The sequence below is a fragment of the Rousettus aegyptiacus genome, unplaced genomic scaffold, assembly GCF_014176215.1.
Source record: "Rousettus aegyptiacus isolate mRouAeg1 unplaced genomic scaffold, mRouAeg1.p scaffold_m13_p_12, whole genome shotgun sequence".
Lineage (NCBI taxonomy): Eukaryota > Metazoa > Chordata > Mammalia > Chiroptera > Pteropodidae > Rousettus > Rousettus aegyptiacus.
In genome coordinates this window covers 63541761-63596737 of record NW_023416287.1, presented here as the reverse complement: position 1 = coordinate 63596737, position 54977 = coordinate 63541761, and the positions used below count along the sequence as shown (strand labels likewise).

The 54977-nt window shown below is 35.1% G+C and overlaps 1 protein-coding gene across 1 annotated transcript; it reads right to left on the bottom strand.

Annotated features, from left to right (window-relative positions):
- Nucleotides 1–21713: 21713 nt before the first annotated feature.
- Nucleotides 21714–52797, bottom strand: DSG4 (desmoglein 4). Its single transcript, XM_016131203.2, is given in 15 exon segments — nt 21714–22481; nt 23647–23855; nt 25085–25148; nt 25301–25443; nt 28133–28438; nt 30481–30708; nt 33039–33178; nt 34466–34737; nt 39473–39658; nt 40519–40653; nt 40790–40956; nt 43503–43647; nt 43972–44127; nt 45729–45860; nt 52735–52797. Coding segments are annotated over 15 exon segments (3114 nt in total).
- Between the last annotated feature and the right edge of the window lie 2180 nt (nt 52798–54977).

The following is a 54977-nucleotide window of genomic DNA, read 5'->3' as shown; positions in this document are numbered from 1 at the left end:
AGCACATATTTTTAGCCTGTGTATTTGTGGAAAGATCTAAAGTTAATGTAGATGTTAAGTAACAATATATTTTATTGAAAATAACTACAAATCTGAAGAAGAAAAATCACCACAACAAGCAACTATTAATGCAGATTTTGAATGAAAACAGTTAGAAGTAAAATTGGACTAAACACTTATATGGTGCCTTGGATATTTGAAATACATAAACAATGCATTCAAAATCAAATCACTGATAACCAGATGCCACCTTTCCCATTGTATTTCTACTCATTTATAAGTTTTTTGTTTGTTTGTTTGTTTGTTTTTTTAAAGGTGGTTTGCCTAATGAAGTGGGTTATCTTTGTGCACTTTTAATTATTCGAGATGTCTTCCCCGGGCAGTCAACACACTCATTGTTGTATACTTGTGCGCTTCTAAACATGTGGACTCCAATCCAGTTAGGTGATAGGGGGGAAAACTGTTAACACCATTTCTGTTTTTTCATAACACCAGAATTAAAAACACTTTCAAATGTTCTGTAATGTTTAAAGAAAGTTTTGGTAGAGGAGCAATTTTATCTTTGTAAGTATTTACACAGCAGGTTTTGGAAGATTTTAGTTTCAGGGAAACCTTTTAATCACAGAATATTTTAGACAGAAGTGATTTTGTAGTCCAGGAGTTGGGAAAGAATAGCACACAGGCAAAATCTTATGAGTTGTGTGTGTGTATGTGTGTGTGTGTGTTTCTGTTTTTAATTGTGATAAAATGCATACAACACAATTTACTATTTTAACTATTTTAAGTGTACAGCTGAGCAGCATTAAATACATTCACATTGATAGGTAACCATCACCACCACCCATCTCCAGAAAAAGCTTGTTTTTGTGATAAGGTTTTTATAAATAAAGTTTTATTGGAACACAGGCATGCCCATTGTATGTACTGTTTGTGAGTGGCTGCTTTTGTGGTATAAGGGAAAGTCGAACAAAGCTGAATAGGTGGACAGATATTGTATGGTCGCAAAGCCAAAAATATTTACTAACTGATAGAAAACACTTGCTCTATTTCTTTACTTTCGGAAAATATTTAATGACCCCTGGTTGACACCACATATCTTAAATAGTATCTGTGACAAATCTGATGGATGTTGACTCCAACAGAGAAATTAGTAAATCTTTTAAATCTGCTTTCATTTGGAAAGAAATTTTCTAAAGATCAAGTTTATTGTTCTTTTCGGAGTTCCCTCTAAATTGTATGATGCTTATTTTATGCACTTTTTGATTAGAATCAGAAAATGAACTACTACCGAAATTTTTCGACATGGAAAAACTGAAGCATGGGGCAGTCTTTTCTGAATTAGGAAGTGATTTCTCTGTGACTGGACTAGTTAACAAATACGAGGGGATAGAAACTGGAGAAGCATTACTAAATTTATTAGAGATTTGTATAATACAGAATACAGTGGTCAAAATGTTGGTTACTTTCTTAATTTAGTATTAAATTACTTTGATAGAAGTGAGATTTTTGAGTTTATATGGGTGCATATTGAGGCTTTATTTTTATAACATGAGGAAATATATATGCATAGGCAAAGTGTAGAGGGACCACCATAATATACTAGAACTTATTTTTTGAACAAGGTCAAAAAATCTTCATTATGCCTGTATATATTTTCTAATAGTTTTGATAATGAGAATATATTAGTGTTATAATTTTTTTAAAAAGTTATTTAAAACATAATGTAAGTACAGCAAACTTTTTTGAGTAATATTCTAAACTTTGGGTCAGGAAAGAAAAGAAAAATATAATGGACTTTCAATTCTTTCCTTTCTCATAAATTAATAACTTACAATTCTTCAAAGTATTATTGTGCTAAAGATAAGAGAGACTTAAAAAAATGATAGCAGTGAATTATGATATTCTTAGGCATACCCATAAGTTGCATTGTAGACTAAATTTTAGATATGGCTTACTTTGTTCTGATTTACCTTTCCTAAAACTCCAGTTCTTTGACAGTTTTAATTAATTAGGGCTTCAAAATGTTAATTATCATTCCACTCTTTCCTTAGCTGAATACAAGTTAAGAATTTAACTGGTATTTCACTTCTGTGTTTTGAAATACATCTAAGAATTCTTGGTTGGGTGTTATATAAAGTTGGGACACTCTTGTAGGAGAGTAATATACCATTCTTGGTCTGATGTAGCCTGGCTTCATTTACTTGTCCCAGTTAAGGAGGATTGTAGAAAGCAACGGCAAATCCCATCATGTACTCCACAGGCAGACAGGGCTCTGTATGCTTCTATGTTCTCTCAGTAGTGGTTTAAGCCAATACTTCTTTTCTTTGGAGGATTGGGGACCTTGGTAGGCTCATAAAGCACCCTGATATTGGGGCCACAGTGACATTACAGGAAGGTAATCTGGAGGTTACTCCTGCTGGGGAGTACTTCTGCACTAAGCAGTGTTTCACTTGCTATTTAGTTTATGTTTGTGAAAAGAAAAAAGAAGGGAGGATTTTCCCAGTGGTTTCTGTTAAGTGGTTATGTTATTACACTGTGGATAATGGCTTTGGATACCTAAGCCCAACTTGAAACTGACTCTTACTTAAAGGGCTGAAATAAAAATGAGGATCATAACAACAATAAACATAATGATCAAAAGAGACCTTCACTGTATGTATACATTGTACTTCAACTGATGCACTGTATTGAAAATATAACAGCTGGACAGTAGATACAACGCATCACACATTTAAAACTAAAGAAACCATGTGTCAATTTGCTGGAAACTAAAACATGGCATCCATATGAAGCAGTAAGAATGAATATTTATTTAAGTGTGCAGTGCCTTCAGAAGTTTCCATGATGTTTCTAATGCTCATTACCTAGAGCAATTCTGTTATTCATCAAGTAGAGAATTTTAATGAGACTTCACCTTCACTGGCAAGCCTTCACTGGTTTTCATTTGTTTTGACTGGAAACATATATTTAATATGTCTTATATGTCAGACATTACAACTTTTGATACTTAATTGTTTTTAGATGTTCACAAACTCATGAATTAAGATATTTGTTCCACAAATCATACACTAACAAAATTATACATAGACCCTGAAATAGCCTACAGAAGTCGTGATCCATTTTTTTGTCGTTGTTATTCAAAGTAGCGGAAATCATACACCTCCTCCATTAGGATCATCACCTGAAGGCATCCAAAAATGTCAGAATGTAATTACTGTACATCTGCAGAGAACAGTGTACCTTTAGTAATTAGTGAAAATAGAGCTGTTAATCCAATTTTCTATTAGATGGTATGTTCATCAGGCTCCTGTAATTCCTGGAATTATTTCTTTAAAAAGATTTGTATACTTTTCATCATATATTTGACCCAAGCTCAAACTTCAGAAGGGTAAATATGGGTGAATGCAGATTTTTAAAAAGTTTACTCGTGCCATAGACCAGGATCGTTTTGTTGTTGTCATTGTTGTTTGCTTTTACTTGGTTTGATTAGGCAATTGATTATTTGTGGGAACATTTTTGTAGGATAATAAAAAGCATGAAGGAAGAATTTTCCCAATGAACCTCATTCAGGAAAGTGTTTCTTTAGAAAAGCTTTTTTTTTATGGTTCTTGTGGTTTGTTGTAGATAAAACTGATAATGTGGGATCTACCGACAAAGCATACTTGGAATCCATCTAGTTTTCTCTTTTCTCGGGGCTTCCTCAAGTGCCAAATTCCTAGCATCTCTCATATAGCTCAGGCAGTAATAGGTCTAAGACTGAGCTCTTGTTTTTTTCTCCTTGTCACCCAATCCACCCCTCACTCAGCAAGCTGAGTGCTCTCTTTAAAAGGATGTGGCTTCCAATGCACTTGAAACAGAATCAAAACTGCCTGTCATGACTTACAGGGAACTAGCCTGATCCAGTCTGTTTTTCCCTCCCCAACCACAAGACACAATCCCTCCCTCTCACATGCACCTTCTTTTGTTCTCCCCAAACCCTAAGCTCTAAACTTCAAGTATTCACCTAGTTTTTCTCCTTTCTTCCTAAATGGCTCCTCATTCATCAAGTGGTAGCTTATACAACCTTCTCCCTACTCCCCACACTTGGGCATTCTCATCACCATTTTTTTAAATCAGTCATCTCAATTTGTTTTCTATAGGAGCTAAGTACCTCGTGTAAGTTGGATTGCTTATATTGCCTTTCTCCATCACTTGACTGTGAGCTCTGTCAGTGAGGAAACATGTCTGTTTTATTTAGTAGCACATTCCTATGATTTTGCACAGTGAATAAATAAATATATCTTGAAATTTTTTGTGTAAGTGATCTGCTAGATTAAGGGGCACATATAGTTTAAATTTTTAATTGATTGTCATCTAAAAGGTTATATCAATTCACATTCCCACTGATGGTAAAGAAAATGCCTGGTCTTCCTCCCTGTCAGGCATAAAGTTTGTTATAGGTAATTCTTTTTTGCTTTTTTAATGAGAAAATAACACTCTTATGAAAAAATACATTTTAGTGCTATTGAGAGGTTTAAATTTTTTCATTTGAAATCTAATAATTTATTATATTGTAATAAATTAAAATAAAATTCAGATGCTGAGTATAGCAATCTAAGAAACTGGACCCAGAACAAAGTAAGTTCCTGGATCTAACATCATTCTAGCCTTTTCACCATCTCAGTTGACATGATGATATGATGTGAAAAGGTATGACAACTGAATATGCAAAATCAAATATTAATTTCCTATGCTCTGTCGTTATTATGATCCCTTTATAAATTTTAAATCTTCCTTTTGATGATAAAGAACATATTTTACAGGAGTTCCTCAAGTATTTTTAAGTATCATGGGAGCCATTATGTTTTTCCAGTGCTCGAATTGTACCAGTGTCACTGTTGGTAATTCCTGAGGAAGGAATTGTTTTTTTTTTGTTTGTTTTGTCTTGTATTTTTTTGATAATTGTTTTAATCTAAATCTCAACCCACCACTCCGCCCATAGGAAGAAATATCATGTGGAATGTTTCACCAACTTCTCAAAGCACATGTCACAAGGCATAAAGATAGACTCTAAAACATCATTAAAAATGATCTCTAAGGATTTCATGAATGGCTATAGTTAAGAACTACTAACTCTAATGTGGTAAGGAAGGAGGATGCTTCTAAAAAATGATCAGCCTGTCATTCTTTATCTTTCAGGGTTAGTGCGTTTCTCTGCCAGATTCATGTGTTACTGGCTTTTTACCTAGCAAGGATTCATATGCTAATACTTTTGTTATTAGGAACTTTGAGGTAAGTTTGGCAAACCTGTAAAACTTGTACAACTTATTGTACTATGCTTTTTATTATTAATATCCTAAGAGCTATGAAACCTTCTGAAAAGATTAATTAGAGAGAACAGAAATTTCAAGTGTATTTTGTTACTGGCATTTTTCAGGGACAGAATAACTTTCACATCATGTGGATCTGTTTTATATTCACATAGTTACTTAGAAAAGCACTGAACTTTCAGTTGAAACATATTTTTTTTTTTCTATAGTTTGGACATGTCTAATTTGCCTTCTTTTGAATAAACACCATTATTCACTGGCATTAAGAAGAGGATCAGAATCCATTACCTACCTAAATTGGTAACAAATCCATGTTGTACAGCAAAATGTTATTTAGCCTATAGAATTTTTTTCAATGTTGTTCCACATTAACTTTTTTGGTCATCATTTCAATTTATTTATTTTTTTATTGAAATGTCTGGAGATTCCTGTGGGTGTATTTAACCTAAAATGTTTCTTAAAACACAACCTTTGCAGAATTAGTTTATATTCTTTGATACAATACTGGCTCAGCTGCAAGATATTTGATCTATATCTGGAAGGATACTCCTAAAGAGAGAGTAAAGAAGAGAAAATTCTGCCTCTATTCTTCCTTGTTAGCACAGCACGTTCATGAGTCAGTGCAGCCTTCATTTTTGATGCGTTAGACACAAAGCCAATTTTATGGATGTTTGTGCATGTTGATTAACTTGTGCAACATGGTAACTTAATTAATGTTAATCTTTAGTTCTCCATGTGAAGTCAGAATTGACAGATTCTCGGAACACCTTTTCATGCCTTTAGACTCCAAAGTGATGCAATTTATACTAATTTGGGTTGGTCAGCCTGCGTTTACGGGATTTGAGCTTATGAAATTTATCTCTAGTTACTCCAAGTTTCTCCACACTGAAGCACCTCAGTAATCAATTGGTTTGTAGAGGTTTTCAGTATGGAGGGGGGCTACATTTGATGATTTATATTTTGTGACGAAATTATTCATATCTTCCAATGTTTTCAAAATTTATCATCACATATTCATACATAACACTTTTTAAAGAAATTTTAAGGTAGATTCTTATAGAACAAATCAGTCACTTGTCTTTGCCCTAGTGATAAAAGTCTAGAAAATTAAAGAAAAAAAAAAGACTGTATTCATAGTCTCAGTTAAAAATTATAAAGTATTTGAAAGTAACTTTCTGAAGAATGCATAGAATAATATTAATGAAGGACATAAAACAAAATCTAAGAAAACAGAAAGATATCATTATGTTCCTGAATGAGAAGAATTTCTATTATAAAATGTCAATTCCTCAAAGAAAAAAATCTTAATGCAGTTCTCAGACTTGACCCATAGTCTATGTGAGGGATGGAAGTAGAAGAAGAAAAAAAAAATCTTGAAGTTTATATGGGAGAAAAAATGTTCCCAACAGCTAATAAAAGAATGATTAAGAAGAACTGAAGAGTCTTCCCTTACCACATAGCAAAATTCACTATAATACTGTTATTATTCAAGAGCAACTGTTAGATATAACTGTTGCTTCTGGACTAGTGTTTCTCTGTGAGAATTCAACTGCAGTATTTATTCTCCATCCTCCTTGTACTCCTGTTTGTGAATAGAGGACAGGTCATCGGATTGGAGAGCTTGGGGAAAAAAATTGTACACACTGGGTTTAGCCCATTGCCCTCTCCCAACTCTTGCCACTTCTCACCTGGTCCACAACTTGGCTCTCAATGGCTACTTGTTAAGTAAATAAGGGGATGGATGAATCATTACATGAGAGGGTAGGGGTGAAAGGAATTGAATTGTAATTCATAGCTGGGCCTTAGATTGAGCAGGAAGGTCAAATAAAAGCTAGGAGCTAAAGGTGAAGCAGAGGACCTTCTGGGAGAACATAGCGGGGGTCTCCTAAGGCAGCTAGAGCCTCAAGCTCATTGAACACCTAAACATACTATCATTTCAGGCAGGCAAGGGAGCTGATATTTATTGAGTACCCTCTATGTACTTAATTGTGGGGCTAAGCATTTTCTTTACATCATTTATTTATTCAATTTCCCCAAACAGTCTACAAGGAAAATGTTATTAATACCATTTTGCAGGTGAGACAACCAAGGCTCAGCAATTTCTTCAAGGTCACCATACTGGTTAAGTCGTGTAGCTGAGATTTGAACCAAATCTGTCTGCCTTCCAATTTATGCTCCTCCCGCAAACCCAATGGCTCTAAAAGAAAGGACATAACCACATGAGAAAATATGTCATAATTTGGCAGGGAATGGATTTCTAGTCTGCGAGGATGCTGATTTATAGATCGAAAGCAAAGTAGCCTTCTGTACCATTGCTTTGGTATTTAAAAATTGTCATTTTTTTTTTTGATTTTCAAATAGCTACAGATTTGTGTATCTATCAAAATGAGATGTGGGTTCACAAAAGTTGAAAAGTACTGTGTTTGCTTATTTTGCCTTCACTTTCTTCTTAGTTTTTTTTAAATAAAACTTTTTATTATTATATAAGCAGTAAACGTGCATTATTAAAAGTTAAGAGATATGAACAAGCAAAAACGAAAATAAAGTCACTGAACTCTGGCCATCCAGAGATTACTTCTGCCAACACCCTTAAAGGACATTTCTTGTCTGAAAAATGAGGCTAATTACATTTTCTTCGAAGGTGTTAGGGAGAATAAATGATTTAATAAGTAAAATGAATAAAATACTTAGCATAACATTTAAGTACATAGAAGATAAATATTTTTCCCCTTTCCTGCTTGAAATTCTTCCACTTACTTTCCTATTCACATATATGTGACTTTTTGTTTTAGCCCAAATGAGATTCTATTGTACTTGCTATTTTTTCACTTGTTTATTTTTATATGTGTGCTATCTTTTTGTGTCAATAAGCATTTATCTTCTCTAATACTTAGTCCATATTCAAATTTCCTCAAATAAGTTAAAAAAAAAAAAAAGACTTTTAAATCTAATCTGTCCAAATTAGGATCTAACTCAGGACCACAATTTCATCTTAAATTTATTTCACTCTAGCAGTGTTCTTTTAGTTTTATTTTTTAAATGACACCGACTTGTTGAAGAGACTGAGCCAGTTATTTCATAGCATGTTCCACTTTTGGACTGGTCTCGTAGTGTTTAATTTATCCCTCTATCTATTGCTAATCCCTTGTATTTTTCTTATTATTTCCAAAGGTTTTACAGATTCAAATCAAACATTTTTGTCTATGTATTTCATTTTGCATCTCATCAGAAAACAGAGTAATATCTGGTTGACCCTCGTCTCTTTTTTATTTAACGTTGCTCATTAATAGGCTATGCAGACTTCAGGGAAGATTCTAGTGATGTGAAGTAATGGTCTTTTTAGCCTATGAAACAGGTTCAGCTATTAATGCTTACTCTTACAAAAACACATATATTAAACTGGCTCATTGGTAATATCCCTTCAATGTCAAACGACAAAGTGGTTTGTGAAGCCACCACGAGTTGTGCCCAGTTGGTCACAGATTGCCACAGGAGGAGGGGGGCTGGGAGTCTAGAACTGAAAGCAAAGTCAACCTAGTTCCCTCCCTCCATCAAGTTTTACTCTTCACAAATCCAGCAGCACAGAGGCATTGGAAAAACCTCATGTGAAATGTAAATCTGAACATGTGTTTTCCTTAGTTAAACCTCTTCAGTGTCTCCAAACTTCCAGCTCTTTAATGTGGACACACGGTTTTCCATGATTTGGTCAGATGGACATCTAAGTCTCATGGCCTACAATTCCCCAACATGTACTTTATGCTTGTGTTGCATTGGACTGCAGACTGCTAGGGTTTCCCTCACCCCACTCTACCTTCCCTTCCCCACCTCTTTGCTAGCTGCTTTCTTAACACTAAGCTGAGGATTCATCTTCTCCAGGAACCATCTTCGATCTTCCAGACTAGCTTATGCTGTGCCATCACGTCCATACAGAGCACTTGGGTAGAGCTTTCTTAAAGATTATACTGAAATGTTTGCTTAAGTGTTAATCTTTTTTACAAGTCTATACCATTTCCAAGGGTATTTTGTTCCCCTTTGTGACACTAGTGCCTAGTGTGTTCATAGCAGATACTCAATAAATATTTGTTGAAATGAACTCAGTGGGTTGAAAGTCTGAGCAGAATATGGGCTAGGAGTCATGTCTCTGGAGTGTTATGGAAAGAACAGATCTGGGAGTCCTGGCAGAAAAATCTAAGGTCAGGATCAGAGATACCGAGTCAGACTTTAGGAGGTGGGCAAGTATCAGTGTCTGAAAAAGTTCTTGTTATGTTAGCAGTCAGAAATTCAAGTCAGATGTAAGGGAGAAGCAGTCCAAATAAAAGTCAAGAGTTTGTAGTTTAGGACGGCATGAGAAAAATGACAACAAAAATGGGAACGGAGTACAAACTATGAAATCCCTTAGGAATCAGAACAAGCAACTAGTCCGTTCACCGAGCTCCAAACCAGGAAATGACGGTGTATCCTAGAACAGGACTAGTTTGCTCTGTCTTATGTAGGTTTCCTGGTGACCTCAGAGAAGGCTGGGCGGGTGTGGCTGGTTCCTGACAGAGGCCAGTGAGCCCAGTGCTGACTCCTAACCACCCTCAGGCTAGGTCCCTCCTCCCCTCAGTCTCTGGATGCAGACTACTCTATCTATTCCTATTCCCTCTCCCCCCCTCTCATCTTTCTCCTTCCTACTGCTTCAGGTTCCATGTCCCCATACCATTCTATGTTTTTTTCATTCTATTATTATTATTTTTTTATTTTCCCCCCTCTTCCATAATACCTCTGAGTAAAATGTAGAACTGAAGTTTATATTCATCTCTTTATCAGAGGAAATTCTGTTTTGTATTTTCACTAGAAAACATAAATAGCACCCTCAAACTATTTCTACTCTTTAAAGATCTCAAATTGCTTGACATTCGTTTAGATTTAATTAAAAATCACTCTGTTAGAGCTTGAAGAAAAGCAAGCTACTGTGTGTATAGGGTGCGGGTAGGGGAATGGGTGCACTGAGAGCCTGATATCTCATCCCAGCCCCACCCGGCCCATCAAGAAGAGCAGCATAGAGAGGGTGGGTGGGGTAACACAAAATCTCAAGGAATTCTGGAAGACTTTTCAGAGCAGTTATCCCTCAGGGGACATTGTTCTCCAAAAGGCTACATTGTCAACTTTCTCAGTTGACCATAAGACATTTGGGGATTACATACCTGGAGTTTTACTCACAAACAGGATCCACCAAAACTGGTTTGTTTGTTTTTTCTTGAAAAAAAAAATGCCTGAAATGCCTCAGGTCACTCTCATTTTAAGAAATACTTAGTATCTAATAAGGATTATATTGTTAAGTAGGAAAAGGTGAGAGCTGGGCAATTCCATACCCAAAGAACATATGTTGTCCAAAAAACTCACATGAAGCCCAGATAGGTAAGGGACTCACCTATCACTACAGGCAAAAATCTATCCCCAGGGCCTAAGTCAGGGTGAAAAATTGCCACCGAATTGAGATCATGGGTACATGTCTCAACATCTACAACATGTAATCTATTTTATCGTCCAAAAGTTGAAGATAAAAACAAAGTGTCAAAAGTGAGGTTTGCTAGATTAAATTTAAGTAAATGAAGACATGGTGCACCTATAACCCACTGTCTTTTCTTCATGTAGATGAACTATCTTTCCTTAGAATAGACCTCTTGTAGATGAGGATCACTGAGTACTCATTTTTACAAATTCTTCTGTAGTACTCTGGGGATTTAATAATTTCATTATTTTCTTAGTGCTTTCCAGGAAGAGGTATTCTGTATAAAAGTTCTACTTCATGCTTATCTTCATGTGATGGGAATAATGTTAAGTGCACTGAAGTATCTCTCACCTGCACAGCTTTTACTCTGCTCCAAGAGGCACTGTTCCCTGTCTACTGCTTTAGCTTCCTCATTCCTAGCACTAAAACCTTTCCTGTTTCTCCTTCGAATTAATCATAAAATTCAAACATTTGAAATCCTGGAGAAGCATAAGATGATCTAGTCTACTTGTGTTCAAACTTTTAACCACGATAAAAATATATAGTTTATGTGGAAAACCAACATGCACACACACACAATGTGTGATGTACTCTGCTATTTCATTTTCTTTTCTATTCTATTTAAATCCATTAAAAATATTCATTTAGATAAGCATACTAAATTGACTTTATGACTCATTATTGACGGCATGGCCCACAATATGAAGAACATTGACTTAATGTAATTCTTTAATTTTACAAATAAGCAAAGTAAGGTGAACAGATTTAAGTAACTTACCAAGAATTGGACCCAAATATGAATAGAATTCTTAGTCTGTTTATGTGGAGCTGCAAACCTTGGTAGGTGGAAGTTGAAGCATCCTATCATTTTTGACTCCTGATAGATTATTATTATCTCTTTATGGTTTTTCTTTTAGAAAGATTCTCCCCTAATCTACAGATAGTAGAAGAGATAGTTTTGATAAGTGTTAAGAAATGATTGAAAAAGGATAATTCAGTCAATAGTTTTTTATTCCACAGGCATTTATTAAGTGTTTAATATGTTCCACACTTTGGGCCTAGGGATACAAAGATAAATGAGATAGTGGTGGAATCTTGGATCGGGGTGTGTCCATAAGCATGGAAAGAAAGGAACTAATCTAATTCATGCTCTGAAGGATTTTATATGACTAACTGGTCATGTGAAATTGACAAATGTTTAATGAATGCCTGCAATGATGACTATATTTTTCTAAAACTCAACTTGGTCTAATAAGAACGAATATGTAAGGGGCAACAGGTAGATGATTTTAAGACTGAAAAGGATGGTGATAATAATTAATCAATAGTTACGAATCTGTCCTGGAAATTCAAGAGACATGGTTACAATTAATTATGTACCCTAAGAATCACCCATTGTTCCAAAATGAGGAACTCATTATAAAGCATTTTTTATTGGGGCTAGATTTTCCAGTTGACAAAGTGATGAATGTATTCTAAATATTCACTGTTAATCAGACTATCATGGAGCTTAGTGGTTCCAACTTCGGCCTTTTTCCTGTTAAGCTACATGCTTTTCTGCCTTAGCTGAGGGCGCTTGACAAGTTCTTTGCCCAAACATGCAACGAACTGAACACACCCTATCTTTAGAGAATGAATACCCCTTTCGATTCCACAGAAACCATATTCCTAAACCAGTGGGATTTTCTGTGGTCTTTTCTACTTTCCCCTCCTCTCACTCCTTAGAGGAGAAAGCAGTGTAGAAGGAGGAATCCAGGAGGACTCTGCTGCCCTTTTGCCCTGCTGCATTTTCCTTTCTGAGGTGCCCATGGTGCAGGGCGGAGAGGAACTGCGGACTTGGAGACAGACTGGGAGAGGTTGGAGGTAACGGAGGGCAGGTGTCATGTTTCCTCCTGTTTTGAGAGCACTGCTCCCTCTTTCAGATCCTGCTTCCTCTCAGCAGGACAAGGTTTCCCTGAGCCTCCCATCAGAAAATGTGAAGATTGAGGGAGGCAGGGAGACACTAACTGCTTAACTTAGTTGATTACCAAAATATTATAAAAGAAGTTTTTCATTTCTTTAGATAATTATTTTTACCCATATGTTTTATGATTTGGAGTGGCGAAAAATTATTAAGGTTCCAGTTAATTCTTATAGCACTTGCTGTGTGATTTGGTCTCAAAGTACTACTGGATTTCAGTAATTAGTAGAAGCATCTTGACTGTTAGCATGCTGTGAAGCTTATGCTACTGTATGAATAGATAACACCCATCAGGAAGAATTAATGACTTATTAACTTATAATACTTGTTTGGGGGACTTTGCACCCCAGCTTGTAACTGTTATTAAAGTGATTACCATATAAGCCAAATGTTCCCTCGGGTGTCCATGTCTCCTATTTTCTCTGTTCAAGGGTTAAAACAAAACATCTTATCAGTCTTTTTTTTTTAACTTTATTTGTCATAGTAACTTCTTTCCTGCCAAAATCTCAGTGCAGGTGAAATGAGAAATGTAAATTCCCTAAGTTAAGGAAGGCAGGGTGAGGGTGGAAACATTGGTTTGAAGCTATGGATATGGAAAATAACAAGAAACAGACTTGAGGTCCACAAATTGTGAAAGATTAGTCTTAGTTTAATGTACTCTAGACAGTGTAAAAATCTCATCTTTTTTTTTTTTTTTTTAAATTAAGAACAGAGATAACTAAGTGCCATCTGAAAATAAAATCTGCTATCATCATGTCAGATCATGTCTTGGGAATATTTTTTTTCTCTCCCTCTAAAGCGCATATTGAAATCTAAGGATCTTTCTTGATGGATGGTTAACCTAGTTCTATCAACCAGCCTACAGGTGGTGCTTAGGAGATGCCAGTGTGGCACTGTAGTTTAGATTTTCTTTTTCCTTTTTTGGGGGAGTAATTTTGTTGGGGATTCAAATTGTTAGATAATAATTTGGTACTTTCTTAGAAAATTATAGCCCACAACTTTGGTTCTAGGATTATATTGTACCTAGATCAGGGCTGAACATATTACAGATAGCAGAGTCTATATAGCTTCAGTCAAAAAAATGAGTAAAATTAATGATCATCAAAATTAACATGGGGCAACTTAAGTCTTGACAGCCTGAGATATCTACCTAAATATTCCTCTAAAATAGTGGCATCCTTACAAAAGGATATAAGCTTCATAATGATATTTCACATCTGTTGGATTTACAGATTCAATCTTAGACTGGAAGGGAAACTGAAACTTCAGAAATTAGAAAATATATGTTATTGTAATGATTATTGCACTTTGGTGTGTAAATTGTTTTTACTAACATCCAGGATTATCTTGTTAATAATGTGTTATAATAGACAGATTCTTAAATAGAGGCATAGTCTTTGACCCAGAAATTTCAATTTCAATGGAATGTAAAGCACATGTCACTCTCCACATCTTTATTTACAACATAAAAGGAATGTCGTAAAAAGTTTCTTTTACAACATAAAAGAAACTTCAACGTCCATTCATAGGATGAAATATCCCTTAAAATACTTTTATAAAGAATTAAAATTGTAAAAAGTAGGCACAAACTTTTATATATAATAATCTCAACTTTAAAGTGATATTCAACAAATAAAGTGTAGAAAGAGTGTAGTGACAGTCACGAATTTGGGTTTCTTAAGTGTTACCTGTCAGCTGAAGGGCAGAGCTGCGACAGCGTTAACTGAGAGGAAAACTATCACGTTAGCAATCATCGTCTCTGGATAATGACACAAGATTTCCATTTTCTTTTTATATTGTTATATTTTCTAAATTTTCTACGATAAGTATATATTACTCTTATACTAGAAAATAATGCTGCACTAATAACAAAAATATACCTTAAAACAACATTGACTTGTTTAAAGATTTTATTTTTATTCCTTATAGATGTAGAAGCCTATTATTCTTGAGGTGGAAGGCTGGGTCTTGTGCCGCCCTGTCAGCAGATGGCCCTCAACGGAGAGTCCCATTGTTTCAAGGGCATTCACTGGGCTCTGTGTTTGTAGGCTACAGTGACATCTTTGGGACATAGATGGCGTAACTGGTTGCTGCCATTTGCCATTGGTGCCCTTCCTACCACCAACTGTGAAATACACAATTATAATGATTTTGTGATGTAGACAGTTAATTAGTTATCTTTAGGATAATGACGTGTAAGTGAAATGCAAATCATTCTGTCACTGCCTTGGTTCATTGAAATAACTTCTTCACTGATCTTTTTACCAACAGCCTCATGCCCTGCGTGAGCAAATTTATACCAGAGCAAACTTCACAAATGGTTTCAAATTTACTGTTCTCCTTTAAGTGTTTCAGTGTTTTTTTTTTTTTAACTTTCAGATTAAAATAAAAATTCCTTAGCACGTCATCCATATATGGGTCTCTGACTTCTTGCCTACATAACCATCTTCTTTCATTCTCCAGCCTTACCAACTATAGTACTTCCAGTTTTCAGAAGGATCTGATCTCTTTCTCCACATACCCTGTTTCTCTCCCATTCTGTTGCATTGGCCTCTTAAAATGCCCTTCCCATTTCTTTATCTGTGTATTTCCTGTAGGTCCTTCCGAACTCCATTCGAAGGTCATTTCTTCTGAGAAAGCTTTTCCAACTACATACACTGGGTTCCCCCCTCTCTTCTCCCATAGTCTTTTCACTCATTCCCCTTGTGTATTATTGCCATACTGTATTTTAACTCTACTTTTTCCTGCATCTGATGTGAGGTCCTTGATGTCAAGGACCCTAGTTCATCTCTCTACTCCTAGCAATTAGCTTATAAGTAAATAGTGAAATGTTCACAATATATTTAATGAATGAATGAATAAGCATTGGAACTAGGTCACAGTGGTTTCCATATCATTTTTTTTTTCTAATTTCATTTGTAAAAGGAAGATCAAAATAGATTAGGTGAGAAAATGTTTGAAAAGCAATTAGCATAAAGCTTGGCAATATATGTGTGTGTGTGTGTGTGTGTGTGTGTGTATAATATATATGTGTGTACACGTACACACATATATATTATATATATTCTCTCTTTACAATCTCTACCTAGTTTTATATTTCCCACACCTGGTGGCTCATGTCTCACTGATACCAAAGTCCCCACCCAATCAGTGCCTCCCTGTTAAATATACAATGAAGACTTTTCAGTCAACCACTATTTATGTTGATCACATGAGCATACTGTGACTTTTGTATTAACACCTCACCATCACTCACCACACATATTCACCTCCTTATTAAGCCAGCATACCTTCAACATCTTTCTTACTTTTAACTTAGTCATCTTGCTAATCACATAAATACTCTATGAATTTCTAACCAAAGTGTAGTCCTTTTTTTAAGAAAAAAATTTTCAGTGCTTAGAGTTAATCTTTTATGTCAAAAACAATAAACACAGCTCTCAGTTTTCATGTTTCCACTTCTATTCAACTCACTTTATCCACATTATATATTGGCACGCTTACATTACCTTTCTTATGCATAGTTCAGCCTGCATATGAGCTAATGGGTAAGCACATGCCTGCCAATAGTTCAATACCAGATAACTGCCATCTTTATCTGTAAAACAGAACTTGTTTGTGTAATTATTGAAATGGTTTTATTGCCTTTTTCCTTAGAAGTTTCAAAAATGATAAGACATCTCACAATCTGTTGTTATTTTATTTTCCTGACAACCCACAAAAGCACTGTCAAATCCCCACCAGTAATTCCTTCCCAGTACGAACTCTGTTTCTTACTATTATTTCAAATGAGCAGAAATAGAATTTAAAGAAGTGGCCTTAGCAAATTAATTTTTAATATCTGTATTTAAAATTTGGTCTGCATTTAAAATATTATAACAACTATTTACACATTATAACAGTCTAGTAAAAAGTAAAAAGTTATACCATATTTAGTGACAATAAGTGTTGGTTTCTGGAATGTTTTTTTTTTTATGTAATATGTAAGTGTAATGTTTAAGGTTTATTTATTTTATTTTCATGGTTGTTTTTGAGAAATATTTTGGATAAAAGTAAAAACTTTTATTTTAATATTGGGAGCTCTATTTTGCCCCTTGCTGTTATAATTTATAGTATAAAATTATATATATTTGTTACTGAACTTATACATAAGTTACAGAAAAAATGGTTTTGAAAAAGAAAAACTAATCTAGTAATGTCTATAATGTAATCTTATTATCAGCAATCTCCGTTAGATTTCCAGAAATTTTAACTTTCCTAAGTATTTATTCTGCATAAAATCACTTTCTCCTTAACATTTTAAAATTTATTTTATTCAGTTATACTGTAATTTCTTTCAAAAGACATGTGGGGTTGTTTTCAATAATTTTATTTGATTATTCTTTCAGCAAAAGGTAGATTTCTACTGAAATGTAATTGTCTTTGTGAGTGACATACTTGTATTTTCTTGCTAATGGTGGCATTTATACAAGCTTTTTAGAGATTATTCATAGGGCTGCTATATCTAGAGTCAACACTGTTGAACTGCAGATACTTTTTTTTAGGTGCTTGAGAGAATTTGACTGTATTCTTCTGTTCAAAAATTAAAGAGTACATGCCATGTACTAGACATTCTACTACACTGGAGATACAGACATGAGAAAAGTATTATTCTTGTTCTCAAATACTCACAGGCGGGCAAGCATAGGCACAATAGAGCATTAATAGTGGGAGTAAGGAAAGTTAGCTAAGAAAATAGTTTGGGACAATGGAAGAGATATCAAGAAATGCTCTTAAGAAGTGGCAATGCTTGAGGTAAGTGTTGAGAGATGAGTAGAAAAAAGCTAAGTAGATGAGGGGAGTGAAGAGGGTTCCAGATTAAGGAACCAAGGCAGGGCAGAGTAACAGATTATGAGAAAGCACGCCCTATTCTAGAAACTGTGAATAGTTAATACACCTCACCTAAAGTAATAAAAAAGGTAAAGGCATTTGATGTACAAATACTTTCATTAATATACAGAATGATCGATTGGAGTCACTTAGGACAACACGACATGATCTGCTCACCTCAGTGGTAATTTAGAGGCTCTCCCAGGCTTTGGGACTAGTGATCTCACCTTGGAATGTTGGTCTCTCAGAAGATACTGACCACTGTGCTAGGTTCTCTGTCTCAGTGACCCAGCCATGGTGCTGTCTCTGTGTCATGGTGATCAACGACACATCAACTATCATGAGGATTCCTGAGGGCTGCCCCAGTGTTGTCTCATGAAATAGGACCTGGGCTTTCAGCAGCACAAAAAATTTCACTGCGTCCTCATTAAATTCAAACCCCTACCAAGTTAAATTCAAATCCTAATGGGATCCGAGATTCTCCACCATCTGCCTCTCGTATATCCTTCCAGAATTAAATTTTCAAAAAGTTGGTAAGTAAGAATAGGGTCTTTGGAGCTAGGCTATTCTGGGTTTGAATTTTAACTCTGTTACTCACTTAAGCTCTCATCTTTAGTGTCTTCGTCGATGACATTGGTATGCCATACTACATAGTATTCTAAGAATTCAATAGGATAGATCTTGAGTAATTAGTACAGTAAGTATCATATAATATGGTGGACTATGAAGCAAATTTCTAATTTGCTTCAGGCATTTTTAAAATATTTAATTTTCCTATTCAATATTATCTGAATATATCCTATGTTTTTGGTTTGTATACCTTTGGAATCCCTGTCAGACAAAATTCTCCTTGGACCAAGCTCAGATATCATTATCTTCAAAAGCTTTCCTCAGTTCCCTTAATTGAAATTAATTATTCTTTCCTTATTTCAACAGAAATTGGTGCCTACAGTACAGGAACAGTAGTAATAATTTTTTTGAAATTAAATTCAGTAGAAAGAGATGGTATTTAATTCTATAATTTACATGACACCTAGAACAATTTCTGGAAATTATCCAATTGATTTGTTAGTTTACAGTGAGCATTTACTAATAAAATAATGATTATATTGAGAAATTCTACCAAATAAATGAATTATTCTGAATTTCATATTACAAATGAATTTATGCTCTTGTTTTATAGATGAAACAATAAAGGTGATATTCACTTAGTAATACAATGGGAAATTTTTTTTCTGAAGATGTTAGTCATTTATAGAATACTATATACACCAAAGAGAAAATAAAATATTTTTTCCTTATGACATATTTTTTATTGATGAAATATATAAAACATTATTACATTTAGTAATACAGAAATATCTCCTCCAAAAAGGATTTTTTTAAATAATATTTTTTATGAAACGTTTATACTCTTTTTAATGTCTTCCTTTCCCTTCACCTGATAAGACATTTCTAAGAGAACCCATTTATTCATTTAATAATGCTATCCCCTCAAGTATTTATGCAGGGCAGGAGATGTGACTCAAACTATATTCTCTTCTATTTATTTATTAAACCTCATTTCCTGGGCTTCTGAGTTCATTTTCAATCCTAACATAAGTGCTATATCATCTTTATCTCTTAGATAAGTCGATACCCTAACTCTTGAGTAGTGAAGGAGAAATATTGCTGTATGCTTGCTGTTTTGTTTGAGATAATGTTTTAAAAATATGCCAATGTCAGAGGCTTGAGTTACATATTACTGACCTTGGAATGATGGAGGAGTTCCTCCTCATTGATAATATTGAGAGAGAAAATGAAGTGGTTCTGGTCTTATTTCCATGGATAGTATGGAGGAAGTCATCCATCAAAGGTAGATTTCCTCTTTTGAAGCACCTTAAATCTTTGCATATTGATAGAAAGAAAGAAAAGTTCATGGAAAAGTTTTCTTATCCTTCTCACGAATGGTTTCACCTCCTTTTAAAATTTTAATCTATCAGTTAACTATTTAGTACTATTTTATTCTGCATATCTCAAATCTCATGGTATTTTCAGTTTTAATCCCCTTAGCACCTTATATTTAATTATTCACTAATTGTTTCATAATTCTTAGAAATTCCTGGCTTAATAGAATAAAAATGTCAAGAAATATTTATGTCAGGATATGCCACAGGATTGAATGCACGTAAGATATTACATGGCTAATTGTAAATCGAGCATTAAAATGGCCATGGCACCAGTGCTCTGTGGCTATCCAATGGATTTCATCAAATTACAGAGTAATGAAATATAACAGAACTTTGGTTGTGAAGAATTAAAGTAAGAGATGAGTATAACAACTGGCAGTACATATAATTCGGAAAAGATTAGAACACGTGTAAATAACCTTCTGGCATTATGCTGTTGTAGCCATTTTGCACTTAAATTTCATAAAACCTGTTTTCTTTTTTTTGAGAGGTACTTTTTCTTCCAATTAGGAAATAGAAAAGACTGTGTAACAGGCTAAACTGGATCCTCTTCATGTCTGATGAAATTATAATGTCGAAAAGTACACTGGCCAGAATACCTGAGGAATGAGGTCAAGTTTTGTACTATAATTGGCTGGTTGTGGTCATTTAACATCTTTAGTTCTAGATTGCTTTTCTGTAAAATGAGAGAATTGGGTACGAGAATATGTGAGATACACTAAATTCTACAATAGTTTTATATATAAATGAACAAAATTAAGCAAGAAGCATTACAATTATTTCTTTTCAAAAGGAATAATCCCTGAAAATAAGTTTATTTCATTTGCATTATCTTACTAGTCACATCATAGTTACTACTATATAGTTTACATATTTTATATAATTAAATAAAACTAGCTCATTAGAATTTCTTTATCTTAAGCCAACTTTATGCCTACTAAAAATAAGCAATCTGTGCATATGTTTCCACTTTATTCATTCAGCATAAGTAGTACTGTTAAAAGAAAAAATCCAACTTGGTAATGGACTGAAACATTTTGTTAATTATTCTTGGTAAGAGCTCAAAGCTGTATCCCAAAGTTTTTTTAAGTCTAGATATTAATTAGAAGTTCTATGAAGACAGGAATCATGTCTGTCTTCTTCACCTGTACATTCACAGAGCCAGGACCAGTACTCAACACATAATAGCTTCTAAATAAGTATTGTTGAATATATACATCCTTTTAGAGGTGCTTTTGGAGACTATCTGGTTACCAAATAAAAACTCTATGACTCAGGTCAAGGAAACATTAAACCATATTCTATATGGTTTTCTGACATAAGTAGCAAGAGTGGAGAAAAAATTCTCTGTAAAGCAGAAAAACTCTACTACTTTCCTTAAGAACTGTTTCTACTGTAGTGTTATTATATATTTTTTTGCTATTCTAAATTAATTTACAGTTAATATAAATCAATAAAGTGCAACAAAATAAATCCATATTGATTTATGTATATGTGTTTAGATGTATATCTATACATATATATGATGCCTTTTGATGAACCGTTTTCAGTGATTCATTCAGCTGGCAAACTCCCTGTATTACATTGCATATCTTGAGAAACCATTTGAAAAGACAAATGACTTCATATCTCTATTAATAGATGCTTCATCTTCCTTTTAAATTTCCTTTTAGGAACGTACATTTTATTCACTTTTCAATTAAAAATATTTAATAGAAATAGTTCTCTAAAGATACATATGACTGATAAATGCAGGTATGACTTCTTTTGCAACCTCCAAGAACAAAGATATCTTGGTGGACATAACCAGTTCCACAGATCTGACCTCTGAGACCTCTAAAAATCTCCTATGAGTTGTGTGCTATTTATTAGACAGTATTAAATAATGTGATATATTTTCTTTAAGTTTTTTGGCACATTATTGAAAATCAGAAAGAATTTGAAAAGGCATATTTAAAGTGCTTAGCTATATTTATCCTAAAAAAGATAATTAAAGAGTAGCACTAAACTTAGAAAATTTGAATATTTGTTGACTATTAAAATGTTGAATATAGTACATTATATATCTTTGATGGATCTGTTGGTGATTACAAGTTGTAAGGTCTCTATATGGAATACTGACCCTAAAGCACTTACTGTTGGGAGTAATGTATGTTACTATACCGTGTTACTCTGCGCCGAGATGTCATTGGGGATGTGGAACCAATGGTTTGGCTTATGTGCACGTCTGGACTCATCATTTGAGTCAGTTGAATTTCTGGCCCTACCAAAATACTGCCACTCATCACAGGTCCCACACAACCATCAGTCATGCTGCTATTCCTCATGTCAGGCACACTAGGACTAGACACTACTCTCTCAGTATAGATTACATTTTGTGCATTGGCTAACTCAGCAGGTACACAAATATTCCCCTGAATATCATAGACAGGTGCCATTACTGTTTCTGTTACTACAACACTGGGTGCAAGCTGAGGATCAAAAACAATTGTAGTGGGTTGCATACATTGATCAGCAGTAGTGTAAGTCTCAGTCACTACAATATCCCCATGAATCATAGGTTCAGGCATTGCCATTTCTGCCTGGAATTCAGCCTCTGAGAGAGTCATTCCTGAAGATTCATTAACAAAGTAGTTAGGCCCAAGCAAAGGGAGGTCAGTACTGATAGGGATACAGGCCTGGTTTGAAGGAAATGGTTCAATTTCTGTGTCTAAGCAGATTTCAGCAAGAGTCCTAAATTTTGGATCTAAAGTTTCCATGCAGCTTTCATCTAAATCCTCCACAATCCAACTGCAACAACCAATTGAACCCACAGGAGACCCCGCTCCCTCATGGTCATAAATGAGTAAGCAGTCATTTGCTGGTCGACCTTCATCTTCATCTGCATAAACATACGCTTTCTAAAATTAGAAGAAAAGTAGAAAATTAGAAGTTTTTTTCTCTTAAAATAATCAATGTTTTAGAGGCATCTGACCTAAGAAAATTTTATGGAATGAATTGAGAAAAACACTGATTCTTTGCTTCTTTCTAAATGTAACCATAGGAAAAAATGTCCAGTGTAATTTTGACATTAATGGCAAAGCTTCTTTAACATTAGTGTGATATTTATGAATGATTTGTTAAATACCATTTCTATGACATTTTTATGATACAGGTATAATTTATTTCCATTTGTGGAATGTACACTGTAGTGTCGATCACTCATTTAAATAATCGATATTATTCATGCACAGTCTTCAACGATATTTGTAACTACCCATTTTAAGATGTAGCTTACAATTGCAACAACATCCTTAGCATTTTTTGTTAAGAGTAGTTGTGAAATTCATGTATTATCACATGGAAAGTAAAACAGGCTCATTGAAATCCGAGATAAAATGGGCTGTTAATTAAGCGAAATAAACACACTAAATAGGATTCTCGAGGGGATTTATTTACTGTTTATGCTACCCTATTAGGCCAACTCAATGCCTATGGGGTTTTCCCCTTTGGAATGCAGTAACCCCAGATCTCTATTCATCCTTTTAGTAGAGAAGGCACTGGAGTGGGATTAGGAGATGAGTGGTCTAGGCCTTGATTTATCGCCAAGGCATGCAGTGCTCTGTTTCTGAGTTACCACTGTCTTCCTTCCTCAGTCCTGGCTTTTGACTTATTTTTTCTCCTTTCTACTGAAAGCCCTTGCAGAGCAAGAAAGACATCACAAAGAAAGGACATAAAAGAGCTTTTTTTTTTTTTTTTTTTTTTGCTCATCTCCTGCTTTGTGGTTGCTATGAGAAACAGTGGGGAAATCATAAGGAAACAGAAGACAGAAAAATGGAAAAAGGGAAATGGAGAACGATGAGAGATGCTAGCCTTTTTTTTTTTTTAAAGGTATGTTAAGCAATTGAATATGAAATGCTTCGACAAATTGGCTTTCTGTATTTCAGGGAGAAGTGAAATATTTTTTATTATGTATTAGGATAGGGTTAAGAATAACCAAACATATTTTAGAAGAACCTACTGCCATTGTTATTATTATTATTCAGCCTCGGTACTATTTTATGTGTAACTGTGCAGGGGAATTACCTCAGAGAAATAGCTGTCCAAGAAAGCCATGTTCGTTCCGGCGTCTACGTATTCCCTCTGGGTTCCTAGCGTTGAACTTCTCCTCCTCAGTGTTTCCACTGCTCCTCCAGCTGCCAGGCCGGCAGCAGTCCCAAGACCTGTGTTGAGTTCCACTCCTGATACACCCCCTTCAACTGTTCCCCCGCCTGCGTAAGTGTTAGTGTAGATTTCTGTAAGAAGAGGGTGTTCACATAACAGTGCTTGAGTTGTCTGCATTGTTTATCCGTGAAAACCACTGCTAGCTGCTCTCTGCCATGCACCACCACCACAGAACAGCAAGTAGGGGCTGGAACACCAGGCAAGGAGAGATGTGAATTATACCCACAATTTTTAGGCCTACCAATAAAATCAAAGTAAGTAAGTGGTACAGAGGGAGCCAGATATCAGACTTGGCTTTCTCCAATTCACACAAACTCCGCCTATGGACTTAAACGCATAGAACTAGCCAAGAGGAGTAGGGCCTTCGTGCCTGCACCAGTTCCTTCCAGTGCTGGCTTGCACCCACTCCAGAATCTTCTAAAGCAAAGCCAGTGATGTGTTTGCGGGAACTGAAAGTCACAGTCCTCATTGACCCTGGTGCTGGACGGAGCGCTGGCTTTCAGAGGAGTGTTCAGTCTCCTTGGGCTCTTTGTATCCAAGTGTGGCTTGGGATATTAAGGAACCATCTCTGAAAAATCTCCTGTCTGCTCTAGAATTGGCAACCTCTCTACTTTGTCAATCATTGCCCAATAGTTGGATATTTTTCAGTAGACTCAGATGTGTGTGGGCCTCAGAAATTAGGAGAGTGTAAGATTGGTGAGGTAAATTCATGCAGAAATTTAAGAAAAGTTTATTATTGTATTATTAAAATAACATATTTGCTGATTTTTGTTTTGTGTTTTTTGTTGTTGTTGTTTTGTTTTGTTTTCATGTTTTAACAGCTTCTATTACAAATAATGGCTACAGTAGCACTTACTTTTTGCCAGGCACTATTCTAATGTACATTTTGTTATATATACATATATAATATATGTCACATGTAATGTATCATACATATATAATGTATACTCTATATAATATATATTATATGCACATACACATTCATTTTCTGAAGCTCAGTTATAATGAGAAAATTGAGACCCAGAGAGGTTAAGTGCCTTCCCCAGGGACTTATTACTAGTAAGAGGCAGAGTTGAAAAAGTTTGCCATTTTAATTGCTACATGGTAATTCCTTGTCTGTAGTTTAAGACAGCAAAATAAAGTGGCCAGTTTAAACGTGTATCTTTCTCTCTCATTATACTATCATGCAAAGAGATTGACAGATATGTTCTTTTTCTATAAGGTACTTATACATGAGGTTTATCTGATTGAATAATTTTGCAGATTTTAAACGGAAAGACAGATTTTGGTGTCCACTGACCGGAGGAATCCATGCGATCCTGGGTATTAGAGGCTGTCATTGGTACACATATATTTGACACATCCTGAAAAGAAAAAAAAAAATGTTTAAAATAAATGCTTTATGTTAAACATTTAAAAATTGACATGTCTTATTTTTGTGTGCTGCATAATTGTCAAGACATGCTCGATTTCCATTAAAATCCCAAGATTCTCTGGAAAGTGACGATCCACTTACCCGGTCCTCAGGATGAGCCCCTTCTATTCCCCAAGACTGCATCACTCCTTCTCCCCCTTCCGGCACAGGAGCAAACCTTGTCCCCAGGCCTTCTGGCTGTCTTCGTTTGCAGCAGCAACACATGAGCAGCAAGAGTGGTGCCACTGGCCAAGAAAGTGAAGAGGAAGAGTTAACACATACTGCCCAGTTTAGGAAGTCATCGAACGTATCATTCTGGGGAAAACGTGGCAATACGTTTAGAACCAAAGGTATAAATGCAAAGGTAAAAAAGTATCAGTTTTTCCCTAAAGGATTGAGTATACACATCCATGTTTATAAATACAAAACCACTAAATCACACAGACTTTTAGAGCTAGAATGAAGGGAGTTTGAGATCATGTAATCTGGGTTCTTTCCTGACAGATTAGGATAGTAAAGTCCTTTGTTTCCTCTGGTCTAACATTCCTGGACTGGTTGATGGCAGATCCAGGATTGAAATCACATTTTCTGATTCCTGGTTCCCCATACACGTGAATGCACATTTATATACGTATATTATATTCATATATAATCACTTGTATTTGTATATATATTTGTAAGCCTATGTAGATGTCTGTACACACATGAATAAATATGTATTTACCTCCACAGACATGTATATATGTGCAGGTTCCTAGGTATGTATATATGTGCACATACACCATCTGTGCGTGTGTGTGTGTATGTATGTATATATTTGCATACGCATATAGACACCAATATATACAAATCCATGTGACCAAACACCATATACACACATGTAATTTAAACACATAATCAGTACATGTTAACAAGATAATTGGATACAGGATTCATTTTAGATCATAGAGATAAGACCCTGCTTCAACCCTTACTATATTTACATTTATAATAAATCAATCAAATATCTCCCACTAAATTTAATTGAGCTATCTACATTTATTAAGATTTTGTCTACAAAATACAATGGAACAATTCTACATTTTAGTCCATAAATACAGACACTTCTTACATTTTCAGATTTTAGAAAACACTGTTTAGTTCTTCAGGTCCATTCTGCTTGCTTTTTATACTTTTCTAACTTCCTAGCATAATGTGCATTTTAGCAAATGGGTTAATTAGAAGTACAGAAGAATATATCAAAGCTGCCAAATTAAAATAGATAACTTGGCAATTTTACCATCTGTACCATGAACAGAGAAAGGTCAAGTTACATGTTTCCAGAGGGCCTTCTGGAAAGGACTAGAAATGATAACCTTTAGGCAGCTGCTTCACTGACACTATGTTTCTGTGAATTTAGACATGTGCTGGGTCGTGCACCATCATAGTTATGAGCTCTGTCTCACAAAGACACTTTCTAATAAAGAAAGTGAATGTTTTTAGCAAATACCAAATATAATTACTGTACGCATAATTCGAGCTAACATCAAAAGTCTTAATTCGAGGCCCTTTGGGAATAAGGTTTGGGCTAGATGCCTCTCCCTACTATCACCTTTCCCCTCCCCCCATAACAGACTTTGGGCTTCTCCACTGAAAACAAGTGACTTTGTTTACAGAGGTATTCCCGTCTGATCTCACAATCAATTCAACAACTCTCATGCTTTCTTTGCCTGGTTCACGAAAAGTGCCAGCCTGCTGGATATGGTACCCGATTCTGAGTTTTAATCTCTAAACTGCATATTAGCTTCATCAGGGAACTTAAACATGCTGAAACTTGGGTCTCGTCTTGAGTATGCCTGTTTGAGCATGAGTGATTTTTAAAGACCTCTAAATAATTCTTGCTTAAATATAAGCAGACGCCTCTACTCAGTTGCTGTAGAGTCATGTTCTGGAAAAATGTCTCTAATGTTGTTATGAGATTCACTCATGATCTATGGATAGCCTTGCAAAACAGGATCGTTTTAAAAAAGAAAGCCTGCTCTAAAGTCAGTTGTTATTTTTAATACCTCAAAGCGATAATGCATTCAAACATATTAATAATATAGTTTGACGAATTTAGTCATCTTTAATTTTAGAATCCAATTTTTGATCTCCACAAAATCTAAGTAATTTAAAATGTATGAAGAATTTCTCCTGTGAGAATCTATGTGTTTTTTTTTAAAAACAGTATAGGGAGAGGAGGACACTTTTTGAAATTTTTTGCTAGGAGTTTTGCCATTTCTACGATCAAGGTCCTAGTTTAGACACTCATCCAGAGCCCAGAGGCTGCTTCTCTTCTCTAGGCTCTTGTCCCTGCTTCCCACCACACCGAAGTGATCAGGTCACCTGAGCTTACAAGTTCTCACTGACTCTTCGCTGTCTGTGAATGTTTGACCTGCAGGGAACGTTCCTGCAGGACGGCTTCCAGCAACCACCTCCTGAGTGTGCTGTGCCCTTCCGTCCCTCTCCTGCTGTTTGTATTGTTCCCTTGTCCTGGATTGCTTTTCAGATGCCCCTATACAGATACCTCTTCTAAGAAAATCCTTAGCCTTCTAGGGCCTGGCTCAACACCACATCCACCTTAAAGATTTCCCCAGCCTTCCCACTAGGACTTAACTGCTTCCGCTTCTCTACTCTTAAAATTTTCATTAAGATTTACTTATGCTTTGCTGTATTATACTTAGAGATTTGAATGTGTTTCCCATCTTAATGAACTTCACTAACCCTAGACCTTTTTAGTTATCATTATTGAACAAGTACTTGCCCTTATCAGTCCCACTGTTTATTTTCTAATTTCCACAGAAGTTGCTGCAGATACCAAAACGAAATGGCCAAATGAACGTAGCCATCCAGTGAGCTTGTTAACATTCTTATTTTGAAGAACTGTTGAAAAGAAGGATTTCATCCAATACTCACAAAGCAGTAGTAAGAGGCCCAGAATGATCATGCCAATCCCCGCAGGTCCGAGACCCACATTTGAACCCTCTATCCGGTCGTCAGGGATGGGCCCATATACGTCATTGGTAACTGAGCTGCTGGCTCCAGTGTAGATGCCCGGGGTAGTAGAATACAAGCACATGTGGTTGGTGTCACAATCACAGGCCTCTAACCGCACTATCTGTGGCAATTCACATGCTCTGTTGTAGCTGTCCTTCACTAGGACTGGTACTTGGTAAATCCCAGCTAACAGAGGCTGCTCAGCTGTCAGGATCGCAGAGGTAGCTGCAAAGGAAGAAAGAAAGAGAAAATCAATTAAAATGGCTTGGGGGCAGTTCTTCCTAATACTCAAGACTGATTTATATTTTATATTAGGGCCTGATTTATATATATTTTTATGTTCCCTCAGTCATAGAGCTCCCTGTACTTTTTTTTAACATTTATAACGAATTGTTCGAGACTTCTTCCTGCTGGATTGTTATTTCTATAAAAAAGGCTGGGACTCTGCTACTTATTTCCAGAGTAACAATACTTGGCCTATAATATGCACTCAATAAATCTTTGTACAATGAATGAATAGTATTGAGTTGAAAGGAAATACTGGAAGTCTTCTATTTAGGATTATGCTTTACAAAATCCTCTGTAGGACTATTGTTCATTTCATTCAAAATTGCCACCCTTCCATTTAAAATGATTCCAATAACTATTATTTAAAAATTCTTTGTGCTACTATTGCCTGTCAATTTTTATAGAAACAATTGCTTAAAACATTCGTGGAAATTTAGCATACCAAGAAAGGTTTAGAGATGATAAAATTTATACTTAAATCATATATAGTAATTGATTAATCCATAACTCAATTATTATAATGGTTCATTACTTTCATTAGCAATATGATTAACCAGCTATGTCTACCAAAACGTAACCTGGGCACAAAGTAAGAACTGAATTAAGCAATGCCACAGCATGTTAGGTGAAAGTTTATTCTGTTTTTCAATACCAACATTGAAACAGGGCTCTAGGAATATTATTCTAGTATCATTGTATTTTTTACCGGCTAAGCTATAAGGTCATTTGAATACCTTTACCATCATCCATGTTGAACATTTTTTCTTACATTTTTACTCATAATATCTAGGACCTGAATGAGGAAAATTAGCTAGCAATCATTATTTAAGAATGAGATATTGGACTTTATAGAGGAAGGAGAATTTAGAGTTGTCTGGATTTTAATAGAATTGCTTTAATGTGCTTGGCTTTTTAAAATATTAAAGTGACTTTGTGGGAAAGAGCTAAAAGGTTTTACGGCGAAACAGTTTGCTTAATTTTGTCCTTTGACTAAGTCCTTAGTGGTGGCATTTTTTTCTAGCGTTATCTCATGGTTTCTCCTTCTTGAGAATGGAGAAGCTTCGTGGCCTCTGAAAGGTAGGAAGTATGTACTCTCACCTTGGGCCTTGCCCCCCAAAGTCTTTCCTATTCCCCCAAATGAATGTAAGATTAGGGAGTCATCTTCGCCCAAATGAGATCTTCTCACAGAATTTCATTTTCTATTGCACATTTAACATGTCAGGAAAAAGACCCCATAGTATGTTAAATGTTATGTTGCCTGAAATGTACTTTCAGTTTTTATCAATGTCAGGCCTTCATTTTTACACTTATAGCAAGAATTAGCACAAATGCACATACTACTCTGGGATATTTATACTTTATATGCTTTGGTTTATGAATTCCTTTTTATATAAATTCTTCACACAATTCTATTTTTAATGTTGCATAGTATTACATCTTAACAATATGTATCGCAGTTTGTCTGATTGTTCTTCCAATATTGGGCTAATTGGATTGAAATTTTTACTTTACAAATAAGTCTGAACTCATAGCTCTTTATAAAAACTTAGTAGGTAGATCTTATGTGCTCTTAAGTGAGTAGAAAATGTCTAAGTTTATCTATGGGATACCTGAGTTTCAGAGACATTTAAGTGGCTTGCCTGTAATAATTTGAGATAGGAAATTATGACATCTGATGAGTTTGTTAAGGGTTCTGTTTATTTCAAACTGATCACCTCTATACAATGATGGACAAACTGATATTTATGTACTACTATTTGTAAATGTGGTATTGATAAAAGATTATTACTTTTATTTCAGTTTAAAAATTTCCTAAATATCTTAAGTGTGTATATGAAAGATTGTCTTTTTCATTTAATACGAATATGGAAAAAATCATGGAAACAGATAGAAAATATTATTACATGACTCGACCAATTATTTTGTAATCGTTTTTGCTTTTGGTCTTTAAAGGATGAGCAAGTTTGCATTCCACTTACCATTTATTGATTTGATATCCCATAAGTCAGCTGTCCCTGGTGGCTGATCAACAACACAGAAGGTAAAGGGAGACCCATAAGAATGATGATTAACGTCTCTCGCAGAGATAAGGATCGATGGAGAGGCAATACAGATGGTTTCACTTTCAGCAACAACGACAGGGCAATAATCATTGACATCAGGGACTTCGATACATATGGTTCCTGTAGCCGTTTTTCCAGAGCCATCTGAAACAGCAAGGCATCATGGATGTTGGAGTAAATTGCATCAGGGAGAAAATTCATCCTCATATCCCATGATGATGCCACAGGAAAGGTATGAATGACTCGTGAGATGGCACATGATAGGTTCCTGCCTATTTCAACAACTTGCAGTCACCCTTGCCTTTGCTTGCTACCTTCTAGCCACACTGGCTTCTTTTTAGTTTTTTGAACAAATTTCTTTCTAACTCAAGACTCCCGTTTATTCTTTTTACTCTTCCTAAAATGTTTTTCAACTTCATTTCATTCTACTAAATCTTTCATACTCTAAGACGCAAAATTAATGTTTTTCCTCAGAGAAGGTTTACTGCTTTCTATTCTCACCCTGCCTTCATAAATGAGATCCCCACATGAGCTTAGAGCCTTCCATTCAGGATGCTTATTGATTCTTGAGGTGTTGAAATGACCACAATTGAAATTAAATGATTGTTTGTGTATTCGTTCTTTTTATTTTCACCATCTATCTAAATTCCATTCATTAGATGCTATTTCTCTCTGAAAAAGCAATCCCGAACACAAACATAAAAATATTTGATTTTTTTCCCCCTAACCTTTTTGAAACAAATTTTCGCTTGGTATAGTTTATAAGAAAGGACAAAGGACCAAGAGATAGGAGCCTGGGCTTTTAGTCCACTTTTCTACTTTATATTCTGCTATAATGAATAACGAATTATTTTGTTTTTAATTTACAAAGAGTCTTAGTTTTATCACTTTCATCTCTTGGCTATTTTACCAAGTAATTTTTGGAGAAGTTAATAAACTTCAGGTTTTTATATACCTAAATAGTAGAGCCTTTTAGTTAATCAAATGGTAATAAATTAGAAGCCTTTCCACATTTTACATGGCTTTGCGCCGTATGCTTTTTATAACTGATTCGGCACTGGACTTTTTTATTAGAGAGACATCAGATTACCCCATAGACTGTTTTCTGTGTCTAATACTTTGGAGCTTTCTTACAACCTTGTGATGTGGCAACCCACAGCTCAAGTTATTGCTGACAGCATTTACTCCCCAATGTGCTTTGCTATATTAAGAGCTGGTGGCCCAGCACCTTTGAGTAAACTTATCTGAACCATCTGGATGGCTCTGTGTCAGTGCAGATACTCTGCTTAGGTGAATAAACTATGGCCCTTGTTTTTAGTTTTCTGTCAATACATTTTGATAAGTTTCGTATCCCTATTCACTTGAAATGACTAATTTTTATTCCGGTTTTTGAAGATTTTCACATAGAACCAACGCTCAAACATGCTCTGATCAACATGCTTAGAGTCCATTTTAGAACAGGCTTTCTAGAATACTGATAATGAATAAGATTATATCATTTATATAGATGATCCAGGTTAAAAGTGACATTACAGGATGAAGACCAGAGTATATAGATTGTGTCTGCTTGGGTATTACCAGGGTTTATTTTTTAATCTTACTGGGCTCATTTATCTTTCTTTTTTGTTTGCTACTATAAAGCTCAAATGTAAACTTAATGCAAACCTGCCGTATTTATCTTCTATTAGGTATGTATCTGGGAAGTCTATTTTCCTTCTTTCCTGGTTACTGACCTTTTCTGTTGCTTTGTTTTGTAGTAGCTGGTTTCCTAGGTAGCACTCCAGAGAATCATTAACTATTGATAAATAAACAAATTCCTGTTGTTACTCACCAAGAGGAAGGCTTACCAGATTTTCCCACGTGAAAAGCAACTAAGTTACAAGTTAATTCAGTACATCTGCCCTTACAACTTTTAATTTGGATCTTATATTGGGAATAACCTTGTGCTTCTTGGTTCCTAACATCTTACTTTGGACACCATGTCTAATCAAGCAACCCTCACACAGGCCTGTCACTGTAGCTCAGTTTTAGTGACTCTAAAATAACTTCACTCTTTGGGACACTGCCTTTCCAGCGGGTCATCTCCAGATGAACTTTGTGCATATCTTGCAGCACTTACTTTAAGTAAACATTCCTAACATACTCTACGGGTTGGATTAATCATCTCAAGAAATGAGGCCATAAACAGAAACTGAATTTTATTTATGTATTTTAACTTTTATGCTTTACACTGTAAGTCACATGTAATTCTTTTTTGAAAGTAGGTGAAACAAATTATGACAAATGTAAATTATAGTTGTAAGTGTACTGAATTCAGTTCTTGGTCTAAGGTATTTAGAACTCTATAAAAGTCTTACTGACACCACTGAATGATATACTTTAGTTGAGTCATCCTAATATCAATATTAGAATAATATTCATGTTTAATGCAATAATAATAATTTTATTAAAATATTAAAAATAAATTTTCTTACCATCTACAGCCAGGATCTCTGCTGTGTATATCCCGTTGGTAATATATTTTGACTTCTTATCAAATTCCCTAGAAAATTGTATCTCACCAGTCCTTGAATCAACTTTTAACCAATTGCCTGGATCATGTCCCATGATATATCTGTTTTTAAACAAATAAGTTCATCATTTGCTTATACAAAAGTGAAGAATTTTAAGTCACATACAATGTGCTAAATTTATATTTGGTGTTTGCAGGCTTTACAGTGATAATTGCCTTGGTTTATAAATATATATATATTAATAAAATTTCAGGATTGAACATATTAATGCATGGATTCACAACAGAGTTTTAAAATTCAGAATTTTTATTCTTCTAGCTCTTACTATAATTGTTAATAAAATGTATAAATCTACTTCAAGTTCATTTATTAAATTATAGCAATATCAGGGAATATCCATTATTCATTTGCACATGTTTTGCACTTTGTTTTCCTAGGTTTTAAGGCATACTAGTTTCAGAGCACCTTATTGTTGATTCTTTAGGAGTTGTGGTATTATCCATTCTGCTGTGTATATAAGTTTTGTGACATATAATGGATTCAAAGTGCTTGACCTCATTGGAAGAAAATCTAGTGTCTGTATCTGGCATAGTTTTAAGTATCCAAGGAATTTATCTGACGTATCCTTTTCCTCTATTCCATACTGACAGATTTCATAATTTTTGTTGTCTGTTAATTTTTTAGCTGATTAAGTAATCAAAATTGTCAATATAAAATAACTTATAAGTTGATAAACTATTCACTTAAAAATATTGGGCATAAGAAAAAAGAGAGATAAAGAAAGGATATAAAGAATATTTACATATTTGACTATATTTTTTTCTAGAATATCTTACAGTTTATGTACCTATAAGATACCCTGATTCCTTCCTACCTTTCTGTTTTTCTAATTCTAACTCTCTTCATGTTCATCAAATTTCAGAAATATCTGTTTTAGCTTCTTCTAGTATCTTTTCATTTTCTCTTAGGTTAAGCAGAAGGTTGAAATTAACTCTAAAGTTATGGATAGCACACGTTTTAAGGACACAGCCATGACTCATCTTTTATGATATCTTATTGTTTACAATAAGGCTTAATCAGCCCAGGTCCAGGGTGGTACAGTTGGCCACAAAAGATCAAAGAGACTCACAGAGTAACTGTAGGTGGCTCTGGTGTTACAGATGCTCCGTGGACACAATTACTCTTACAACTAGTTGGAACCCTTACAGCCTCTAAAAACAGTATTAAAATTCTAAGAAAATATCAGTGCCACAATATTCTTCTATAACAGACAGAAAAGAAAACTCCAAAAATATTTTAACCCAAATACACTAACACATGCTACATTAAGTTAACACTGGATGGAACCTTGCTTTAGTGTTCTAACATGAACAAAATATCTGCAGTACCTGACATTTGTTGCAGGATTTCCTGTGTCCAAATCTACAGCTGTATACGTGCCAAGCACATAATTCAATAAGGAGTCTCCTCTTACTCCTTCTCGCATACTGAAAGTCATAGAATTTGGATCAAATGTGGGTCCTTCTCTCACATTAATAACCCGAATCCTCACAGGTGTTGAGTGCATTCGGAATCGAGAGGCAACTGAGTGGTGAAATTCAGCTTGGTTTTTAACTCCAATACTGAGATGAATATTAGGAACTTGTTCATAATCCAGCATCTGAAATGATAGATAGTGAAAAACTCTGAAACAGCAAAAGGACTCTCTTTTGTTAGAGTAAGAAGCCATGATAAGAAATCAACATACTAGAATAAAGTCCAGGAGCTATGCATTTCAGATTTTGAATTGATAGAATTTTATTTATTACTGCGTGAAGTATTTCAGACATGTTGTTTTCTTTATCTTTTAGCATAATCAAATGCATAGGTTATTTATGCCTGTGACTTTAAATTCTAATTTAGAATTTTGAATTCTTATATAAAAACCCTAAAATGAAAGTTATCTTTCTTGTCAAATGGGGTGTTTATGAAAAATTAAAAAAATAAACTTAGAATGAAATAAACACATATGCCAACAGAGGTCAAAATATCAGTGCCACCAGCAAAAGACCTTGAGATAAAACTCTACTTTTTAGGGAAATTCTATGACATCATGAGTGTTTTCTTAAGTTTAAGGTAAATGCTACACAAGAATTGGCTTAACATGTCTCACTTAAATTACAGTTAAAACCTTTGAGGTTTGGGATTTTGATTGCTTTTGTACATCCGTTCCCCTCTTTGGTCTCCATAATGCCCAGGACAGAGCTGAACATGAATCATGCACTAAAAAATGGATTTTCAACTGGAAGAGATTCCTCTTCTACAATCCAATTTTTATTTTCTAAAATTGCATGCTGTCTTTAAATAAATGAAAAATCTGAGATCCTCTATTCTGGTAGAGAAATCTCTTGGGGTTTTCTTGTGCACACACACATTTGTGCTTTTTGTCAGAATAGTTCTCTTCCTGTTGAATAGAGAATTCAGGGACAGGAAACTGGCTGAGGGTTCATCTTCCCTCTAACAGGGAGGATAAAAGGCAAAGGAAAGGCAGAAAGTCCTCATCCATTCTTTGCAACTGAGGCCTTTGTCAAGGGTTTTGGGATTGTATTCAGAGGTTAGGGTTGTACAAAGAGTAATAAAACTGTTTACAACGGAGTCTCTGCTTGGAGTTAGAATGGAGAGGCTGCAAAGACTCAGTTTCTATAGTTTAAAGGACAACTGAAGAATAATCACTTATGAAGAATATGTAGGTATGTGTTAGAAAAGGTGGGAGACCAGCCTTCAGGGTTTAAAGAGAGGCTCAGAAAGGGCTTGGGATGAAGAAAGTGCATTCAGAAATAGATTTGGCTTCTGGAAAGTTTTTGCTGGTGTAAATTTTAATACAGAAGCTAAGCTGTAAGATTCTCATATCCAGTTTTTTTTGAGGGGTCCAATGTAATATGACACTGTTAATTCTGAGGGGACACAGGTTCGTTTTAGAATTAAGGGAGAGGGTTGGAAGTCTCCATTCAAAAGGAGCAGATTTTCTATGGTAAGGGACCAAGGAAATGGTCAAATATCTGCTAGGGTATGTATATTTTGCTTTTCAATAATTAAAAAGTTTTCTGGTACAAATGTGTCTCAGGCACACACAGCAGCGCACATAGAGTTGGGAGGAATTTACAGAGGTGAATAAAATTGGGGAAAAAAATCTCAAGGCACTGCTTTTCTAAACCTTGTTTTACTGGCCCCAGATGACATGATGAGGTACGGAAGTGGCAATTATATATAACTTTGGAAATGGGGAATGTGATTGGATCTTGTCTTTGTCATTTGCCACTTGAGTGAACTTAGATAAGTTAGTTTTCCACTTGATTTTGTCTCACTTTCTATAAAAAGAAATCACAATATTTTCTTCCCAGAGTTGTGATAATTAAATGAGATATTATGGACAAAGCCTCTATATGTACATACAATATAACCCGATTGTTAGTGTTTAGTGATTGCTTAATAAACATTAATTAGAACTATTATAAAAATAGAGAACTGATCGATATTCCTTTGTTAGAATTCTAATCAGGTTGCATTTTGCTTTTCTTCTGAATGTTGAAACGAACGTGTATATATACTCACATAAACATTTAATTTTTTTGTTAATATTTCCATACACAATTATCAATAAATACCAAAATAAATTGTTGACAGAAATATTTTTAATTTTTTTAAAGATTTTGTCTCATTAAACTACAAGTTCCTTGAGAACAGGGACCAAGTCTCATTTATTTTCATGTTCCTAGCACATAGTAATTCTCAATAAATTTGAGTTGAATTGAATCACTTATAATGTCCTTAGACTAAGAAAAGGGTTATAGAAAGCTTAGTCGAAGGCTCATGACTGAGGGTGACGAGTGAAAATGGAAAGGGTATAAAGGGACATTAGTGACCTCATTCCAAATGCCGAATCCTGGGAAAATTACACACATTCTCTAAATACGTAGTTCTTCTGGCTGTGTGCTGACATACATATTAAGGTTTTTAATTTCATTTTAATTAGCCTTTCTATATTATTTTGATGTTTAAACATATTTTTTCTCCTCTCTTTAAGAGACTTGGGAAGTTATCATACGGAAAAAAGATAGATACTTTATCTGCATAACATCTATCACTATCTTGACTATTTTTCATGTAATTGAATTTCTAATTGGTTTTTATTGGCTATAAAATAAATATATCTTTTAAAAACTTCTGCCTCTCATAGAAGACATGGAAGTCATAGATGACCATTTCATGAATTATTAATGTTTTCATGTTCATTTTTATGATTTTATGTAAAAATTATGAATTTTGCAGTCAAGCTTAGTGACTCCCATTTGGGTGAGATTTGCACTCTAAATTTCAGGTAAATGTTATCACAACATCATCCTCAAAACCTCGAGTCTCCACTATATTCTGGACAGTGGGCTAGACAGTGGTAGGGATAGAAAGATATTTAGGTCAAGTTATTTGTGAACAAAGTTCTTACTATTATTTTAGTATTCTGGGAAACAAACCCAAAGTGAAAAACAGTTACATTTTACAAAAATAATATGCGAAATCAAAAATTTAGATGGTAAGAGGACAGGTCAGAATTACATGACATGTCTAGATCTTGATTTTTAACCAAGATGAAAAGTTAAACAAATTCTGATCTCTGTAAAAACAAACAAACAAACAAACAAATAAAAACTTGACTAAATATCCAGAATTTGAATAGGTGGTCAGTGACCTTTTGTTTCTCTCTTCTTATCCATATTACATTTGACAATAGCTCTTATATCTGATCCCTCATTTTCATTTTTACTGCTATTGCCTTAGATTAGATTCTTAGCACCTAAGGACTTGATTAATATAATAATTATTATTTTTTAACTTTAATCTTTTCAGAACTGAGCTCATAATGCTACCACTATTTCGAAAAAAAATTGCAAAAACTTTTCTTGGTCTATAAGTAGAGGTTGACAAACTTTTTGGTTAAGGGCAGGTAGGTTTTGGAGTTATATGTAGATTTTATCTGGAGCATTCAACTCAACAACCCGTGGCTGTTTCCCTGGTTGGAAACAGCCACGGGAATTACATAAATAAATGATTGTGGCTTTGTTCCAATAAAACTTTATTTGCAAAAAGGTGGCAGGTCAGATTTGGCCTGTGGGCCGTCATTTGCTGACCCCTTGGTCCAAAGCAGTGTTTCTCAAATAGGAAGGTCATTGTATATCCTTGGAGTTCCCCAGTTTTCTTAAGGAACTCTGAAATTTCATGTTTTCATTTGAATGAAAATGTATAAATATTAAAAAGCATAAATAGATTTTTTCCATAATGTTGATTACTACCTCCTAAATAAATATACCACATGATTTCAGTGCTAGTGGTTGTGTTTCATGGTAAAGTAGTAATACTCTAATTGGTTTAGACAATTTTGAAAAGAACAGAGAAAGGCCTTAATATGTGAACGATATGTTTGAGTTAGATGAAGCCTAAATGGCTTTCTAGTACACTGTCTTAAAAAAGTTTCACAGTAACTGGAATAGAGAAAAGTAGCGACGGAATTGAATAATCACAGTTCACACTCTGTGCCAAACTAATTGCGTGTGTGCATCTAGTAGTATATATTTTCATTACTGTAAGTTCTGTTTACATTGGTAGTAGTAATTTTGTTTGAAAAAAATTTTCCCTTATTATACCAATGTTAATTTGAATCTTATTTGTTTGTAGTTTTGTTTCTAATTTGTAATTTTAGATTATATTACAGCCCATAAAGTAAAAGCATAAAGTAGCTTAAGAAAAATTAATCTATAGGAAAAGCCAAACCCTGTAGTCTAGTTTCTCAGCGGACCAAGTCAGACTCAACATCTTTGTTCTTGCATCTCATTGCTTCCCTCGGTGAATACTCTGCTACAACCCCACAGTGTTGTTCACCATGTCCCCTATGTGTGTGCTCATTTCATTACCCACATTAGCAGTGCTGCTTATAAGGTCCTGCTTAAACCTTATTCCCTGCATGAAGTCTTCTCAGATAAATCAAGCACAAAAGGATCTCCTCTTAATCTCAGTAATTATCTCACCCATTTTGGCAATTAATTATGTTTAATATAACATCTATACTCCTATTTATTGTTTTTAATTCTTGTGTTATTATCTAATTTAGAGGTCCTTGTCTTGACTTCTCAACTAGATATTGGGCACTGTGAGAACAAAATGGAGTTCTTATTTTTCTTGGTAATAAATATTGTGTTGCTGGGCTGTACGTCTCAACCTGATACAGTAAGTTAACTTAGAGTGCATGCTTACTTGTTCATATAAACAGTATTCATTGTTATGGAGTACTTTTTGTAGGCAGATTCTATTTCTAAGAGTATTTTAAAACTTCTTTAAAATAAAATATTGCAGATTTCATACTGTACCTTGACAACTTTCAAAATGCCTTCATTGGTTCGTGGGTCTGTTTGAATATCAAACCAATTTCCATCATTTCCAGAGAGAATTAAATATTTTGCCAACCAATTATCGGTGCCTTCTTCATCAAGATCAATTGCTTTTAATCGTATCAGTTCTGAATTTAAACAATTCTCTTCAATGCTTGCTGAGTACTGAATGACATAGATCAATTTTATAATCAAATAATTTTCAAAAGAGGAAATATATTTAATAATACTTAATTATCATTTAAAATACTAGCAACAAATTATGCCAATAATTTTTGCACCATTATTAAATGCCATATGTCTGATTAGAAATCTAAGAATAAAATGAGTATAAGAGTGGAACTGATTTTCATGTGCTATATGTGAAATCAAGGTCAAACTGACACTTTGTTTCATTTTTTCTTGCTTATTTTAAATTTTCCTTAATTTACTCCCTCCTTTTTCTGTAAAGGGCCAGATAACTAATGTATTAGGCTTTGTGGGCCAGAGAATTTATATTTCAACTACTATTCTCTGCTGCTGTAGCATCAAAACAGCCACAGACAACACGGAAAGAAATGAGCATGTGGCCCAGCGAAATATGTGTGTGTGTGTGTGTGTGTGTGTGTGTGTGTGTGTGTGTGTGTGTAATTTTACCAAAATGAGTGGCAAGCCAGATTCGGCTTTTTTTTTTTTTTATATGCTTCTTTTTGCCTAAAAATGAAAGTGGAAATTGAGAATGTTTGGGATTTTGTTAGAATTAATTCAGAAAAGCATCAGGCATATAAAGGTACTTCAATGTTGTTACATGATTCCCAGAATTAGATTAATAAATTTCCACATTTCTGTAATATGAGAGTATGGAGGAGAAGATCTGTTGCTTTCACAGGGGAGGTTTGCACGCATTAGTGACTGCAAATATGTAATATGAAAGTATATTATTATACATAAGAAATTCTAAGGTTTATACAGGAAAAGTGAGCACATCCATACACGTAACAGGATATTAACACTTATGGAAAAGAATTAGAAGAGTAACAACTTACAGAAGTTTTCTCCAAGGTGGGGAAGTTATCGTTGACATCTAAAACCTTGATTCTACAGGCACACTCAGAAGACAGTCCATCTGTAGCTCCATCCCGATCCGAGCCCCTCACGAGGAGGTTATACATACTGTGTTGCTTAATTAAAATGAAAAAATTTGTAAGACTTCTTCCCTCCTTTACATTGGAAGAAAGGCATACATAGATCATTTCATCTTTGTCTTTTCAAAATTGTATTCTTGAATTCTTATCATTCATTCACAGAAGGCTTTACCTCTCTGTCAAGGAAACTGGACATCGTGCAGACTTCTCCGGTGTACCTGTTCAGGATGAACATTGGTGCACCTGCTGGCTCCTGAGATATAATCTTGTAGGCAATTTTAGAATTCAGATGATTGTCTTCATCTGCATCTGTGGCACTTAACTTTACTACCAGTGTGTCTATGAATGAAGATAGAGGTGGAGAATGTTTGGGACTTGTTAGAATCAATTCAGCAAATCATCAGGCAAAAGAAGAAAGACTAATCAGTCTTTTCCTGCATTCTCTCTCTTCTAGTTATCCATGAGAATATATTACCATAACTTTAGCTACACCATTGAGTACAGAAAGAACAATAGTATGCTTCTATAAAATCCTTTACTATTTATAAAGTACTCACATTCCTTAAATAATTAAATGGTGAATTAATAGCAAACATAATAATCTTTAATGTATAAAAAAAGTTTATCATAAAACTGAAGAAACTGACTTTATCAATTTGTTTTTGCTACAGTCTTGTGAAATTATCTTAAAATGCTTTATTAAGGAAGATGATAGCTTAATTAAATTCAACATTGCAGTTATTTATTGAGAACCTGTATTCTTTATTATTACTCATTCAGAAAGCAGAGAATTATTATTGGTTGCCTTGGAGGATATCAGTACTTTACTGAACAGCCAAACATATATAACTATTGAGAATATTTATCTGCAGAAGTATAAGAAGTTCTTAGTTACTCATAGTGACAAAGTACAGGCATTCTAAGCTAATCCCCAAGGATACCGACCCACAGGTAGATCCCTAATGTTTTTGTGTTTTCTAGCCAGGCTTCAAAGTGACAAATCGTAGCACAGAGAACCAGGGATCCCTTGAGTAGATAGAGCTACGTTTCATGAAAGTCATAGTTTATGAAAGTATGATCTGGCCCTTTGGTTAACTCTCCTCACATGGGGAAGCTTAACAAGGCTGCTGTTCAGCATCTAAGTGGATGTAGATGTGGGTACGGATTTCACCTTCTCTTTCTTCACCAGGCATGTCCTGAAATATGTTAGTGAAGAAACATGAACTTCGGAGACCTTTCTTAGGCAAAAGCCTCATTTTTCCTCTTTGTGTCCTCCCATCCTATGTTATTAAAAATTTTGTGTTTTTTATTTTCAACATCACTTTTTTAGGGGATTTGAAGGAGTTCCCCCCGCACCCTCTCTTAGCCCCCATTTTTTGTTATGTCTTTCTTTCTCTCCTCCAGCATTTGTCTCTTTCCTCTTTTCCTCCAGACTTCTCCATCCTCCTTTCTTTGACTCTCTGTTGTTATCTCTAACTTTTGTTCTTATTTGCCTTTCTTGTAATTTCTTTTTTTCTATTCTCTTTTCCAAAACTTTATTTATAGGCACAATTGCACATATAGATGTGAAAGGAATAAGAAAAGTAGAGGAGTGGAGGAAGAAAGAGGCAGAAGGCAATGTAGGAGAGAAGACAGGAAAGTAGCAATATAGGAGAAGTATAAGTGAAAGATGTTCAGGAGAAGTGATAGAAAGAGGGAAAAGAGAAGCATATTTGAGGTGGAGATGGAATTATGCAGGATAGGAAAAATTAAAAACAAATAAGTGAGAGGACGTATTGTAACTTGCTTTGTAGATGTGAAGACCAGGAATTATCTTTCATGACTGATCTGATGGGTGCTGTCTGTAGGGGGGAAGGGAATTCCCCCCTACACATTTCTTAAGTTTTTATGGTTGGGCTAATAATAAAGTTGACACAGGACCAGATTAACAGGAGGAAAAATCCAATTTAATATGTGCACATGGGAGAATCATAGTGATGTTCTGAGAAATGATAGACTAGACAGCATTTTATATACCTTTTAGACAAAATAAAAATGAAGTTTTGAAGAATTGATAGGACAGAAAAAAGTTAGTGCTCATTAGAAAGAAATCTGAGCAAGGTTTGAGTATTCATTGAGGAGAAGTCTAAACAAAATTTGAGTGTAAGCAATAAATTAATAAAGATGCAGTGAGGTTTGTTTATACAGGTGCTTTGGCTCTGTATTCCTTAACTATAGTTATATGGGCGTTTCCAGGTACAGAAAGGGCACTTTTAACATGGGAAATTTATCGTCTGTTTTCAAGAGGACACACACACACACACACACACACACACACAGAGAGAGAGAGAGAGAGAGAGAGAGAGAGAGAGAGAGAGAGAGAGAGAGAGAGAGAGAGAGAGATCAGCATGTTCTTCATGCACTGGGAGTTTCTTAAGTAACTTTAATTCAAAATAATCAGTATGCCATATGTGGGATATTTTGGGGCAGCCTACTCTGCGTCCCGACAGTACAATTGCAGATGCATCTTTCATCACTCCCTATCTGATGTGGTTCAGCCCAGAATTTGAAGAATAGCACAGAACAGAGCCCTTTTCACATTCATGGTTTCACCTCAGTTTACTCAATAGGAGTAAGTTAACCACAAGTCCACTAATAATCTCTGAGGAAGGTGCTAAAGCCCCTGCTAAATCACACATATAAGAATCCTCCACAACAAGAGATGTTTAGCATTTTAGGCATGATTTTTTTCTAGCTTAATTTTAAGTTAGAATTTGTGGGGTTTCTTCAAAAAACAAGTTCGACAATTTCTGATTTTTAAATTATTTGTCTTTCAATCTCCTAAAGCTTTTGACTGAGAGAAATGGAAATGGTGTAATGCAGAGAAGGAGTATCATTCTACTTACTTGCATCGCTGTTTTCTTCAATGCTGGCTGTGTATACATTTTGTGTAAAGACTGGGGGGTTATCATTTATGTCCATAACTTTGACTCTAAGCTCAAGAGGCCTTTCTAAATCTTCACCCCTTGAGTTCAGAGCCCGGCAATAGATCTGTGGAAAGTTGGAATAAAAGTCTTTCTCCACAAAAAGAAATTACATAACATTCTTAAAAATATATAAGGAAATGTATAAAAAACAATGTTCCCAAAGAATGCAGACTATTTTATAGTCTAGTAATTTAAATGTTCTCAAGACATTTGATTACATGCATAGGCAACAAATGAGAGTCCTGAACTATAAACTTTTCATATTCTTTTTATTTGTTCAAGTCCTTTATTTGTTTTTAGCAAAAGTAAGCATTAGTCCTCAGATGATTTTTTTTTTTAAAAGAAGAAAAATAATATGCCTAAATTGAAACACACTGCTGTGACTTACCAAGAAAAGTGGAGTTATCTCTCTGTCTACCACTGAGGTAATATTAATTTCTCCAGTCTGAGGATTAATGGTGAACACTCCATAAGGCGGGCGATCAATTCCCACGCCAGAGATGCGGTACGTAATCTTCTGGTTCACTTCACAGTCTGATCGAATCTACAAGGAAAATGGTTGGGATTTAGAGTAGATCATAAACTTCAATGTACTGGAATGAGAAGGGAATGGTTTTGTAGCCAGATGGATTTTGTAATGAAACCTGGCACCGTGACATAGGCTTGTGTGACCTTGGAAAATTCACTTTTAACTTTCCCAAACACCAGCTTATAATGAGATAATACTACTTACATCTCAGGTTTGTTGTGGGGTTTTGTATGAGGTAACTATATACACTCTACCCCGATGCCTGACATGTGGCACATGCATGCTTGATGCTAGATTTGTTGTTAACACTACATTGTTCACTTCTCTGATTTTCTTTGCATACAGAGAAAGAGTTTGACAGAAGAAATCGCAAATTTATTATTTTAAAAAAACACTTTATCATATTAATAGGTATTCTGCCTAGATTTGAGTATGAGATTTAATCAAAATGGCAGATAACTTACATTAAGGAAATCAGAAGAGAAATACAGTGTTTAGAGCGATTGGCAACAATTTTATAAATCAAGTCCTACTATAGCATTCATCTGCCAAATAGATTTTATAGCAAATATTCTACTGTATAAATTTTGTTTTAATAGTTTTATATCTATGGCTCATAAATTTAAACAAAGGTAGTTTAAATTTAGAAATCTAATAGATATACTGAAGATGAGGACACTCAGTAAAATACTAAGATTTTTGCTCAGATACCCACAATTAAGTAAAGGCAGTTAAAAATACAACTTGAGTGACCTCCACTGTAATCAAAAGATCTTATTTATACAGATGAAAATTCAAGAAATCCCCCAATGCAAATTAAAAGAAAAGAATATGCAATATAAGTGGGTAACATAAAACTATAATTGTGAGTTGAATGTAAACAATAATAATTTAAAACTTTTCCAAAAATTTGAAAACTTCTGAGAGAGTAAATTTCTTTTCTTGAGCTGAGATTATATCTTATAATACCATTTGAGTGCTTACTATATTTTTAATGTAAAATTTTAAGGAAGGAATTCTGGTAGATCACCACTCTTGACCTCAATAGTGGCCCAAGGCCAAGAATCCTAAAAGTAGCTAATGAAGCAGTTAATGTGGATTCTATCTTTCATGGATAAATTTATGATACATTCTTCCCCTAATTCTTCTTCCTTATTCATAGTCATTATTTGAAATAACTTTTAAGGCTTTCCTAATTTCTGGATGAAGGAATCTAGTGAGAACTTTTGACACTATCCTTCCTTTCTTGGAAAGAGTTAACTGATCCTTTAAACTTTTGATTTTTGAGGGCTAGTCAAAAGACTATTAAAGCATGCATAAATTTCCCATACTATGCAGATGATGAAAGGCAAAAGACAAACGGACAACGCCTAGTAATGCTGGATATCCAAATTTCTCTTCTAAGATCACTCAAGGACCTCTGCTCTGTATCAGTTCCCAGAGTGTGATAGTCAAAATGGTGCCTCAGCAGAACGAACAAATGACTAAACATCACCAACCTTCCTGAGTCACTATGAAGTAGTGAAGACTGCAAATCCTCAAAATGTTTGGGGGCTTTCTTGCCCTGCAAAACATTTGCTATCAGCACGAGGTACGCCTGTTATTTCATCACTTACTCTGGCAATTGGATTCCTCTTGGAGTTGTCCTCTCCTTCTCGACAGGCGGCAGCAAACTTGATCCACTCCCGCTTCTGTCTTCTGACAGTTTGCCATTTTGTAGTACCATTTTCTATGTCTAATTCTTTCACCTTAAGCAAAAATAGTTAATATTTTGTACAGTGTTAGAACAATTTTACTTAGTCAATTTTTCAGCACCATAAGGTGTGCCCAGAAGAAGCAATGGTATTGAATTTGAGAACTAAAAAAAGCCTTTTTACTGATTTACAACTCTAGTTAAATAGTTTTGTCATCCTTACTGGCTACTTCTTCTGGAATCATCTCAATTCTAATTTGACTCCTGTGAAACATTAGCTATCTGTGAAGCTCATAAGGTGTTATATTGGGTAATATCATGTATATAGTTTTTCTTCTTTCGATTTACCCTCACTGGTTAGCAGACATTTGGTCTTGTACAAAATGTCCATGGAAACATTTGAATTTCATGCGAAAAGGTCCTTGATATTTAGTCCTGTTCAAAATGTCCATGGGGATGGAAAGCCAACCCATCTACCTAACCCCATGTGCCATTCCCAGTTATTTGTAACTGCTAATGTACTTGTTGAGACATAGATAATTGTTTGTTTGTTTAAGCTAAAACTTCATTTGATTGCCACTTTGAAGGAAAGAGATGTTCCATGTGAATGAAGCTTATCCTTTTAAGAAAAAAAGCATTTACATTTTTTCTCATTTTGATGTAACTTCCTTAAATGAACCACTTATTCCCAAGTTTTTCAATAGAGATTAGAAAAGTAATGATATTTTCTTCAATTATTTGATATCATCATAATTAAAATTTAAATACTATAATAAAATAAAGCCTGGCAAGAAAGGGACAGTAGCTTTATTTCCTGAGTACCACTCTAACTGACACCAGATCCTCTGTGGCAGAAAAAAACATGGTGGAGTGAGAGCTGTCCTCAGATTTCTCCCTTTGAAACAACAATAAGCTGAACATCTAAAACTCAACAAAGAAACACCTAAACTGCACACCAACATGTCTGAGCATGAGATCTGCTCATAAGAGCTACAATGGTCAGAACTCCAGGTGTGGGGTGGTGGACTGGGAAAAATAAAGAAGTTGCCTTTAGCAGCCACGGGAGCTCCCTGTCTGTAGGAGGAGGAGCAGGGATGAAGGAGTGGTGGCTTCCCTGAACAGCCCTGCCTGGAAGTGCTGGAACTTCTAGCAGCCAGCAACAGGGCCCAGTCATCAGGGCAGAAAGGAAAGTAGCGGCTGGCAGAGAAACAACAGTTGATTTTTACCTACTGAGATTGGAAAACCAAGGCTGAGCTGCAGGTCCCAACCCTCAACCCAGAGGGCCCTTCCCCCTATACACTCTGAGATGGAACACCGTGGAGCCCCAGGGGATTCTGGGCAAATGCTACTGAAACTGGTGCTAATACTGACAGAGGATAAAAACCCATTTTTAAAGCAGGGATCCAAGAGGCTTAGATGCCACCTACTGGAAACCAAAAACAAAAACAAAAACAAAAACAAAAACGACTTCTTTGCAGTAGCCTAAAGGGAGACTTTTACATAATAAATCTGCTTTCTGGAAAAAAAAGCAGAATACATTTCCATTAGTGCCCAGGCAGAGAAATAGTTCATTAAACACTATGAACAACCACAACCAAGGTAACAAGGCATCTCAGAAAGAAAGAGAAAAATCTCCAGAATATAAGCTTACAGACATAGAAATATGCAACTTAATAACAGAGAATTCAGGATGGTATTTCTGAAAAAACTCAGTGAGATTGAAAACAATTCACGTCAACGATTTAAGGAACTGGAAAAACTAGGTGAGCAGAATGAGTTTTTTAGCAAGGAGATTGAAACTCTCAAAAAGAACCAAATAGAACTTCTGGAGATGAAAAACACACTGCAAGAGATGAAAAATGAAATAGCAAGCTTGGGAAACAGAGTCAACTAATTGGAGGAAAGGATCAGTGATATTGGAGACAGAAATCTAAAAATAAATCAGAACAAAGAAGAGAGAAACTGAAGAATGAAAAATAACGAAAGAGAAATTCAAGAACTAGCTGCTACCATCAGGATAGGAAACATAAGAATAATAGGCATTATCGAAGGTGAGAAAAAGGAACAAGGATTAGAAAGCATTTCAAAGAGTTGAGGAGAATTTCCCAAATCTAAGGAATCAGCTGAAGCTTGGAATTCAAGAAGTCAACAGAACACCCAATTATTTCAACCTAAAAAGGCCTTCACCAAGACATAGTGTATTAAAATTATCAAAAATCAATGACAAAGACAGAATTCTCGAGGCAGCCAGGGAGAAAAAAACCTGGTAATTTATAAAGGTAAACCCATTAGATTATCCTTGGACTTCTCAGCACAAACCTTACAAGCCAGAAAGGAATGGAATCAAATATTCAAGCTGTTAAGTGAAAGGAACTGCCAGCCTGGAATAATGTACCAGCTAAGCTCTTCTTTAGATATGAAGGAGAAATTAAGACTTTTCCAGACATACAAAAATTGAGGGAATTCTCCACTATGAAGCTTGCACTACAGGAGATACTGAAAAGCGTCAGTTCACCTAAAATAAAATGACAAAAATAATACATAATTAGGAGTAAGTGGCTATCAGGCAAATAGAAGCAGAGGAGTGTAACCCTTACTAAGAACAGGGCATTATAAGTTTAAATAATAAGAAGAGAATTGTTATAACAAGATAGTAATGAACATTCAGCATACATAGGAACAAATTGAGATAACAGTGACTGAAAAGGGAGGGAATCAAAGATCCAAATTTGAAAAGGGGAATGGAGATAAGGTATACGCAGAAGAAAATGGATGACTGTATATACACACACACACACACACACACGCACACACACACACACACACACACACATAAAACTATCCTTTACATATTCATAATGGTAACCACATGCCAAAGATTCAGAACCAAAGTATATAACATAAAACAAGAAGGCCCAGAGGCAAAACCCACAAAAGCCAACCAAAATAAAGAAAATAGAAGCACAGGAACAAAGAAGTATTGGAAACACTAAACTACCAGAAAGCAAAAGATAAAATGGCTATAAGAAGATCTTATATTTCAATAATTACCCTAAATGTAAATGGACTGAACTCACCAATAAAAAGGCGCAGAGTTGCAGAATGGATCAAAAACCAAAACAAAACCATATGCTGCCTTCAGGAGACACATCTCAGCTTCAAATACAAATATAGACTGAAAGTGAAAGGGTGGAAAATGATATTTCAAGCGAATGGCATTCAGAGAAAAGTGGGAGTAGGTACTAATATCAGGCAAAATAGACTTCAAAATAAAAAAGGTAAAGAAAGATACTGAGGGACACTTCATAATGATAAAGGGATGCATGCACCAAGAAGACATAACACTTATTAATATCTATGCTCCCAATCAGGGAGACTGAAATATGTAAAGCAATTACTAACAGAACTAATGGGAGAAACAGACCAAACCATTATCGTAGTGGGGGACCTAAATACCTCACTGTTGGATGTGGACAGATCATCCAAACAGAAAATCAATAAGGGAATAAGATCCTTAAATGGCACATTAGACCAACTGTACGTAATTGACATTTGCAGAGCCTTCCATCCCAAAATAGCTGCTTACACATTCTCCATTAGTGCACATGTAACATTCTCAAGAATCGACCACATACTGGGACAGAGAGATAGCCTCAACAAATATAAGAGGGTTGAAATCATACTAACCATATTCTCTGATCATAACGCTTTGAAACTAGGGATCAACTGCAGGAAGAAATCAGGAAGAACCATAAATACATGGAGATTAAACAACATGCTACTGAAGAAAAACTGGGTCAGAGAAGAAATAAAAGACAGATCAAGAGATACATAGAAATGAATGATAATGATAGTACAACATATCAATACTTTTGGGACATGGCAAAAGTGATCATAAGAGGAAAGTTTATATCATTACAGGCCAATCTCCAAAAACAAGAATGAGCCCAAATAAACAACCTAATGCTTCATCCTAAAAAACTGGAAACAGAACAACAAATGAAGTCTAGAGTCAGCAGAAGGAAAGAAATCATCAAAATTAGAGCAGAAATAAATGAAATTGAAAACAAAAAAAGAACAATAGAAAAAATAAATGCAATAAAGAGCTGGTTCTTTGAGAAGGTTAATAAAATTGACAAATCCCTGGCTAGACTCACTAAAGAAAAAAGAGAAAGGACACATATAAATCAAATCAGGATGAAAGAGGAGGAAATTACAACTGATATTGCAGAAATACAAAGGATAACACAGGAATACTATGAAAAAGTATATAACACCAAATTTAATAACCTAGAAGAAATGGACTGGTACTCATAAAAATACAGCCTTCCTAGACAGAATTAAGATCTGGAAAATCTAAATAGACCAATCGGCAGTATGGAAATTGAAACAATCATCAAAAACCTACCAAAAAGTAAAAGTGCAGGACCAGATGGCTTCATAGTGAATACTACCAAACATTTATAGAAGATTTAATACCTATTCTCCTCAAACTCTTCCAAAAAATCAAAGAGAAGCCAATACTTCCCAACTGATTTTATGAGGCCAATATCACTCTGATACCAAAACCTGGTAAAGATAACACAAAAAAAGAAAACTATGGACCAATATCTCTCATGAACACAGATGCAAAAATCCTAAATAAGATACTAGCGAACTGAATACAGGAACATATTGAAAAGATTATATGCCACGATCGAGTGGGCTTTATCTCAGGGGCACAGGGATGGTTCAACATATGCAAATCGATGAATGTGATACACCATATAAACAAATTAAAAAATAAGAATCATATGATCATATCAATAGATGCAGAAAAAGCCTTCAACAAGATACAGCATCAAAACATTTAACAAAATTAGTATAGAAGAAAAGTACCTTAACATAATAAAGGCAATCTACGGCAAACCCTGAGTCAACATTATACTTAATGGTGAAAAACTAGAAATTTTTTCTCTAAGATCAGGAACAAGGCAAGACTGTCCACTATCACCACTGTTATTCAGTATAACATTGGAGGTCCTAATGAGTGCAATCAGACAAGAGAAAGATAGAAAAGGCATCCAATTAGGAAACGAAGAAGTCAAACTGTCACTATCCATGGATGACATGATTTCTATATAGAAAACCCTAAAGACTCCACAAGAATACTACTAGAAACAATAAGCAAATATAGTAAAGTCTCTGGATATAAAATCAATGTTCAAAAATCCATAGCTTTCCTATACTCTAATAATGAAGTGTCAGACAAAGAAATGCAAACAATAATTCCTTTTGCACTTGAAACTAAAAGAAAAAATACCTAGGAATAAATTTAATGAAATAGGTTACATATAATGAACTTATATAATGATAATGATAAGACTCTATTAAAAGAAATCAAAGAAGATATAAAGAAATGGAAAGATATTTCGTGTTCTTGGATTGAAAGAATCCACATAGTTAAAATGACCATATTACCTAAAGCATTATACAGATTTAATGCAATCTCCATCAACAAAATCTCATCTGCATTTTTTAAATAAATAGAACAAAAAATCATCAGATTTGTATGGAAGCACAAAGGACCCCAGAATGCCAAAAGCCATCCTGAGAAAAAAGAACAAGACTGGAGGCATCACTCTGCCTGATTTCTAATTATAATACAAAGCGACAGTAATCAAAATGGCATGATATTGGCAGAAAAACAGATACGTGGACCAGTGGAACAGAATCGAGAGTCCAGGAGTCAACCCCTATTTATATGGGCAAATAATTTTTGACAAAAAAGCCAAAAACATACAGTAAAGAAAGAAAAGCCTCTTCAATAAATGGTGCTGAAAACTGGAAAGCCATCTGCAAAAGAATGAAACTAGACTGACTGTTGTCTATCACTATACACCAAAATTAACTCAAAATGGATTAAGGACCTTAATATAAGACAAGAATCAATAAAATGCATAGAAGAAAACTTTGGAACTAAACTCAAGGACCTTGGACTTAAAGAGAATTTTATGAATTTGACCTCAAAAGCAAGGCAAGTAAAAGCTAAAATAAATGAATGGGACTACATCAAACTAAAAATCTTCTGCTCAGCAAAAGAAATCATCAACAAGGCAAAGTGATAACCATCCAAGTGGAAAAATATATTTGCAAGCAACACCTCTGATAAGGGTCTAATATACAAAATATACAATTCAATAATAACAAATAAACAAATGATCCAATCAAAAAATGGGCAGAGGACCTGAACAGACACTTCTCCCTAGAGGACATACAAAAGGCCAACAAATATATGAAAAGATTCTCAGCATCACCAGCTCTTAGGGAAATACAAATCAAAACCACAATGAGATACCATCTCACACCTGTTAGAATAGCTATAGTCAACAGGACAAGTAATAACAAATGTTGGAGAGGATGCGGAGAAAAACTAAGCCTCATACACTGCTGGTGGGACTGCAAATTGGAACAGTCATTATGGAAAACAGTATGGAGGTTCCTCAAAAAACTAAGAATTGATCTACCATATGATCCATCAATCCCTCTACTGGGTATTTACTCCAAAGACTTGAAAACCCATATCTGAAAAGATATTTTCACACCGATGTTTGTAGCAGCATTATTCAGTGGCCAGGATATGGAAGCAATCAAAATGTCCTTCGATAGATGATTGGATAAAGAAGCTATGGTACCTATATACAATGGAATGTTACTCAGCCATAAGAAGAGATGAAATATTGCCATTTGCTACAACAAACCATGCCTAAGAGCATGAAAATTTAGGATTATGTGTTTTACTGTTGCTATTTTATTGGCAAAGGTTGTTTCTTCTTTATCTGGATGATTATGGTTTCAAATATTCTGATTTTTGATACATGATGCATTATAAAATTAAGATTTTCTTTCAATTTTAAGTGGAGGAAATAGTTTTAATGATTATACATTACCTCAACAATAAATTCACTGTTCACTTCCAGCACCACCTGTTACAGAAAGCATACCATTAGCATAAATTTGCATAATTTAAAAGAAGCAATGTCATAAGACTATTGACAGTGTTTTCTGATTAATTAATTTCTTAAACATATATTTTGATAATAATGTGGAATAAACATGGGTAATACAACTTTAATAATACAGGCTTTTTGCCCTTCCAAAGCCTGTATTGAGTGTCCTGATTGGCTTTCCTGTCCTCTAGACAGGGGATTTAATCCTCTTCTTTATTCACTTTATTTATTCATTTGTTTATTCCATTTAATATACTTCACATCTCAGATAATGTGTTCTTCATTTCAGACTGGTTCCCTTTTATAACTTCCATTTCCATTTTTATGTTTTTATCTCTTTGTTGAAGTTCTCACTGAATTCATCTACACTTCTCATAAGTTCATTGAGCATCTTTATAATCAGTGTTTTGAACTCTGCATCTGTTAAATTACTTCACTCCATTATATCTGGATCTCTGTTCTGTTCTCTCACACGGTTTCTGCTTCTTTGTCTTCCCATTTTGGCTGTCTTTCATATCTGTTTCTATGTACTAAGCAAAGCTCTTTAGTCTTCCAGTCTTTTCAGTGTGGATTTGTGTAGTAGGTGTCCAGTGGCACAGTCCTGAGAGGGGTTCAGCTGCAATTTAAATTTATCTCAAGCCTCTACCCCTCTGGAGCCACCTGTTAAGATTCAGCAAACAACCCACAGATGCTATGCTTATAGTTGCCTCAAAAGGCCACGCCAGAATCTGAGGCCAGCTGCCTCCACTGTGAGTCTAGGAGCAGCTCAGCAATGGGCACTTGACTTGCTGAGGATACAACAGATGTGGCTTGGATGGGGCCGCGAGTTGGGGGAGGCAGGGTTTCACGGAATCCTCTGGGTGGAGTGACCTCTGTTATCCAGTTTGATGACCTCTCAGCTGTGGCAGCACTGTGTTCAGTGCACTGGTATGGGGTAGGGCTCAACAGGGAACAATGTATACTGCCAGCACTTCTGTACAGAGTGAATCTTGCCTCGGCTCTCACTCTGACAATGTCTCCCTGTAAGCCCCTGGTGCTCCCTGCACACAGCCTAATAGACACTGGTGCTCAGAGTGAGCACGTCCATTACAGTGAAAATCTGCTCGCGGATGTGGCCCCTTTAAGAGGCATCTGCTGCTGCCGCAGCCTCCGTCTCACTCAGCCACTGGAGATTGGGCAGCCCTGTGTCCTTGCCCCATCCTACCTTCTGCTGTTGCAGGGTGATTTCCTGGACTTCTCTCTAGTTGTGTGTCTTGTTCCTCTAGATCTCAGGTGGTTTTTCCTTGCTACTGCTCTTTGTTTCTGTCACAACTTTGATTTGGTCGCCAGAGGGATGAACAGAGCCTCTATCATCAACACCATTTTTTTTCTCCCCTTTTGATATTTTTTGACAAAAATATTTTTAAAACATGTCATTGATATAAAGGGAAGATTACAAGGGAAAAGCACTTGAAGTCAAGATACTTACCAATTAGTAATTGCTTAGGTAAGACAATAGTTAGAACATGAACATGGGTACTGAACTGGTATTGGAAAGGAGAGAGAATGGAGATATTTCCAAAGAACTGGTAGGGCTTGTGGGTTCAAGGGGAGGAAGTGTCAGATAATTTGGGAGATTTAAGCTTGACTTTCTGAGACAATGGAGGTACTTTTAATAGGAACAGAAAATTCAACAGGAAAATGTTACTGTAGTAAGATGATGACTGCAGTTTATTTTATTTTCAATTGTGCCTCTAAAATTTGGGATAGATATAAAAGCTGAATAAATGGAATTTATCTAAACAGGAGCATTATTTAAAGTTGCAGAAAATGAGTGTGTTACATGAAACAATTTAAGAAGATAAATGAAGTAGGCAAGAGACAGAAAGAAGACTAAAAGCAGAGAGCTCTAAGAAACTCAGAGAATAAAGACATTGAGAGACCAGGCTTGCAGGTGCAGAGCAGAGTCTGTCAACGTGAAAATGGTAAGAAGTAGTAGTGGTTGTGCTGGTTGTGGTGGAGGATTAGTAAGGAAGCTGAGGATGAGATTGAATAAGAAGATGAAAAAGAAGTAGCCAGAAAAGAGGCAGAATGACTAGTGTACAGTGATAAGAAGGTAGACTAAGAGGGACTGTTTAATGGTTTATGTCTCATAGCAAGGTTAAGGAGATTAGGAACTGAGAAGGTTGTGGGATCTTGAGCAG